This window comes from Prosopis cineraria, unplaced genomic scaffold, assembly GCF_029017545.1.
Source record: "Prosopis cineraria cultivar Desert tree isolate PC_DT_omini unplaced genomic scaffold, ASM2901754v1 PC2, whole genome shotgun sequence".
NCBI lineage: Eukaryota > Viridiplantae > Streptophyta > Magnoliopsida > Fabales > Fabaceae > Prosopis > Prosopis cineraria.
Genome location: NW_026555333.1, coordinates 10809667 through 10881755, shown reverse-complemented (window position 1 = coordinate 10881755; position 72089 = coordinate 10809667). Strand labels below are relative to the sequence as shown.

Below are 72089 nucleotides of genomic sequence, written 5' to 3'. Positions count from 1 at the left end.
AGCAATAGCTTTTAAGTTTGTTGACAAAAAATGATGCAAATGAGCAACAGAGCAAGCATGTTGTTTTCACAGGAATCATTTCATGAAACATGTTCTCCCACTCATCAAAGCCGAAACCTCTTCCTGTTTTCCAGACTCACTTTGCCTAACTCCACTATATCAGCTTACCTGGATTCAAGTCACCCTCCAACCACAACATAAGTGCTGTTTCTGTCCCTTTATCCTTGCAGCTTCATAAGTCAAATCATACATCCAATCCTGAGATACTACTATGGCTATCTCCCCCCCCCCTCCAAAAAAAAAGCTTGGTGCTCTGCAACTTTAGACTCGAAAGACCCCCCACCAAAAAAAAGGTTGGTGCTCTGCAACTTTAGACTCGAAAGATTTAATGTTTTTCCTTTGATATCCATAAAAGATTCAAGTAGGAGTGTTCATTGGAAGGGACGGAATTAGGACACCCCTGTTTCAAAAAAGATCGAGACTCAATCTTTGTCTTGTCTTATCCCGAAAGTTATCTCATCCCACTAGGAATTGGGACGGGACTGGGACAAGATCGAGATGTCCCACCATCCTGATAAAACGCATAATATTGAAAAAAGATCTGAATAATAACATTCATTAAAATTTTAAATCATATATTTTAGTAAGTTTAAAATCAAAACAATACAAGTACATAAATCATAGCAATTTAAAGTAAATTATTGAATTACATTAATTATAACTACACATTATAATAGTAATTATAAGTGATTTTCAGGCTATAGGAGTAGCAACAATAGGCAATCCAAGTACAACATTAAATCATTGTTCTTCTATTTTAGTTGAGATGTGCTAAACTAATTATTTTATCAAAAATAAAGTAAGAAATATAATATAAGTAAAAGTCATTAAATAAATTATATTAATATAATGAATACATTATAAAGAAAGATATTGTTATGTTTACTCTATGTTATTAAACTTATCAATTTAAAAAACTTTAGTTGTAAATAAAAATTGTATGTATTAAAATTATAATTGATATAATTAACATAATATAAATCATATTAATATAATTAATATTTTTAATGTATATATTTTTTTTAAAAATAATATATATAAAATATTCAGGACGGGACGTGATGTTCTGATAGTAATCTTGTGTCTCATCCCGTTTCAAAACCCCTTCATATCCTATCCTACAAAATCTTGTCCAGATTATTTTTGGGTCAGGACGAGACCCATTGGAATGATACTGGGCCAATTAAAATGGGTACAAATTAAACACCTCTAGATTCAAGTAATTCGGGCTTATGTCCAGGCAGATGCAAACGCTAAAATGTCCAATATTGGGCCCAAGAAACCATAAGTCCAGTAGGCTGCTCAATTTGGACCTAAGTTTTAATGAGCTTGGACACATCCGTAGCCTGAGCCGAAATTCTATTGGTTGTGTTGAACACAAATTAAGGCCCCCCCCCCCCCCCCCCCCCCCCCCCCCCCCCCCCCCCCGCGCGCCACACACACACACACAGAGACAGAGGGAATATGTATAGTGTGCGACACTGAAAAGGACCATCCAGTGATGTGACAGGTATATATGGTTATGTGTATATTTATGTGCAATCTCAAGTCCTTCACATATTACATTGGTATAAAGTTTAGATTTTTTCTTTTTTTTTTGGGTATGCTTAAATGACTGGTACAAATAATCAAGTATCAACCTGCCGCCAATGACAATGACCGCATAACGTGGGGCCGCCATGACAGGCAATTCTAGAAGGGAAGCTTATACATTATACATACTACACAGTCAGTTTATACAACGTAACGACGAAGATAGTCCAACCGAGCAGGATGTTTGAGCTTCATCAAAGCCTTGATTTCGTGCTTCCTTACCATTTCCCTAGAAATGTTCAAGTTCCCAGCGATTTCTCCTAATGTTCTGTCTCCCTGACCATCAAGTCCATATCTTTGCCGGATCACCAAGCTCTCCTTCGGCTTTAGGGAATCAAGCTAGCAGAAACGTTCAAAGATTAGTCCCAAGTATTACCACTGAGAAACAAGGCTTTTTTTAATCATACTTCTTAAAACGTCTAAAGCGCAGACCTTTTCACAAATCTCAAATTCAACAGACTTTTGGATGTTCAATACGCATAATCTAACTATGACTATAGTCATAATTCTATAAAATGACCCATTACAATGAGCTATACGGCATCAAGGAAGAATTCTTGGAGATTAGGCCATACCACATCATCAAGAGCGAGCCTAAGAACAGCAGGCTGCCTCCTGCCATCGCCATTAACACCTTCAAAATCAGTGACCGCATCTATAAACTCCTCTTGGGTGGTTGCATGCCTTGAATGAAGGGAAAGTATTGGTTTCGAGGCCTTCATTACTTCATGGTATCTTTCAGGAGAAATCCCAACTCTTTCTATTATCTCTTCCTCTGTTGGTAATCTCTGAAGCTCAAATGTTAACTCAAGTTTTGCTCTCTGAATATCCACCCTAACCTGCTCAAATCACAAGTATTGAAGTCATGAGCAGATGCTACTCAGGCACAGCCAAGTTATGTCACGTAGGTCTGCATAGCTGTGGATCTTTTCATAGCCATTTTGTGCAGGGGTATCGACAGCCATATAAGATGTTTTTCAGCTTTGATAGATTAGTCTTCATGTAAAATCAGGTCTAATCTAATGGCTAATGAACACAATCATGGATTTTGCTTTATTTGAACTGCAACCCTATGGATGATTTAAAAAAAAAAAAAATTGGCATTTCAAAACTGCTATGGGGCTTGAGTCTGTTTAAATGGGGAAAAATGCTACCCGCCTAAAAAAAAGGAGAATAATGGTAATTCAATGATACGCTACCTCACACAAAGTTTTAACGTCTAGTTTATGTAGGAAGGAAGCATACCGATTCAAGTCCAAAGGGTACACGAGTGAAGCTAGCGAGGGTCATGGATCGAACAATGGCATGTCTTATCCAAAACAAACCATATGTGGATAGCCGAAATCTTCTTTTTGGCTCAAAACGATCAATTGCTGTTATAAGTCCCCTCGCTCCTGCCTGACAAAGATCTTGGAACCTCGAGCCATTTGCAAAATCTTGAAAATATTTGTTGATCACAAACAAGACAAGTCGGAGATTGTGCTGCAACGGGTAACAATATGATTTATTAAGTCTTAATGCATTACTTCTACCATAGAAAATCAATAAATCACTCCAAAATAATGGAATCTAAAAGAAATTAAGGCAGACAAAATATTCCTGACCATCGCCAAAGCCAATCTCTTTAGACAGATAAAGATAAAGAGCTGAACATTTTAGTTACCTTTATAAGCTTGTTGCGTGCAGCTCGACCAACTTCGATTGTTTTTCTCACTTGAATGCTGCTCGTGTTTGTTGCAGCAGCTAGTTCATCCTCTGTTGGTTCTCTTTTAAGATCCTTTTGTAAATCTTCTTTTACAGGAAGGAGAGCCTAAATAATAATGTTAGAATGAATTTAAGTCAGGATTTGATCTATGTTGCTTCCATTCCCACGTAAAATTAATTTCCACCACAGGAATTTGTAAAGACAAGTCAAGAGGCTCTAACATGATGAACATGTTAAAATAAAATCTAGCAGCCAAAGCCCTTAGGTTAAATGACTCGACATGCAGAATTGAAAATAGCTACACTTTTTTAGCTTAAGGAAAAAAAAAAAGAAAGAAAGACAGAACAAAAATGAATGCAAGCTATTTCTTAAAAACAAAAAAAATTAAAAGCACAACTCACCTTCATAGGCTGCATCAATTTGAACAGCCAAGTATGCTCTGTAGAGGGAAGAACTGGGGGTATCTTCATTTTTTTCCAGTCCAAGCTGACTAAATCGGTTGCTGCAGAATAGTCCCTGACAAGCTCTTCAATTTTCTCAGCTCTACTCTTCACATTTCTTTTCTTTCTTTTCGGAACAACCACCTCCTCTTTTCTGTTCTTTTTTAATGCAATTCTTTTGTCAAGACTCAGTCGTTTGACCTTCTTATTCTGGCTTCTAACCACACTGTCATTATCTATCTGATTGTCGCTATCAGTCTTCTTCCTTCTCCGTGAGGCTGTTTTGATCCCGTTGTCTATATCTTCCTCGATACAAGTATCAGAGACAGGGCTGAGTTTGAATATATTTTCAAGTTTGGCAGCAGCTTCATTATAATCCACATCCAAGGTGGATGGAGATGCTTCATCAGTAAAGACAGCTTTCACTCTCTTTGGCAATTTATTAGTTTTCACTATCCTTTTACGGTGTGCCTTGGCGGTTTCTATCAGCAGAGGAACTTGCTCTTGAGGTGCAACCAAGGCTGTATTATTGGATTTATCTCCTTTAAATGCTAAAATTGCGGGTTTCTTCAGTGCAGGCCAATGACTTGAAAATTTTGTGCTCAGTCCTAAAGGAGTACGAGCAGCTGAGCTAGATACAGTCACAACTCCCATACCAAATTGTTTAAGCTAAATACTGAAATTAACAGGCAGATCTTTCGCGAACAGAGCCTACAAATGCAGATAAATTTTCTATGTAAGCTTTTCCGCCATGGAGTTGCCATTTTATCACACAAGATCATAAACTAATAAAAAGCTTGATACACTCATCCAAAAGAAATCAGATATTGAAAATTACCTACGTACTCCGCCACCATGAAATATGAATGACACTCTATGGCCCATAAGGCTACAAACGACTGCCAAATATAACTGTATTTAAAAATGAAATAAAATTCACCGTACCAAAGGAAGAAAGTGATTACATGTAACGAAATTCTCTCAGCTAACTTACTAATAGCATTATAAATCACTGGTTCTATCTAGCTAAATTAGCTGAAGACTGTAGCCTTGCCAATCAACAAAAACAATGCACATTAATACCTCAAACCAAATTTAACTTTTGTTTACCAGAATGTTTGCTAAAAGTGTACGGTGTACTTCACAGATTGAAACGCAATTTCTATAGACAATAGAACATAAAAGAACGCGAATCAGCAGCTGAAGAGTGTAGATCCTTCACTTACAAGTTTCACGCACAGAACATTACCGGAACTAAGATACCGTTATCTGTGTTTCTCTATCGATCAATCTCTACTAAGACAACAAAGAAACACTGACACAACAAAATTAACAAACAAAACATATGACAGAAGGTACCAAATAGTGCCGCTAAAAAGTTGAGAAGCCCCTCAAAGCCTCAAGATTTCGGTAGAAACTTAACCGATGCGACGATCAAACGATTGGCACATACTTCAAGATAGATAACTGCATAGGGCTTTGTGGGTGAAAAGAGAGCACCTATGTCAGATTGAGATGCGATGGTGTCGGGACGAAATCTTCGAATGAGGATGAGCACAGATTTCCCGAAGAATCTGCGGGTTAGAGCTTGGTAGTTCGTGAGGTCGGAGTCTTAAACATGAATTACGAGAATTACGGCGTCCACAAATAATATCTATGATAAGTCAACGGCCAGTAGTGACGATCAACTAGATCTACGGTGAAAGATGATACACATGGGATGTGACTTGGAAGACATGCAAATGATGTGGCGAATAGCTGGAAGAGAGAAGAACGTCGTGGCGCTTTTGGAGTGGGGGAGGAGATATTTTGTGAGAAATTGTGGATGAGATCTTGGACACGTGGTTGGCACCCACTAATTGTGTGGGACCCAATATAAGAGGTTGTCTCTGGGTTACGTTGCACTTTATCGGGCCATGAAATAATTTAATCTAACTATTTAAGGGTACCACGGAGCTTTCTTTTCTTGTATATACCAAACTATCCTTTTTAAATTGCGTAATTTACTGTTAACAAAAAGGTATATTTATCACTCAATTTCCTTTATTTGGTGCCAGATATGAAGAAATGGCTAAAGTAAAATAAATTCGTATAATCAAAAGTTACGGGAGGGAAAATAAATGATAATTCAAGCTGGTTCGATAATATTGATGTTTTTTTTTTTGGCGATGTTTTAATGCTTATAAAAATAATACTCCACTATATTTCAATCAATTTTATAATTTCTATATTTAATATTAGATAAAAAATAATTTTGTTAAATTTTAATAAATCTTACAAAAAAATTTCATCATTTTAAACCAACACAAATAGATGGTAAAAAAAAAAAACCTACACAAATATTTTAAAATTTCAATAAAGTAATACAGTTTTTTTTTTTTTTTTCAATTTGTGCAGGGATGTGGAGACTAGCGTGGTCTCAGTAAAGTTAACAAATTGCATCATTTGCCATAAATATAATCTTGTGTTTCTTTGAGAAATACTTACCCCCGCTTTTATTTCTCTTCATGTTCTCTTATCACCTAAGTAAAGAACTAAACTAAATTATAGGACATTATTACGTGAATTATAATACATTGTTGATATTTGTATACTAATTTTAAAAATGAAAATGTTATGTTTTAAGGATTGATGGTCATGCCGCATAATTAGATCATCATTCCAAAAAAAAAAAAAAAACTCGATCCTTTATATTAAAAAATACTGCATACTCAACAAATTTTTGTATCGGCACGTATGAACTTATTGGCCCTCGCTTATTTCTGATGGTTTAATTTTGAAATTTTAATCTTCTTTTTAGTTGGTCATTCTAAGAGGACAGAGTCGATGCAATGCTAGCATTGAAACTTTTTTCTTTATTGATCATTTTATTTAAAGTTAAATTATATATTACTCCTCTGAATTTTGAATTACGAACATATAATCTCCTTAACCTTTGAAACTTTACGATGAACCACATCAACTCTTATATTTGTGCAGATAACTTTACATGATTAATTTTATACATTAGTTATTCACATATAACTTAAAGTTTAGGGAGATTATTCATATATAAATCAAAGTTTGAGGGTTTAAATATACCTAAAAATAAAGTTTAAAGGGATATATAATTAATGGTTATGGGTTATTTGCATAAGCTTAAAAGCTCAAGAGGGTTTTTATTATTAAGTTTTAAAGGTGAAAGGGATTATTTGTATATGGTTTAAAGTTTAGGAGAGTTTTATATAATTTAACCTTCATTTATTTAATGAATCATATCTAATTAACATCCCACGTCCTGGTGAAGAAGCGAATTGCGTTGGAGATTTGAATTCAGGAGAGGCTTATTTTTGGAAGTGCCATTTGGTCTGAGATATGTACGCAACTTGTCTTCACTGTTGTTGATATGAATTAACATTTTGTTCCATTATATATATAACTCTGTGAATTCACATATTGCTTCCATTTTGAAAATATGCAAGTGAGGTTTGCACATTAAAGTAATTGTAAAATATTAAAATGATAATTTAAACTCTTTAAATGGGGAAGATGAAAATGAGCATGACGATGATAATTGGATACGCTATGTGATTTATAATGTGATATGTTTGCATGATCATATTGATAGAGGGAGTTCACCTTAATAGAATGATGATTTGTGTCTAACTAGCAAAGTTGGCAGTAGGATTTTGTGACACTCTTATGTTCGAGATGGGAGAATCCATAGTCTGAAAATAAGTATGGGGTCTTGGCCAAGTCCCTCTTATGATTGTAGAGCTTGGACTAGCCTAGTCATGTAAGTCTAGCACCTATTTATTGTGTAGACCATGGATTTAATCAGCAGTAATGGAGGATTGGTGGAGATAGATAATCATTCACTATATTGAAATGTGTGATTAATATTGCTAAACCATTTTATAATTTTTCACTTTGCATGCCTATGATTATTTGACTTATATAAGCATGTTTTAGACTATCTTGGTTATTGAGGGGTTGTACTCACCTCTTATTTAATATTTTACAAGCATTAACTCTGAATAAGATGATGGAAAGGCTCTTAAGGCTTAGAAAAATAATTTGGTATTATAATGCCTTGTTTTTCTTTTGAATTATGTGTAATTATTGTGATATTATCAATTGGGATGACTATTGTGTTACTTGCACCATTGCATGCATTTATGATTGATTATTAGTATTTTGTGCCCTTGGTAAATTTCTATTAGTTAATCATATTGCTTTAGGGCCAAAATATTAGTGCAAGTATATTTAAGGTTATTTTAAAGGTTGAGAGTTATTACTTAAATGATGATGACCTCCCTCATTACTTTTGATAAATTTGAGGTTGAGGAGTAAAAATGTAATTTTTGATATATATGTGTGTTGTAGTATGTTGTACAAGTGATGTTGAGTCCCTTAAATATAATTTAAGTGGTTGTGTAGGGTAATAATACTTTGGTTGAGTTTTGAACACTTTGAAAGTTGAAAAGTATGAGAAAGTAATAGTTTTGGTCCTAAGTATCCAATTTTTTGATATGATAAAACTTGAAAATGAGACTAGTGCCATTAGTTAGTTTACTAAATGAGCTTTCCATAAACACTTAAACCACTTTAATCGAACGTCGGATGAAAATTAAAGTATGCCAAAAGTTTGGTCAAAAAGTATGTTATGATAACATATTGCTGTCATAAATTTTGCATTCTACGCTGCAGTGTAAAATGTGTATGTCATGGCATAATGCCAAAAAAATGATCAAGTGTGCTTGCTATGTCATAATAATGTGTTATATGTGGTGTATTTCTGGTAATGTCAAGGTAGACACTATAAATGAGGATTGAATTCTAGCAATTAGGTCTATTCATTTTGAAGATATTACTGGATGTCTTGAGGTGTTAGGTATTAAGCGAAATATAATGGAAATTTTTTATTCCCCCAGAGCTAAACAATTAAAGCTTGATGAAGAAGATTCTCCTGGTAAGGTTGACAATACAAGAAGATTTAGTTATCGAGATGAACCAGTATTTTTAGAAGGTACTAAAGTTTCTCAGAAGAATAGTTCTTGTATATGGAAAGGTCATGTGGATTGAAGGCTACTCTCCAATAAACCTTATTCATTTAGTTCAAAATTATAACTTGAATATGGAGGTATGGAATTCCTACTCTTCTTATTTCAGGGTTGCGAATAGGGGATATGATTTGAGGTCTATGGGAGGGCATGGTGGCTGGCTATTCAATTCACCATGATTTGCTTAACATGGAACTGTCGGGGGTTGGGGGTTACCTTGATATTATACATTTTTGTTTCCATATCAAGAAATTAGAACATTCTTTAATTCTTCTATCTAAAACAAAAATGGAAGGTTAGAAAGTGGATAAAATTAGAAGGAAACTAGGTTTTGATTTTGATGTTCATGTGAATACAATTAGTAGATTTGGTAGATTGAGTTTATGGTGGATGAATTTTGTGTCTCTGAATATTATTTATATTCATAATAATATTACATATGTTTGAGATTTTTTTTAGTGATATCTCATTTGTGCATGGTCCTCGTTTGGGGAATGATAAGGTGCATTGGTGGAGGAATTTGGCTAGATTCTCTCCTGGTAGGGATGTGTTGTGGGAACTAATTGTAATGGGTGCCCTAAATTAGAACTTAAATCATCACACTAACTGTGGTTAATTAAGGACTAACCTAAAATGATTATCTTATAGGAGATTAACCTAAACAAATTTTTAACATGTATTTTCACAAACTATTAAAAATAAAAGGATCTTAAGTCTTTAAAATATTTCAAGAACTCATATCATTTAATTAAATATATGCAGAAGCATCATTAAGAAATACATCTCAAGATAAGAGAAAACTCCCCTCTTATTTTCTCTTTGTCCCCTGCTCTACATAATATATATATATATATATATATATTTACCAACATAACACTTGGCCACTCAAACCCTTCCATAACTGGTAGCGGGGGGCCAAGGTCTCAATCACATTTATTGCAATAATTATCAATTAGCCATCATACTCTATATATTATCTATCATCAAATAACTCATTATATGTATGAATTTTTCTTTTCATTTATATATAATTAATACCAACCACTCATCCTTAGACACCAAAGCACAAGGGGAGACCATAACAATATTTCAATTCTCAAATCATGCATATAATAACTATTTTTACTTACATAAATATTTTAGCCTATTAATATAAATATGAGCACCAAATCACATACCCAAGGACCTAATATATATTTTCATCTAATACAAAACTCATAATGTAAGTGGATCAAGAATATATTATCCTAATTAGTAATATCATAAACTAAATATGCATATCAAAATAAAAAGAGAAAGGCTTACAGAAGTGATTATTATCATTTGACCTACTACTCTTTTCCTCCGTTCTTCTCAAATAAGCTAGCTTCTATAATATGTTAAAAGAGAAGGGTGAGTACAACTACTCAGTAACTAAAGTACATCTAATTTATACAAATGCATGATAATTAATTATTAATGCAAGTGGCTAATAAATTCATTAGGATGATCATGTAAGCAATCATATCAAGATCATGCAAATCATATTAACATCCAACTCATGTGAATAATCTTAAGAAAGTCAAGTATAAAATTGGCATAATTGCCCACAAGTACTGAATATTCAACAAAATTGGCATAAATGGCCACATATACATTATTCACATATTTACTATATGTTCTTATTTCTACAACTACAATCATATTCTCAAATATAGCCATCAATCACTCAAATGACATGATAATAATAATATACATGATCAATCTCTTACTTATATCCCTCCTTATTTCCTTTAACATAAAATTTGTAGGCCAACAACTGAAAGGGATCGTCTATATGGTGAGACTACTCAAGGCCTTAGTCATATTGTGAGTAGTGTAAGGTCTCCCTTACTTAACCATATCTAACTCTAAAATCACGGTAATTAAGGCGTAGACCCTCAAAGGATTACCAAAAGTATAAAGTTTCATTAAAGAGAAAATCACTCAAATCCTTTAAAATAGAATCCCAAATTCACATTTTAAATCTCAAACAATAGCTGTTAGGCCCAAATTAGAGTTTTGAAAATAGTACGAAAGCTTAAAAATCAATTAAGACAAAAAACTATGAGTTTTAAAATTTAAAAATGGATTTTGTACAAAAAATGACACATGCGCCGCGGCTCATCTTCTCTATGCCATGCGCCGCGGCACATTGCACAAATTTGACAACATCAATGTTGTCATTTGACAGCACAGGAAACGGAATGTGTTCCAAATCTCTGCCCGATGTTCGATTAAGGTGCTTTCGGTGTTTACATAGAGCTTTCTCCTAACTCTAGCTAATGGCATTAGTTTTATACTCAAACTCTTTTTTTTTTTAATAAAAAGTTAGACACCAAAATCCATTTTGACCACTTTTTCATAAAATTTCACAAATAAGGTATCCCAACTCAACCACACATGTCAATAGCCTACACCGACCATCTGACCACATAATGGACTCTAATAGACCCATGCAACGCACCACACACAATCAACAACACATATATCATAAAATTACCACTTAACTCCAAATTTCACAAAACACAAGGGGGAGGAAAATCTTACACAAAATCACTAATTTCATTCCAAATCAAATTATACATATTTTTACTTACACAAGTATTTGACCCTATCCATGGGTTTATAACCAAAACTCACTAACTCAAGGTACAAAATACATAAGTTATACACAAAATAATACAAGTAGTGCAAAATAACGTAAATATTCCTAGTTAGCAAATACATTAATATATACACATGAAACAATAAAAAAGAGGCATATCGAGGATTACTCCATAATTTTAAGCCTCTATGTGTTTCCCCTGACTTAGATCCGATGAGCTAGGCCTTGAGAATATTGAGAATTAAAGGATGAGTATAACGACTCAGTAATCAAGTTTTACCTAACCTAAACAGTTGCACATCAATTGTAAAATAGATGCAATTAGGCAATTAAACACAACATTGGCACATTTAAGTAATTTGGCCATAGTTTACAAAACTAACAACTATGTGACCAGGCCTAAAAATACATATATCCATTTTAAAATCGCAGTGCATAATACAAGGTTGCAGTGTTAATAACCATGTGCCCCTAACCCATGCTGGATCACAAAACTAACAACCATGTGATTGAACTTATATACATGATCATATGCCAATCTTATACCCTCCTGTTACCTCCAACACGAAATCGGTGGCTATCCTTTACGGACTAACCCAACCTTTTACTCGTAAGGAGCCACCAGGCCAAGGTGAACTCACTCCTTTATATAATTTAATTTTCCCTAATATTAACAACCATAAGGTGTCGTACCCCTAATCTAGCTTCCTCATGAATCGGTGGAGACTAGTTAAGATCAAGTCCCTTGTAAAATAAGTGAGATAGTTCTGAATCAACTATGAGACAAGAGCTACCTCCCGATTCCAACGGTCGATGCCAAGGCAAGTTCTTGATTCCAATAGTCACTGCCAGTACCACATGGATTTAAGTCAATCTACTTCTTTTCCTAAGTAAAATCCCACTAATGATCATGCTATGCACATTTTACACACAATATGCATTTTAAACAATCAATTCATGGCACATAAACTCACATATACTTAAATACTTTACAAACTCAACACATTTCTCATCACAATTCTCCACCCACAATAATAAACTAAAATTAAGTTCACAAATCACAAAGGGTGGTATAATCGAGGGTTTCCTTTCCAAAATCATTTTGCAAGTCAAACACATTGCTAATATGCATCATTAATTTAAATCATAAAGCATATTTCACAACACAATTAATATTCAACTATAAAGATTAAGTTTTTTCCCGTTACCTCAAACCTTTAAGTGGTCAAAAGTTTACTTCTCACATAAAATACTTTCAAAGCTTTTCCCAAGCTTGAATGGTGTCAAATGAAACCACACTACAATCAAAATCAATAATATCATCATAATCCTAATTTTAAAGATTTACCGATACCAAACTCCACACATCCATTCTACCAATTCATAAATCACTCCTTATTCATACCTAATAGGTCCACTAAGTTCTATTGATATACATTATCGTTAACAACACTTCAAGCCACTATTACTGGACATAAACCTCTCCCAACTATCTCATTAATGTGGATTTTTAAATATTAAATGCTCTCATAACTACTTTCATAATCATTAATTTGGTGTTCTAATACCGTAAACAATTCCCATTATATTCATTTTTATCAATGAAATTGGACCCGTACTTCTATGGACAGAAAATCCATCTTTCAACTCAAACTCTATCATAAATTTCCATAAATGAGGGAGAGAAAGGAAGAAAAAGGCATAATAAACTTACCTTAAGTATTTGGAAGCCTTAATTTATCCACAAAAGTCTAAATGTGCATGCCCTAGTGGAGCTTCAACGTTCTCTTCATATTTCTCTCTTCCTCTTCTTTGTTTTCTTGCACAAAACGTGATTGATTTGTCAAAATTTTTGGCTATGTATCGCGATGCATGGTACAGAGAGGCCTATTACATTAAAATCTACCCTTATGCATCACGGCAGATTGACCACGCACCGCAGCATGTGGCACAAAGGGTAAAACTTTATTTTTTCTTCCTCTTTCCTTACCAAGGGTCCCACCATCAATCCAGATCCACCTCTAGGGTTGAAATTATAATGATTGTATCAAGTTAAGACTATCTGGCCACATACCTTATTAACTCAATAATCAAAATTATTAAGTTAACTAACCACAATTAATTTTCTTGGATATTATGGTTATTGGGCCAAGATTACCTTACTTACTTATGAACACGATTTTTTTCAAATCACACACTATGAGGTGTCATACCTAAGACTAGCTCTATCCAAAATTTCAAGTAGGCTAATAGGGTTAAGTCCCTTAATAAGAACAATGCTACAATACCCTACAAGGTAAGTAGCAGCTATAATTCCTAGAATTATCAATTAATAGCTAAGTACCATATGGATGTTGCACAACTACTAGCTCTTTCACTATGGCTAACTCTCGCCATATAATCATACTCATGAGAAAATATATTTTAAAAACTCATATATATAATTCACAATTATCCCACATGCTCATCAACTTTCTTACTTAACAAGCATCAAGAATCATCATATTTCAATCATGCCTCTTGTATCAATTTTCATGTTACCATATAAATCACATCAGCATCATATGAAAAACTCAACATGCTCATACACAATTCATCATCATGCATAATCCACAATTTATAATCAAGAGTATGCACATCAACATCAACCCTCAATCTCATTATTCAAGTCATGTCACAATTAACATAGTCACAAATTATAGGATTTCAACAAAGCCACAATATGCATTACAAACAACAATTCAAGATTTGAATATACATATATACATATACAGAGATATATATATATATATATATAATCATTGGATATAGATAAAATCATTTATTTTACAAACATAAATAATTAATTAACATATAAATGTATAAAATAAATTTTTCTCGGTTATCTCAATCTTTGAGAGGTTAAAGGTTACCCCTCAAGTAACAACACTTTTAAAGCTTTCCAAAACTTGATTTGTACTAAATAACAATTAATCTACATTTAATTATATCACAATATGTTAATAATATTATTAATACAATTTTCACTCATATTCCAATACTTAAGTATTTATTTTATTTTATTTCATTTTTTAAGACCTAAGTCTTAGCCTCTTGAGTCTTAAAATTCAATTTCATATATTTAAATCTATCTACTTGATTCAATAACCTCCTTCACAATAATTTTATTGAAGTTTGGCTAAAATCATCATTTAAATAATTTTTTAATATTAAAATTTCTCTTTTTATTTCAAAAATTCACACCTACAAATACTCAAAAATTACAAACTTAGTCTCAAACCTAAAATCATTATTCTATAGCGATAATAATTTACTTCTCATTCTAAATAATCATCAAAATATCAATAAATTAATTTATGTTTTCAAATTTAACTAAAAATCTACCCATAAAGATTTAGGGATAAACTCAAAAGCCTCATATTCTAATTTTATCAATAAAATAATACTTTAAAATATTTATTATACTACAACAACCTTAATAATCATATTTATTCATAAAAAATGTATCACTCTTTTAAACCTTAGGTTTTTTAAAATTTCAAAATCTGCAGTTCAAGGAAAAATATGACTAAAAAATTATTTAGAACACTTACCTAATTTTAGAATACTTAAAATCTCATCCAAAATATTATATTATGAAACTCTACCTCTTAAATCAGCTCCCATCACTGGTGACTCGCACACGCTTTGTTCTTTTTCTTTTTTACACTTTTCTGTTGCGAGCACGAAGAGGTGAAGAAGGGGTCAAGACAAATGAAAAGGGATATATTGAGTGTGTTTTAAATTTTCATGGTGATAGATTTACTAGGAAAAAAGGAAAAATAAAAGAACGGCTAGATTGGGCTTTCTGTAATACAAATTGAAGATCAATTTCCATCAAGCAGACTCCTTTCACCTTCTCAAATATGGTTTTGACCATCGCTTGATTAGAATCCAGCTTACAAGAAAGGAATATTAGAAGCACCAGAATATTCCTTTTAGATGCCATATTGAAGATTCTTTTCATCCTTTGGTTAAAGATTCTTGGGGCACTAATGATTGGAATGAAGGGGTTTCTAAATTTACCACATTCGCTCCCCTTTGGAACAAGGACAAAATTAGTAATATATCCACTAAAAAGAAAAGGCTTTTATGTTGGCTAGAAAGAATTGATAGGAACGAGAACCAAAGAGATAATGACTTTCTCAAGAACTTGAAAAAATTTCTTTAGGAAGATTACAATCAAGTCCTTTCACAAGAAGAGATGATTTGGTTTCAAAAATCTAAATGTAAATAGCTAAAATAGGGAGATCAAAACACTAAATTCTTCCACACTACATCTGTTATTAGAAGGAAAATGAACCAAATTCTTTCTCTTAAAGTTAAAGATGATACCTGGATTCAGGATCAGAATGAACTGAAAAATATGGCAGTTACCTACTTTGAAAATCTCTATAAAGATAACATTGATGTTAACCTAAGATTTTTACTGAAAAATTTTTTCCTGCCCTATCTTCCATTCAACTTCAATCTCTTCATAGAGAGCTGACAGATGAAGAAATAAAGAATGTTACCTTTAAGATTTGGGCTTTTAAAGCCCAAGGTCCTGATGGTATCAATGCTGGCTTCATTCATACTTACTAGGACGATCTAAAGTATAGTATTATCTAGCTTGTCAAAAAAGTCTTCAAGGAACCCGAATCCATTAAGATAGTTAATGACACTTTCCTTACTCTTATCCCTAAGATTGACCATCCCATCTCGATGAAAGACTTTCGTCCTATTTTCTTTTGTAATGTGAGCTATAAAATAATCACCAAAATCCTCTCCAATCATCTACATGCCTGTATGAACCATCTAATCAGTGATAACCAATGCAATTTCATACAAGGGCATCAAAGCAGTGACAATATCATTATCGTTCAAGTCATCCATACCATAAGAAACAAAATGGGTAAAAAAAAGGATTTATGGCTCTTAAGATTGATCTTGAAAAGGCCTTTGACAAATTGTCTTGAAAATTCATTGATGATACTCTCAAATCCATTGATATAAATAGACACTTTAGGAACTTGATTCAAGCTACCATTTCTACAACTCACATGCGGGTCCTCTGGAATAGATAACCTACTAAAGAGTTTATACCTGCTGGTGGCATCTGTCAAGGAGACCCTCTTTCTCCTTATCTCTCTATCCTTTGTATTGAATATTTAAGCCACTGCATTAACAATAGTATTGAAAAAAATGAATGAAGACCAATTAGATTAACTACTAATAGTCCCCCCATTTCTCATTTATTTTTTTTATTGATGATCTTTTGCTTTTTGTAGAACGTTCTCTTACTCAAGCTATTATCATCTAATAATGCCTTTTTGAATTCTGCAACGCCTCAAGACAGAACATAAACCTTGATAAATCTAAGCTCTTCTATTAAATAAATGTTAATATCAACAGAGCTAAACAAATTAATGGTGAACTAGGGATTCCTTTCTCTGAAAATCTTGGAAAATATCTTGAAATTCTTATTATTCATGAAAAAGTATCCAAAGTCACTTTTGCCCCTCTTCTTGATAAGATGAACTCTCGCTTGTCTAACTGGAGGAGTAGATATCTAAACATGATAGGAAAATCTATACTTATCAAATTTGTTCTTTCAACTCTTCCCAGCTACATTATGTAGACTATGCTCTTACCTAATAATGTTTTGTCAGAACTAGAAAAAATCTTCATAAACTTTCTTTAGGATTTAACTAATGGGAATAAAAAACCTCACCTCTTGTCTTGGGATAAAATTACTATGGATAAGAAAGAAGGAGGACTCAGCCTCAAGAAACTAAAGAATCAAAACATTGCTTTCAATATGAAGCTTTATTGGGGCTTAATCAATAAGCCTAATTGTCTTTGGGTTTAAATTTTATGTGATAAATATAAATGTGATAAACCTAAAATTCCCATGGTTGTTAAACTAGACAACTGTTCTTATACTTGGAGTAGCATTTGCAAAGTTTGGGATAAATTCATGCTCCATGCAGGCTGAAAAATTTAAAAAGGAAATTAAATATCCTTTTAGTATGATAAATGGTCTCTGCTTCCTGACCCTCTTGTTAAGCATGCCTTCCCTGATGCCGATCCTATTCTACATGCTAGGATCTTTAATTTTTGCAAAAGTACAGAAGGATAGAATTTTGATCTATTAAGTCACTATCTCCACTCTAATGTGATCAAATGTATATCTCTTATGCAACCTCCTAACCGATAGGGTGAATAAGATGTGCTTTTTTGGTGACCTTCTTTTGATGGCAATTTCTTCATCAAATTTGCTTATAAAGCTATGGAATCACACAAGGAGCAGCACCACTCTGACTTATAGACTAAGATTTAGAAATGGCCTACATATGAAAAAATAAAATACTTTCTTTGAAAGGCTGCCTTAAATCGTCTCTAACTCAACCTTGTGCATACAACTAGAAATACTGGCCAGCAATGTACCTATCCTTTTGGTTGTAACTCTCCTAACTCTTCAATTTATATTCTATGTGACTGTGAAAAAGCTAAAGAGGTTTGGAAAAAATTAGTTAACCATACTAAACTTAACACCTTCTTCTTACTTAAAGGATTGGATAGTCTGGAATACAAAGGTTGAAGCAGGTAGCTAAAAAATAAGAACACCATGGCAGAGACCTTTTTCTCAAGCTTGTTAGAATATCTAGAAGAATAGATGCAAGAAGTTATATTTTGAAGATGATACTGCGGACAGTGACATTGCCTTCTCTTGCACTCAACAAATTAATAATGACTTAAAGCTCTTGTCCAAAACCGTCCGCTTGAACAGAAGTGATATTACTAGTGAAGTCAAATAGAGCCTGCTAGAGCATGATTGGGTTAGACTCGATACTGACAGCTCAGTTAACATCAATGGAGTTGTAGCTTGTGGAGGCATTATCAGAGATGACAAAGGAAATTGGATCAAAGGATTTTTCAAATTCCTTGGATATCAACCTAGCACTTTAATTGAACTTACGAGAATCCTTGAAGGTCTCAACCTCTACTGGGATATGAAATTAAGCAAAGTCAATGTCTACACGAACTCGATGGAAGCTCTATCAATTATTAACAGCACATACTTTGGAAGTCACCCATTATCTAGCGTTATCAAAAAGATCAAGGAACTCACTATGAGAGACTGGATTGTTACCTTTGATCACGTCTACATAGAAGCTAATAGATGTGCAGATCTCTTAGTCCACCAATCGACACACGACACTTTTAAAGCTATGATTTTTTATGTTCCCCCGATTGACTGTACCAACCTCATAGTTTTAGATATGACTAGAATATAGTTCCTTTGCACAGCTTTTCCGTGGCCTTGTAATAAAAAAAAGGTATGGATCCCACATGTTTTTCTTATATCTTTATATACATTAATAATAATAATAATATAAACACCAAGGCCCTTTCCAGAAATGAATTCAGTGGCTTCCCCTCTTTTTTAATACATACACGCACACCAACATCCCTTCACCCTTTCTTTAATTTATATATATATATATATATATATATCAAACACACACAGAGTGACTATCCCCTTTTCTTCTTCTTCTTTTCTTTTATATAATAATAATATTATTATTATTTCTAAAAAAATTACAATTTAGGATTTGGATTTTATTTTAAATTAAATCAAATAATAATCCTCTAATTAAAATTATTTATCTCTAAATATTCCTTTAAAATTACTGATTTATTTTTTATTGGCTTAATTAATCTTGGGTTAATTTTTGGGATGCTACACTAATAGGGAATTTTAATGAACATTCTATGTAATTCGAATGAGGAGGGGTAGACAGAGATCTTCGTTTGACCTAGATCATTGTAGAAATTTTATTATTGACTATGATTTAGTTGATTTGGAGCTTAAAGGGGGTCATTTTACATGGGCTAATAACAAAGAGGGTCATGATTTCATTAGAGAAAAAATTGGATAGAGTTATTTTCAATACTCATAGTAGAGAAGTTTTCTCAAATGCTCAAGGTGGTGTGCTTGATGCTATTGGTTATGGTCATTTTCCAATTTTTGTTGATTTTAACTTTAAAGATTTGAAAGCTATTAAACCTTTTAGATTTGATGATAGATGTTTTTCCCCATCCTGATTTGGTGAAAATCATTGAGGAATAATGATAAAATCATTTCTAATTTTACGAACAATATTATCCAATTCTCAAATAAAAAATTGTTAGTTTGGAGTAAAAAGGAATTTGGGAATTGCTTGAGGTCGATTAATAAGTTGATAGGGAGGATTCACGATCTCCTGCATGGTGATGGAATGATAAAGTGGCCAAGAAAGTTTTTGATTTGAAAGTGGAAATCAATGATATATGGTAATAAGAGGAGTAGTATTGGGCGCAGAAATCCAAAACCCAATAGCTTAAATGTGGTGAAAAAAGCACTAATTTTTTTCATCTCTCTACCATTCAAAGAAGGAATTGTAATAAAATTACAAGGATTAAAAATGATGAAGGTATTTGGATTGACAAAGAGGAGGATGTTAATAATCAATTTGCATCTTTTTATCATCATCTCTTCTCTTATTCCGTTGCTTATAACTTTACTGATATGTTGGCTTTTGTGAATAAAGTTGTTAGTGATGAGATTAATGAATCTTTGATTAGATATCTCAAATGATGAGGTCAAGGCTACTATCTTTGGGCTTAGGGGTTCTGAATCCCCAAGACTAGATGATTTCACTGGAAACTTTTATTAAAAATATTGAGAGATCCTCAGTGAACAAATTACATTAGTAGATGCTCCAAGTAGTTATTTAGGTTTACCCATTCTCTGGGGTAGGTCTAAGGCAGAGGCTTTGAATTTTGTCATTGAAAAAGTTTGAAAGAAGACTCAATGATAGCAAGGGAACTTCATTTCTGAAGCAAGTCGTGAGGGTGGTAGAGCATCTTGGATTTGGAGAAGTATTCTTGAAGGTTGGTTAGAAGCACTACTACAAAATAAGTTTACAGGAGCGCTTCTTTTTTTACCTTAGGGAGCAATTCAAAAGCGCTCCTATATCGAGCGCTCCGAAATATACAGGAGCGCTTAAAAAAAAGCGCTCCTGTATGTACGCTATGCGGGAGTACTTTTCGAAAAGCGCTCCTGTAAGACTGTAACACACCAAAATTTTTTTTTAAATAATTTAACTCAACCATAGCTGGGTTACAGCCACCCAACACATTTTTATATCAATAATTTCAATATAAAATATTTTATAATTGGCTTCAACTTACACACTATAACATTTCAGATAAATTTTTTTTTTACCTCCCACATGCCATTAGGCTAAATCACATTTATCCATCCTTATACTCCCAACAAGTAAACTAAATCACATTTGTCCATCCTTATACTCCTAACAAGTAAAATAAGCAATTTAGTCAATTTTAAACACAAGCCAGTTATTTGGCCTTATAATCATGTCATTTTAACCAATCCAAAGTAAACCAAATATTAAAATTACAGTCATCCAAATTGTACCAAAAATAGAAATAGTTTGAAAGGCATGATTACATTTATATATTTATATAATTGACAATAAACAAAAAAGCCCTAATATTGGCAATATAACACATTATAAATCATAAATTAAATACCCAAAAGAGACAGTGGATTTATACCACTAAGCCTCTGGGACTCCTCCACGTGTCACTCGTGGCTCTTCTCTTGAAAATTGTTAACCACATAATGAGACTCAAAAGTCCCAGTAACCAAAGCCAATTTATGATAGTGTATACAAACAGTTAAGTGTGTGTTTACTAAGTGAGAATTAAAAATAATATAATTTCAATAAATATAAGAAATATTACAATACATACAAACAACCATCCTTATATCCCTCCATTAACCTCGAGCCGCAGCCCTCACTCGGTGCTAAATTACCAGGCCAAAGGTAGATTAGCCCGAGCCCTTACAAGCCACCTATTGAGCTCCAATAGGGGCGTACCACGTGGCACATAAATACAACAACAATAACAAGTCTCCCAACACTTCCCACAATAATTAAACAAATTCATAATAATATTGTACAATTATACAATATTACAAAATTCATAATTTTCTCAATAATCACCCAATTAACATGAAATAACACTAATCACAAATTAAAAGCATGGTTACCTTGTGGCTTTTTCAATAAATTATTCCTTACAATTTCTCTCCCACCACAATCTTCACCAATAATACAATCTACAAATAACATATTATTTATAAATATTAGTTTCAATTTTTGAAACTAATAAAATAATTCTAATAATAGAATTAAAAATATAACATAATTTCTAATCTCAATCTTAATACAAATCTAGAGTTAATACTATTAAGTAAAATTTTTAACTCCTCTTTTACTCATCAATAAACATTAATAATCTAAAAATCAAATTTTAAACTAATTTCTATTATCAAAATTTTTTTTTATTTCATAAATTCGTACCTAAAATACCTAAAAATTAAAAATTGAGTCTCTAGCTTAGAATCATAATCCTATAACCATAATAATTCATTTCTCATCCCAAATAATCATCTAAACCTCAATAAATCAATATATATTTTCAGATCTAGTTTAGAATTTGATCCATAAGCCACAAATTCAAATATCATCAACAAATTTATACTCTAGAACATTTATTATACTACTGACAACCTCAAAAACCATATTTATTCAACATAAATTCATCCCTCTTTCAGATTTTAAATTTTCTACCACTACAAACTCAGAAACTAAAGAAGAAGGATGACTAAGAAAAATTTTTAGAACACTTACTTAGTCTTGAAAAACTCAAAATCACACCCTAAATATCCTATTAAAAATTCTTACCTTAAAAACTCAGATCTCCTGCACCGGTGAAACTAGGCGTTCTCTCAGCCTCAGCTCGCGCACAGGGAAGAATGAAGAAACAAAGAAAACAGGTGAGTTTTTATAAAAATTCAGTGGGTCCCACATCTTTTTTTTATTATTTCTTCTCTCCTCTCTCCCTTTTTTTATTATTATAATATATATGTAATGATAGCACGCGGAAACGCCGAAAGTCTTCTTGTTCTTCTCGTTTTGTTGTTTTTTTTTTTTTGCCTTTTCTCTTTTTTTTTTAATAATAATAATAATTTAATAATATTATTTTTTTAATTATTTTTTAAATAATTTTTTTATTTTAATTTATAATTATATTCTAAGTTAGATTTAATAATTATCTCCTACTAATTTGCTTACCTCTAAATATTTTTTTTTTTAAATTTCTATTAACCCAAATTAACTATTAAAATTTAAATTGGGATGTTACAAAGACAGCTCCGATATATAAGGGCACACATCATACACGAGAGTGCTCTCTATAAGAGCTCTCCTGTATGCCGCCATACCAGAGCACTCTTTATAAAAGCGCTCCTGTATGCTGCCACCATATCGGAGCACTCTGTTAAAGAGTGCTATGATAAAGTTTGAAAGAAGACTCAATGATGGTAAGGGAACTTCCTTTCTGAAGCAGGTCATAAGGGTGGTAGAGCATTTTGGATTTGGAGTAGTATTCTTGAAGGTTAGTTAGTTGAGATAATATTTTTTCGAGCACTGGTAATGGCAAGAGTACCAAAATATGGCATGATTCATGGTTGCCTTCTCTTCCAAGGACAATAATGGATGCATTTTGGATAGACATGGAAAATGTGAAGCCTCTCCTACTTTGGAGGTAGAATTTTTGGTTATAGAGCAAGTTGTTGAGTTTGCTATTTAGAATGACCATGATGATGTTTGCTTTGAATCTAATTTAAAGGTTTTGATTAACTGCTAAAACTTATGGCCTACCCTTGTGGATTGGAGGTTCCTCTCCTCTTTTGAAAACTTCCTCTTTGTGAGGAACTTGTTATGGAACTACTTGTTCCTGTGGGTTCCTACGAAAGCTTCTCCAATAATGTTCAGTCTCATCATGGTAAGATTAACATTCAATCTACATATTGGCTTCAAAATTTTCTATTGAAAAAAAAAATATAATTTTGGCTCCCCACATTTTAGTCAAATTTTGCTATAGATCTTTACATTTTTTTTAGTGTTCTAGATCTCTACACTTTTATTTTTTGGTGTTCTAAAAGAACAAAGTATAAGGACCCAAAGTTATATTTTTTCCTTTCTATTTCTAGATTTATTTAATACGTTGGATTTTTTTCCCTAAAATGAACCACATTTAAATAATCTATTGTATTATAATATAATGGTGTTATAAAAACTCATTTCATAGATTCATTAAATCAATTAGTCCAACAGGGTGTCTATATGTACGCATGCATTCCATGGCAAGTCTTGCGTGATTTATTTAGTATATCTGATCAAATTAAATAATTTTCCCTCTCTTATTCCATCGCCTCCATCGTTCGCAAAGTATACATGCTAAATTGCTGTATCATTTATTGAAGAATAACACGTAACATGTTTATTATAAAAAGTAAAAAAGCTTAATATAACTCTAACAGGAAAAACTCATGGTTGTTTGTCTTTTATTTTTAACTTTATAAAAAAATCATTTGAATAAATTTTTTGCATTTAAATATTTTCATAATTTCATTTGGTTTTTAAAAATAAAAATAAAATATTTTAATTTTTCTTTATTTTTTTAAAAAAACGGATGACATTTGATTTTTGGTAACTACTGTTAACTAAAACTAACCATTATGATAAACCATCGTCATTAATTATATGTCAATAGATTTTTTAATTATAAATTTATTTTTAAATTAATATAATTAAATATATTTTATTTTTTTATTGTATTTTGAAAGATAATTTTAAAAATTGATCTAGAAAATAGTTTTTAAAAATAAAATTTGGACTTTTTGAAGTAAAAATTAGTTAATATTGAAGTTTCAGTGTGAAAGGACAGAGGAAGCCTTGGATCTAGTCCAAGCCGCAGAACCTTCATTGGCTGTGTCCCCACATGCACCAGCAATGTGAGGCCACCTGTTGAGTTGGTTCGGCCTGGGTCAATACGTAGTACCAATCACCGCTCTTGAAGCAGATCACGCGCCATGGACCATGGTCTTATGATAAAATGCCCAATCAGCTTCTAGATGGCTTGTGATGTCGCAGCTTCTCTTTCCCTCGTTGACTCTTTATGCCTGTTCACACCAAACCACCGATTTCCCTCTTTTTAACTTGCGAATAAAAGAAAATCCCTCTGGTTTAATTCTAAGCACCTGCTTGCAAAAAGGCCCGCACCTTGTTTCCTGGCAAAATAGTAGGTTTCTTGTGTTTGTTGAACTTTTCACAATCATTTGCGACCGAATTGGCATGGTCTAAAATTTCTTAGATTTGAATATTTCAAAAGGAGACTTTGCACTCACCATGATAGGGCCCAGCACTCATGTATCATATGTCAAGTGAAGTTAAACGAAACTCAAGTATTGGCTGTTGCTTTTCGCAACTCCGACGCTTTCCTACAGCAGAAACTGAGTTCATTATTATGTGGCAATATGGAATCTGCGAATAAAATATCACGCGGTTTGTGTTATTGAGATCTCTACTACACACTTTAGATTTTCCGCCATGACTTTATTCTTTTCAAGGGAGAATCACATTTAGAGATATGATAAGAACTTATTCACAAACAATAATCAATATATAATAAATTATTATTAAAATAATAATATAATTTTTTTTTTAAATAAGATTTATTATTAGTTTTTATCTGTAAATAAGTTTATTCCCAATATGTTTGATGTGATTATCCCTCTTTTTATTGTATGTTTATTAAATCGATAGTAATTTTATTTGAGATACAGGATCAGATATTAAATGTTAATATTTTTTTAACAAAAATTCAAACTTGAATTTATCACATTATAAGATATTAATCTTTTTTACTAGGCACAATTATCATTATTAGAATATCACTTTACTTGATTGAATATATATTTCCTTCTTTCAAATAAAAAAAAGTCAAGGCATTCCTCTCCTTATGGATGGATGGAATTTAATATATATATATATATATATATATATATACCGCCTTAGAAGTTCTAATAATCGTTGAAGTAAATGTATTCCATTGGCAAATTTGGCTCACATTTCTTTTTGTAAATTTACCCCTCATTTAAAATTGTTGAAGTAAATTGAGGCACAACAAGAAACACAATCATTGCTTTGGATTTCTAATTAACAAAATTTATAATATAAAATAGAATTATTTCCCAGAAAAATAAAATATATATTATGAAACTAATGATATAAGTCAAAATTAAGAAGCTCGAATTGAGCTGCTGTTAGTTATTAGATCGATGGGCTTTTGAAATGAGAGCAACATGCAAATTGAGAAATCCTTAATATATAATTAACAACAACAGCCACAGAGGAGAACATATTAGATTGGAATAAATAATGGGCATGGTGTTTGCTAGCTACTTAAACTTTCAAAAAGTATTAAAAAACAAGGGAGGGATCTAGGAAGCTGTCAATTCATTTCAATGCTGAAACTTGAAAGGGGCAGATGGTGCAACGTGTCGGATCATCGAATCATCAGTGTTTCACGTGGCGGGATTTTTTTTTTGTTAATTAACAAATGTTCAAATTGAACTACCAATCAACCATTAACCCCCATGTGTTAATTAAATAATACCAAACACATAAGTTAACGCGTACATGGGTTTTGATTACACTAGCTCCTACCTAAGATACAACTTACAAGTAAATAAGACAATACGTAGAAAAAATCCCTTTTAAGAAATTGATCATCGATCAATTTATATAACGTTAAATCATTCCAAAAAATACGTTTTGATGAAGTTATTTTTATAAAAAAAGGTAAATATAAACTATACGATCTAAGACAGATTAAAGTTTAAACTACAGTATCTAAAAATGATTAATGAGCCGTGTATTTTATTTTATTTTTTATTCAGTAAATAAGGAATAATTCAAGTCACTAAGCATGCTGTTTGTTCGATAGTGTTCCGTGTCCCTGGCAGGAGCAAATCCATGGTAAAGTTGGATGTGTAAGGTGGGAAGGCACAACAAAATAGCAGCTGAGGTCTGAGGATACCACTCAAAAACAAACCCCAAAAAAAAGGCCGATGATGACGATAGCAGACGTCGGCGGCAAACGTCACAGGTTTGTCTCATCAAGAGACAACCACTCGGGAACTTGGAAATGCAGAAACAATACCGACGCGTAAGGAGGTTTCTGATTTTGAAGATTCCTTGGTCTTCGTTTCCCCCCATGTTCCCTTCCCTCACTCCCACTCTCTCTCCCCATTTTTTTTCCCCCTGTAAATTGTGAAGGGTCAATCAGAAGGAAGCTTTGTGCATAGAAGTGGTCAGCAATTAGACTTCCAATCCTCATCCTTTGAACCCCATTCTTCCTATGACCAAAGACTAGTCTTCCCAACCCCTTTTGAAATTCAACTCTCCCATTTTCTCAGTCAAAATTTCCTCCTCCCTCTTCATTCACTCTCTCTCCCCCTTTCAAAACCAAACTCCCCCTTCCTTAAAATCTCACTTGCAGACTCTCACACTCACCTTCATTCTCCACCTTAATGTTGCTATAATCTTTTTGAGTCGTCTTGACACTCGCACAAAAACTCTGATATCAGGTTCATTTTCTCCCATGCTGTGCTTATACAGCATAAACCTCAACTTTATCTTTCGTTTGTCTTAACCATCTCCTATCGATGCCTCCTCCCAAATATCAAAACCCAATGTCACATATTTGGCAATAACGCATGTCGTAGGTATCATTCGGCTCTGTCTCTGTTCATCCCCTGTTTTGGCCTTCTCTCTGACATGTGCCTGCAAAAGCTCTGAGTCTGACGACGTTCAAATTGTTCCAACGAAGCTTCCACCAATCATTTGGGGTATTAAGTCAATCGCTGCATACAAGTCAGGTCTGGCTAGGGCTGGGGTGTTTCATGGACAAGGTCAACATGAGAGAGTGGGAGAGCAAACTTATCAATGAACTGGTACAAGGTAGGGAGCTGGCAAGGCGACTCCAGATGTGCCTTCATGCGCCGTCTTCGCCCCAAGAAACCCAAGAGTTCTTGATCCAGAGAATCATAGCTGCATTTGAAAAGGCACTTGCAACGCTAAACTGGAACGGTGGGTCGTCGGTGGGAGAGGCATCACACGCCGTACAGGTTGGAATCCGAACTTGTGAGTCACCACCTTTGAGTGGAAGTCCTCGCAGCGAAGACTCTGAAAGGGATTTCCAAGATCAAAATGCCTCCAAAAAGAGGTACATATATACATACATATACATATGGAATGTTAACACGCGTCTCTCTCCAAGTTACACATCATTAAAGACCTAAAGAAATGCCGTAGTGTTGTTAATGTTTTCTGATATATATATATATATATATATGAATTTTTTTCTTGTATCAATCGCAGAAGAAGCATGCCGAGGTGGACAAAACAGATCACAGTTAGCCCAGGGATGGGAGTGGAAGGGACTCTTGATGATGGATATAGTTGGAGAAAATATGGCCAGAAAGAGATTCTGGGAGCCAAGTTTCCTAGGTGTGTGAGCGTATATTTATATATAGCACCAAGTTTAGGAAGAAGCTTAGTTTTTTATCACCTATAAATGGGTCATTTGTGGCTAACAATACTACTACTTTTGGTGCAAATGCAGAGGCTATTACAGATGCACCCATAGAAATGTTCAAGGATGCTTGGCCACGAAGCAAGTGCAAAGATCGGACGAAAACCCCAACGTATTCGAAATCACTTACAGAGGAAAGCACACCTGTGCACAGTCGTCCAATGTGGTCCCTCCATCTGGCACTCAAGAAAGCCTTGAACTGAATCCCAGCGCCGCAGATCCTCAGCAACAATCACAAGAACAGCTACTTCTGAACCTTCGAGCTGGGCTGAGGGTCCAAACCGAGAATCTAGATGTCCCCGATCCGGAGCAATCATCATTCACTTCCCTTATTTTTCCTTCAGCCTCCTCCATCATGAATAACGAAAACCAGATGTTTACAAGCTCCATGCTCGAAAACAATTTTGCCGAGAACGTTACTCCTGATCCTTCCTATATGTCCCCAGCCACATCAGGAATAACATACTACTCAGTGTCCCCAAGTGGAGTCAATAACGTGTTGGCTGAGATGCCAAGCATGGCAACTTCTGGGTCTGAGATCAACGACATAATCTCGGCCGTTACTTCGGCCGCAAACTCTCCCATAGTTGGTTTAGACCTTCCATTTGACCAGTCCGGATATGACGGACTCAACTTCACCTTTGATAACCAGCGATTCTTCTAATTTCATTTTCCTATCCAGAATAACCAATTCGTAGCAGAAAAATGTAGAATAAGCACATGTTAGAAGGCAGCAGGCGTTGTATTTGGTTCTAGAAGGAAGAGAACAATAATATTTCTCTACATATACATATTCCTAACTTCTTGTGCCACGAAAATGGGCCAGTCAAAATCATGTTTAGCTTTCCTATAGCCGTTTGATTGAATCATTTAGTTCAATGGAGAGCTTTTTCTTGTTCGTCGCCTTGTCGATCAGTAGCTAACGCATAACGGTTATACAATTGGCTTTCATATATGTTTCTACGAGGAAGAGTGAGCCCGCGATGCATTAACTATGTTTCCAAGTTCCAACAATGGATCATATCTATGACAAAGAATATTCAATTTTAGTTTTGGACCAGACAGCTTTAACGATGTAGATCGTTCTTTCCGGAAGTTGCTGCATTCGGAGAGAATTGAACGTACTTATGGAACTGCATTTTAATCGGAGTTCGTCCTGGAAAGAATGAGAGGTGGCCCATATCGACCCATTAAGCAATAAGTGTTAGAAAAGCTAATAAAGCAGGAGGCCCACTTTTGACATGGTCCAAGATTTTACACGTCTCTGACCCAAAATACTCTTCAACAATGTGGGCTAACATCAAGTCTCAATAGTCCAGACTCTTCCTCATCGTGTAACTGGGTTCAGATCCTCCTACCAAATTCATATTTATTATCCAACCCCAAGAAAGTGACAAATTTTGTAGATTTTAATTTGATGAATAATGGTCAGATTAGTCTGGACAGGTGATGGTAATATCCCTAGATCTTCCAGAATATTAGACTCCGGACAATGAAATAAAAAAAAAATAATTTGGTGGATAGTTTTGTGTTGATGGAGGAAGCTACTTTATGAGCAACATTAAAGTTTCAAGAAATTCTCCCATTGTAAATTGAAGCGAAACTTTTTCTGGACATGACTATTATTATTCCCCGTTCACTTCAAACTGCTGAGGACTCGTGTCTCTTTTATTTCACAAACCCTGTGATGTGGTGGAAATAGCTTCGCTGAGGCGGTGAAATTATTTAATTTGCTGACTACATATCTTTTGCTCCTCAGAAATTAATCTTCTTTAATTCATAATGAAATGACCGAACATGGCATAACATAGTCAATGGTGAAAATTAGGCTTGTGGGTCTTCCAAAATGAGGACCATTTCCCTGACGTAGCTTTCTCAAACATTTTGATGGAGAAATATGGCGGGCCATTTTAAAAGGGACTCCATATATATTTAGATGTTTGTCTTGGGGAGAGATAGTGACGGAGATCCAGCATTTATTCTATTGATGAAAAGAATAGAAGGTGGGTCTTGTTGAACAAATATTGTTTGTAAAATGGTAGTTGTGTACGCGTACAATTGAAGGAGTATTTATTAATATAGTTGGACCATTCTGAGAATGGTTGTTTTTTTGCCCCCTCCTTTCCATATTCTTTAAATTGACGAAATTGATGAGTGTATATACAAATATAAATATACCAACGTACACTACGATTGTTAGGTTAGGGAGTAGGTATCAAAATACAAAGATCCATATTTTGATCCTTAAAAGTACTTGAAAAGACAAACCCGTAACTTTTGTCCAATATTCTTGTATTAAAACAAATTTTATGAATACAAATATTTAGCTCATCCTCAAGAGTGATGTGGCAGTAGTGGCAAATACAAGCTCAACAAAGTTCAAGGCTTTCATTTTGGAAGACACGACCAATTTTTTTATTTGACGGAGCGATCCTCATGAATTTTTGCTAAAATGAATAGAATATGCTTCCATCTCTTGTGGAAATGAAATCAAAATCAAATTCACAAACTAAATTTCAAACTTGACAGCAGTCAACTACAGGAACTATATCTAACACACCTCTTGACCAATTTCAAGAGACAATTAAGAGAAATGCTAGAGGTTGTGCGCAGCTCTCTTGTATATATGCACTACATTTGATCCAACGAGAGGATGTGACTATAATGTATAATATTAAACACAAACTCCTTAAACAATATTAAATAAATTTTAAATACCTGAAAAAAGATATTTTCACATTATTTTTAAAATTTATTTAGTAATATTTAACGAGTTTGTATCTAGTTGTGTGTTACCTTACTTCCCTTAAGAAGTCACGAGAAAAAGCCCAGTTATGGTAATATATGTGGCGAGAAAGTGTGCTGGACTTGTTGAGCCAGATCCTCGGCGCTGAGTTGACATTCGACTCCAATCTGTATAATAATCAATATTCATAATTAGTAGACCGAGATAATGGACACATCAATATACACAAATAGCATACTCAATCATGCATTACACATGGTGAGTTGATTATTATGCAGAAAAGTTTGGTGAGTTGAATTCTGCATCAGTGTTTAAATCACGACTTGTATAGCTGTCAAAATGATCGTTTCTGGCTAAAATCTATATGGTTTACTCAAAATAAAGACAACGCCTGCAAGATGTCATCACAATTCCTGAAACCCCAGACACACGCGGTGAATAATACATAATATACTGTTCAGTGTTCAGTAATCAGTGTGCCTTGATAATGTACTGCGCAGTTTCGGTACTGGCACTGTCAAAATAATTCACCGTTACTATTATTACCATGTGTCAACCAATATCTTGTGTCGCTTTAATTCAAAGGCCAATTAACAAGTACGTATTTTTCATTACATGTTATATTTTGAACACAGAACATTATAGATATGTGTGTATGTACTTATGCATATATTTGCAAGGAAAAAAGATATATTAGATAGAGCAAGAGTATGGAGTTAGATTAATTATACACGTACCTTGATGGTGAAAGAGTTAAGCACGCTTTCATCAGCAGAAGTGATGCTGATCTGAAGGATTTCGAGGGCCAGATCTTCAAGAGCGGAGATGATTTTTAAAGCTTGACCTGGGATCGGAGGGGACAAGGTTTTTAAGAGGACGTGGGGCCCCGAGAACTTAACCTCGACGTCGGCGATGGGGGAGTTGGCGACGAGCTTAGAGTTGGCGACGAGCTCGTTGAGATTGTCTTTGAAGGAGGAAGAAGCAGAAGATGTGGGAGACGGTTCGAGAGAGTTGGAGAGTCTGGGTTGGGGCTTGTAGGGGCTACCTGACTGTGGCGTGCCCGGGCTAATGGGTAGGTTTAGCCTAGGGCTCACCGGTGCAATCACTCTCGGAGAAAGCCTTGGGCTTGACACGAGCCTAGGGCTCAGAACTTCGTTGTACGCTTTTCTCTGTTTCTTGGCCTCCAGGGATTGCAGAAGCTGCTGCAACTCGTTGATGTACTCTACCACTCCTCCTATTATTGATGCTTGATCACCCTGATTAACAACCCATGCATATATGTATGGAAGGATCGTAAGTTATTTACTTCACAATTGAACGTTATTTTTGGAAGAAAGCGAAGCATGCATTGTATTAATCCTGGTGCAAAAGCTAAGTTAGCAAGTTGTTGGTGAGAGTTGAAACAAGACTCACTCGTTTGACATAGAAACAGGGCATGAGGGACCTCAGGACGGACAAGTGCTCGTTCATTTGCTTTCTTCGGTTTCGCTCCACAGTGATATGAGATATCTTAGGTTCTTCAGATGATGACTCCGAAAGCTTCTGTCTCTTGGTTTTGGTTGAAGCTTGAAGCTGAGTTAGTGAGTCGTCATCGGGTTCAAGAGTGCTTGTGGTTTCTTTGTTCTGTTTCGAGGTAACGGCGGCAAGGGATTTGTCGGCGGGAGGAAAATTGGTGAAGTCCTCTAAGGAGTCCAAAATAGCAAGCAGATCGTCTCCAGACAAGTCCAAGTCTTTATCTTCAAAAATATCAGAGAAGCCGTCGTCCATGATCTCAGGCTCTTTGGAGTCTCAGTTTTCTCTTCTGGGAAAGCTGTGGAAGGAAAGGACTGAGGAATGGGGATTGTCAAGATTAAGAGAAAGGGCTGATAACAAGGGAGTAAATGAGATGTCACTTTCACGCTAATCGGCAAGGGTGTGCCGCACTGAATCCCATGGAATTTCGGTGCAGAGAGCAAACAGAAGCAGTATCGGACTACGGGCAGAGTAAAAAACAAAGGAAGTAATTAAAGAAATGACTCATCTCAGCGAGAGCCGTTAGAGATGGAGGGAGAGGGAGATGAGGCAACATTAGAAGAGAGAGGAGTTCTACATGAGAGACTGAGAAGGGAATACGTTTGATGATATCGTAAATTAAATGAGAAGTGGAGGAAGTTAGTGTTGATGTTGAGTGTGTGCATATATATATATATATATATAAATGGATGACTGTGTATCACGGCGTGTTTAATTTGTTGCTTTGCATTCAAGATATCAACATCATCACCAATGGCAATGACCATTCTTTTGTCAGGACAGAGAGATGGTTGTGAAGCAACACACACCATTTCATTAATATCCCTTCTTTGATCCTTTAGTCTCTGTTAACATTAGTTGTGAATGAAGTCATGAAGATGGTATTAATCAGAAAGATAAATAATTAAGTCAAAAGCAGTTGTATATAAGACCTATATATATCTCGCAATCAGGTATAAAGTTCACTACTGTATATGAAGTTTCATCATTGAGTATTAAATTTAGATAATCATTAATGAATAGAATATTCAAAATTGAATACACGCACACATTTACACACATACGTACGTTATATAGTTAATACTGCCGGGGGATGTCATGAATATCTCAAGGGGATGAAATGGGGTAATTTGTGTGTGCCCACTCAAATTAAATATTTACACTGAACCTATTATCATTCTTATCTTTACTCCTCATCCCCTTAGCCTAGCTCTTCTTCGTACCTCCACTCTTTAATTACCTCATGTACTCAAAGTCTCAAACTATTCCTTCTTGCCTGATTTATACAAGATATATAACAAGTTAAGTTTTGGCCACCACCCAGAGCTAGCTTAAATAATGATAAGAATAGGGTGAAATTTTAATAGAGGTCCAAAATTCCAAACCGTTTTTATGCATTAAAAAACCAAGAACAAAAATAAGGGGGCTTCTCTATTTATGAAAATTAGAGATAGTTATTTGCCTCTGGTTTTATTGGAAACTCGTGAATTTGTTAATTCACACATAAGTACTCGAATTTTAAATAATCTGAAGTGGTGGCGGCAGCTATAGCAGTACTAGGCCCGCATATGTGGGGAACATTATGAAATAATTTACCCAATTATTCTATTCAGACTGCAATATAAATCTTATTCCCTCTGTTTCAAGATATGAGCAGCTTTTAAAAAAAAATTAGTATACAAATAAATTCTTTATTCTCATAAGAATATACTCCTTTCGTTCAAAAATATAAAATATTTTTTTAGAAATTGAATGTGAAAAAATATAAAATATTTTTAATTTTTTAAGATATAATCATTGCCTTTTTTAAAAAGTATTCCTATTAATAGTGACTTTATATTTATTACAAGTTGTTTAATAAAAATAAATATAAAAAAATAGAATTAGTTTAAAAGTAAATAACTACTTTATTGAAAGGTAAGATTCGATTAAAAATGCTTTATATTTTTTAACGAAAGGAGTATATTATTTTTTTTTTACTTTTAGTTTAAATTATCAAAGTACTTCATAATGAGTGAGAGATTCACTTACACAAATATCTAAGTTAATAAATACAAGAGGTAAAATAGTAAAAAAAAATTTCATATATAATAGGTTATTTATATTTTGAACCAAAGTTAACTAAAGAAAAATACTTCTATATATTTTGAATTGAATGAAAAAGTTAATTAAGTCACGATTTATAAATAAGGTTAGTTGCAATTTTCAGTTTTTAAAACTGTCTGCATTTTTTCATTCATACTATCATTAAATATCTTATATAAAAGTTTTGATAATAATTAATAAAATTTTAATACATGATTTTTAAAAAAATAATAAATAAAGTAGAGTATAATTGGAAAAGAAAAATATAAAAATTATGTAATAATTTATATTTTGAATTAAAATTATTTTTAAAAAATATCTTACATTACCATTCAAACAAAATACAGCATCGAATGTGGGCACGCAAAAAAGAGCAATAATAATCAATGTATAGGAGGAACTACATGTGTCTGCCATGAAGATTTCAGAAATCTGTGTAGTCCCATCAGACCCAGATGTATATAGAAGCTGCCAGCGACGACAGTTGGAAGAATTTTCATGAGAAGTTAAGTTACCCTCTTTGCAGGGAATGAAACCAGAAACAAAGGCAGAGCATCAGTATCACTGCTAAAGTGAAAAACCGTTATAGAAACAAGGCCAAAATGGGAAGATCGGTGTTGTGCCCGTGAAATGATGCAATATAATTACCCCCAGGCTGCTCCTTTTCCCATCCTATGTCCTTTCTTCTTGTTATGTCTATACATATCAAAGTTTTAATTAATGATAACAAAGTCACTTCCTTTTCGGCTTTATCACTTGTATCGCCCATCCATTTCAAATTTACGACTTACCAGGTGCATCGGACGAGTTCTGGCTGATTTAATGGTTAAAAAAATGGAGGACGGTGGAGGAAGCAATGAAGAGGACAAAATGAACAAATATGATCGTTGATGAGATACAGGAAAGAAATAAATGTGGGGATGACAGGACAAAGCAGAGGGTAGCTAGCTATAACGATTAGGACAGAGCTAAAGTTCTGCAACTTGTCTCCTTCCTCTGCAGCTCCCATATAATATTAATCGACGACGTCTGCTTTCATTATTGTTTACTCCCTCCTGTCTACATTATAGACATGTTTTTTCAGCTCACCTTAAATCAAAATATAAAATACTTGTTAGGTTTTGATTTCTTTTATTTTTACTTTTATATTTATTAACTTAATTTATTATATAATATTTATTATATTTTTTCACTTTTTAAGCTGGTTAAAACTTTAGTAGTTTATAAAAAAATCACACTTTTTTATACTATAATACTTCATTTAAAATATTATCTTTCTCATTTAATTTATTACTGACAAGTGAGTAAAAGGGTAAAAAGAAAAACTGGTAATATTTGTAACTGAAAATGAAAATATAATTAAAAATTATAATTAAAAATATTTTATATTTTAAATCACATAAAATATTCTAAAAAGATTAAAGGCAGGCTTTCAATACAGAGGCACGACATCTCCGTGTCCTCAATGATCCCTCGTTTCAGTTTCTGTCAAAGTCAATCACCAGATATGTGCGTACACACACCTATAAATCACGCACGCACGCAAGTATGACTGTATACAATTTATAAATGTACAAAACACATACAGACAGACCCTCCCCCTCCCTCCCTCCCTCTCTCTCTCTCTCTCTGGGTGAATGAGGGGTCACTGGCGTGGCAGGTGGGTGGTACGAGTGTGTGACAAATAGGTCAGCAGTAATTGCTAGTTTGAGCTGGAGAATGCGTTTCATTAAAGCGATTTTCTTCTCTGGTTTCGTTCTCGGGACTTTCCTCTCCAAATGCATCCAATTTTCCCCTCTCATGCGTCAATTTCCACATCTACCTCTCCCTCAACAAACGTCTCTCTCTTCTCCCCCCTCCCCCAAAAAAAAAAAAAATGCTTAACAGCTAACAACATGCCGCATTTCCCAAACCAGCTTAAGAGAACAGTAAGGGGGCTTGATTCACCGGTCCTCATTCCTCAACTGGGTGATGTGTATGAGGTATAAACGACACACATCTTGCTCCGAAGTGCGTGCACTGAACATATGATATTTAGAGGATTCTTACCAAGTTTCAAAGATTTAACTTGCTGAAACTGGGCGTTAGGCTACAAGCATCGTTGTCTTCTAGCTAGGTTATAGCTAACAACATTCGACTCTTAAATCATCGACGTCATGGTGCATGGCTTCCCTCTCGTTTCTCTCTCTCTCTCTCTCTCTCTCTCTCTCTCTCTATGTGCCATCATAAACTTTACTAGGCTAATTTACGCATACGACAGGGGATTCAGGGACCAAATGACACGAGGGGTCCCTAGCAATAGCAATGGCCTAATCAGACAAATATGACAGATAAGGGACGAATTGAATGTGCATAGTTTGAAACCTAAAACCCGTCATAGCTATTGATGTGTCGGCCAGGTAACGAGCTAAGCAAGGGTGGCATTAACTTTTATTTATGTTATACGGTGTATCTAGGGCTATCTAGGGGGAGCAGACACTTCAATACGCTACCCTACATCTCCAAGGTTGAAGGCCAACAACGACTAAACTTCTTTAAACGCCAAGGGAGTAATTTATTTTTTTTGAAACATTGATCAATGTTTTGAGTTGCAATTCCAACCATGACAGCTAGCTAAGTACCGAATATTTATACAAGCCTCATGGAATAGCAAACCCATCCGTGCTTTAGAGCCCAGTTAATTGGGATCATGTATAAGCGTGGCGATGAATATAATAATGGTTAATGGGCGATGGCGTCCCCTGCAAAACATAAACGGTGGGGGGAAATGGGACAAAATTTAAAAACAAGGGAAGAGAAATGAATGTGTGGGTGGGGACAGGGCACGGAGAAGAGAAAAGTTTATTGATTGATAAGGCAAATATGGAAAAGACATTGAAGAGCACCCACGAAATGTATGAGAAAACCATAAATACAGCTCCCTCTCACCTGATCTCCGCAACCATCTCTCTCTATCTGTCACCCCCTTTATGTCCGTCGGCCTTCGCGCCGGCGAGGAAAGTGACGCCAAGAGTATTGGAAATTGTGTGATCAGCGTGTTGGCGATGGGATTGGATGATGCAGGCTGGACTGTGAGTCTCACAACTTGATTCTCTCCCATTCCCTGCTCGCTGATTGGTGACGTGGAATTCAGACAGACGTGATGATCCCGCTCATTCTCCGATTGTTCTAGGTCTTGCATTCAATTTAAGACATTTTAAACTTGAATTGTAGTAATATTTAATTTTTGAAATTCCATGGTGTTTGAGGAGCCATGATTCAAATCCAGTACAGCTCGAGGGACCTTGTTGCGAGCGGGTGAGGGTATATGCAAATGATGATGAAAGGAAGCTGGCTGAAGATTTGGTCATGATAGGGTTGCAATGGCAGTTCAGGAAAATGGGTCCTTCCATATTAATGTGTACGGCCCAGCCTTGTGCATTTTGTGATTCTCTTGCTGTACGGACTGTTGTTACAACACACTGCATAGTCTCTCAATTAATACAATGAGTCAGATTGTTTTAAATTAAAGGGAAAAAATGAATTGTTAGGAAAACATTAAACTAATCATGAAGGTTTGTTAAGAAAGCTAAGACTATGTTTTTAACTCTCTGTTTTTTTTAGCAAGTCCTTCTAAATAGCTTATCAAAATAAGTATTTTCAATATGTTCCTTGCATGCATGTTTAGCTTAAATTCTTTCAATAACCACTTCATACTCTCAACAATTTTCTCACATTTGACTAACTAAAATCATTTTTTAATCTCAAACAAACTATAGCCCTTAATTAGTTGGCTAGCTCTGGCGGTTTGAAATGTTTTATGAAATGATGACAACGCTGCTGGAAGGTCATGATTTCTGGATTAATGAAAACCAGGAAGCAGCCTTGCAGGCATGATTGTTTTCCATGGTCTTAACTTACCCTCCTCCACAAAACAACCACAGCTTCATTTCAATTGTCTCTTCAGCTTTCTTTTCCTGCCTTTGCTTTTAACATATTAACGTTCTCGCGAATAATGCATAAGTACAAGGCTGAATTTGAGGCCTAAGACAAAATGAGTAAAGGAAATTAACATATAATGATTTACCGATCCTCATACTTTCTATTTAACATTTTTTACCACTAAAAATAAAAAAAAATTAAACACTCAGTATTTTATACTAAAATAAATAAAGTTTGGATTAAAAAGTAACAAACACACCTGATAGTGAGTAGTATAGAGATGAAAACACAAAACCCTCATTCAATGGTTATGCTCCAGTGCTTTGGTTGGATCTAAAAATACGTATAAAAAAAATATTGCCACAAAAAAGACGTGTGATAATATACTTTCTTTAAGCTTTAGAATAAAAACAAAAAAGGGGAAGTGGGAGAGTGAAGACAAAAGGTGAGCGAGAGTTAGAAATTATGATGTCATAATGGAAATTGTAGAAAGATAATAAATAATAAATAATGATCAAACTGTGGCAATTCAATAATTAATTAACTATTATTTTTAAAATGTGTAAAGGTTTTCAAAAAAGGAAAGAATTGGGGTTTTATTTTTTTCATTTGGTGTTTATTACATATAGGTACAAATCCACCTATTTAATCCACAAATACTATATGCATTCCAGACTCTTTTGGGGCGCTAGACAATTGTCTTGATTGCCTGTAGCTCTCACGGCCATGCGTAACGTAAGTATACGTCATATAACAGTTGGAATTTAATATGAACGTTATATAGGAGACTAGGGCTGCATATGAATTTGATATTTAAGAAAGTTATATTATATATAATGACAATGAAAATGATTTATTGCCAACAAAAAATGAAGATGAAGTGAATACTATACAATCGTAAGGCCTTGATTCAAATGCATCTTCATGATTTTAGGCCCAAAAAAGAATGCATCTTGGAAATGGGTGGCTCTGTTGATGCAACGCCTTAACTGAATCACGTAGGCCCAGAAGCTAAAAGATGGGCGGTCTTATTCTCGTAGAGAAAAAGTGCCTTGCTATTTAATAGTCTATCTTTTTTTTTCTTTATCAACAAAAAAAAGATAGAGTATAGGAAATTTTTATAATTTTTTAACTATAGTCTTACTTTATATTTATTTCTTTTGAAAAATAATTAATTGAAATATCAACTATCCTGATTAACATACTCATATAAAATATTTAATTAAAATATAATTGAAAAGATATACGTGTTTTTTATACTAATGCCCCGCATTGCGAAATGGAGGGGGTGAATGTCAAATCTGGACCTCAAGCATCTTTGTGATGCCAAATGATGGTAAAAGTAATATTTATATTTTCAAAAGAATCATTCTCTTTTCTCCTATAAAGGATGGTGGACTTGATTTGAGGGATACAGAGAGCATGAACTTGACTTTACTGGCTATGTAGATTTAGGGAATTCTTAATGCTGAAGAACATTCACTTTGGATAACACTATCAATATTAAGTATTTTTCTAGTAGTGATGGGCTTCTTCATAAAATACCTTACAATACCTCTTAGTTTTGAAAAAGTATATTTAAAGTCTCAAATCTGATTAAAAAATATCTAACTTTGAAGGTAGGGAATAGAGATTCTTTATCACTAACCCATGAGGCTTGGTGGAAGCTTTTCGATAGAGGTCTTACTCATAATTTAAACATATCTAAAGTTTCTAATTTATGATTTCTAATACAATTATTTGGGTGATTGCTAAATGGAATGCCCTTCTCATCACCAAGCCCTATGGCAGGGAGGAGGCTAACTCCATTTTGAAGATACTTTCTTCTTTTATCGATATTGGCTAGTAAATTAATTTGAGATTTTGATTCTTACTCAATTAAGGATGGATACTCAAAACTTATTTCTACAAACCAAAATGGGTCCAAAGCCGGAAATGAATTTGGAATTTGCTTTGGAAACTTCATTTGCCTTAGAAAACTCTCCAATTTATTTGAAAAATTATTCATGGAGCAATTCCTACTAGGAATGTTTTGAATAAGCATCATCTTAGCATTATACTTCAATGTGTCCTTGGTTATAACGCCCTAACAACCTCGCATCACACCTTTTTGTGATTTTCCTTACACAAGAGCCACATGGTTTGGCTCTCTGCCTATATGCTCCTTGGACATTTCCATCTAAGGTCGGTCATTCAAACTTTAAAAATTTTATACCAAAATCAGGAGATAGACTTTAGAACACATTTGTCTACAATTGCATATGATTTGGTATGCGAGAAATCATGTTTTACTTATCGGTAAGGTAACCCTTGTTGAATAGGTCATTAGAGACTTTAATGGGCAGTGCATATTTTTTAAAGGTGCTTGCAGATGGAATGATATTCAATATAAAGGAAGAAATGTGAATCCTAAAACTTCTAAAGGAATTTCCAACTCTCACTCTCATAATCAAGCTCTCACAGCAATTTATTTCATTATTTATCATATTATTATTATTATTATTATTATTATTATTATTATTATTATTATTAAGGGAGCAAAAGTCATACACCAACCAAAAGTGATTTTGATTTTTGCTCCTTTAATATATATATATATATATATAATTATATCATAGATTAAACTAAGAAACATCTTTTATATAATTGTAAGCCTAAATTTAATCTATAATTAAATGCTTAAATATGTAATTAATTTTAAAAAATTTTAAATATAAATTTATTTATTCTAAATCTCAAAACACTATGAATTCTTAATTTTGAATTATTAACAAAAATTAAATTTTATAATTTATTTATTATCTAAACATTATGATGTTATAAGATATCCTTCTCCCCACTCAACGCGATGCTCTAGCCTATATAAAGAATCATACACATCATGCTCGTATAAAGAAGATGAATCTTAATCTAAAGTGGAATGTTAACTTAAACAAAATACATTTTTAATCTTCTAACTTTATGCATTATTTTAATTTAGCATATTAATTTTATAAAATACAAGTTCATTTATTTAATGGTAACTGATTTCTAGATAGTTTAAAATTTTTTAGACATTATTTTATATTTAGTTATAATAATAAAAGTGATCATCATTTAGTTATTTTTAAATTTTATAATATCTTCTTTGATTTTTATTTATACAAATAATTTATTATTTAATTGTTTTTAAATTTTATGATATCTTGCATATTCAACCTTTTTAAAACGTTTGCGCTCATCCATAAAATTAAATTATCTTCAAAAGCTATTAAAAGTAACTTTTCAAAATAATCATAAATATTTTTTAATTTTATTATTTTTAAAAGTTTAAATAAACATTACAACAATTTACAAAATAATTTTTTTAAACAAATAAATATTTTTTATAAAATAAGTTGAAACAAACGTATTTTAAATCTAATCCCACTAATTTCATTAAGAGAAAATGCTGATATTGTAATTTTTAAATGCTAACAAATATTAAGTTTCATTTTGAAAAATAGAATTGATTGGATTAAAAGATCATCCTTTGATAATTTGTCTTCATACATATATATATTTATATATATATATATGGAAGGTAATGGTCGACACTTGGCACTTTTCTCTAACTTTCCTCCCTGAGCGATCCCTTCCCGCTCTCCAGATGCTCTGGCAGTGGCGCTTCCACTAACACGTCAACGTCCGAGGAGAAAACATCGATGGAGTAAGTCCTCAAGGACCGTCCTTTGTGGTACTGACTTTCATTCCGAGGCAGTTATCCGTGTTATCGTGTAAGTTCATCTCATTTTTTAACATTGGAAGATGACTCTTCGTTTTCTGTTTGATAACTGAGAAAAATTGACAAAACATACAGAACAAAATCTTCGTAGTAACTCTTAAATGATGAAACTAGCCGCATTAGTTTGGAAGAAGTAATGAATTGAACATCAGATAGGGGAATTCTGGCCGAGTTATTCGGTGATGCTAGTATGTAACCTAAGCAAGGGCACACGTTTGTTTAAATATAAGCTGCCTTTCCAGAGCAGCGACTTTGTTTTATTATTAGGTGCAGTTCCAGAGATAGATAAATTTTGACCCAGAAAGAAAAAGGACGACAATAGAGGCGGGAAGGGTCTAGGAAGGAGTTAGAACTGACAACAATTTGGTTTAATTAGAACAAACAATAATTGCCAATATAATGTGGTCTTTGTCCACAATATTGCTTTCTGTTGACTACTATTTTGTTAAGGTTTCCATCGGGTGTTGTCTTGCCTGTTCCCTGATGGGAAAACGGTATTTGCTTCCTCTTATACTGTGTTTGGTTAGATGTTTTGGAGGCCTGGGTTGGAGGGAGGGGAGTTCCTACTGCCTTTCCTCATTATGGTTCAGGAAAAAAAAAAAAAAAAAAGAGGCAATGGAGGACAAATTTTAATGAAGCTCCCTCCTCTCTAAAATTTGGGATTTTCGGAGGCCAGGGTTAGGGTGTAGATTTTGTATATTATAACTGAAACAACTTTGTAAGGTTTTAATATTTTTGAATTTCCCTTTACATCTAATAACTAAACCAACTATGCTAAAAAAAATCATATATATATATATATATATATTACCTTTTCTTTCTTTCATTTTTCTCTTTTCCTCTTTCTTCCAAAATATTAATCAAATAAATCTTTAAAAAATATATTAATTAAAATTTACAAGAAGTATACATGAGATTTTTGTAACGAATAGGCTGAAAGTTGACATTTGTAAAGCAGGGGAAATGATTAATTGTATTAAAACCATTTTTTCTAAAAATCAAAAATAGAAAAAAATAACTTTATTTAGATAGGAGTATAATAGCTATTTTTTATCAGCTCCCTTCAGCTTCTTCCATACTAAACAAGGTATCATTTAAATCACTCCCCTCAACCCCTCATCACTTATTTGCTGAACCAAACTTTGGGCCTCTTTTGTGAAGTATCCTTCTTTTTGATTGCTTGAAAATTCTGAATGCAGGTTTCTCAAATGAGCTTTACAAGAGAAAAAAGAAAGGAAAATATGATGACTTTTCCGGACTGAAAGAACTTCTAGGGCTGATGGAGATGCATATGGAAAAAGTAGGAGATATAGAAATAATAAAGTGCAATGTTAACAATTCAGAAAGTTGTCGGTCTAATGAATTGGAAGAGAGAAGTGAGAAAGCTGAAGCAAAGTGTGCTGAATTAGAATTAGAGCTTCAGAAGAAAAATAAGTATTGTGAAGAACTTGAGGCTAAATTTAATTTACTGAAAAATGGAAAATTTGCAATGGACGATAAGCTGAAGTTTTTGAGCTCATCAAGTGAAGCGCTCAAAACAAACCAATTCAGTAGTGAAAGAGAGAAGAAGAAGAAGAAGAAGGATGTTGATTTAGAAGAGGAGGATGAAGGGGAAGATAAGGTTTCTCAACTAACAGTTGAAATGAGGGTCTTGGAAATTGAGAAGATAAAGGCTGAGAGTGAGGCTCAGGTCTGGAAAGAAAGATTCAAGAGATTGGAATCAAAGGCATTGGAGTCAGGGCTGAAACTTGCCAATTTTCATGAAGGAAATGGAGTGCAAGATAGCGTCTTGGTTAAACCTGAAGAATTCTCACATCCAGGAACTAGCTTGAACTTCTTGCAGAAGCAGGGGAAAGTGATGAATATGGATGATGTTGCTTCTTGCAACTCGCTATCAGCAGGTAATAACCTTCCTATATATGGGTTAGTTAGAACTTTGGTACCTCCGCCATAAATTGTTTTACATATATGCAAACTTCCGTTAATTAAAAGAATGGGATTCTCATGTCGTTCTTTTATTTTTATTTATTATTTTTGCTTATATATGTGATTATGAGTTTCATTTTATAAATGGAGTTAATTTTCTTTTGATCAGTATTTTCGATCTGATCTTTTAGTGAGGTTTAGCTAACTGTGTTTCCTGAGTTTTGATAATTAGAGAGTATCTTGTGATGTGTTTCCTCCTAAACAGCTTCTACATTCTCAAGAATTATCAGCAAGTGTCATTTGGGCCCACTTCTGTGCTAGCTACTTCTATAATGAGTCTTGTAGGATTCTTGAAGCTAAATTATATTGAAAATACTCACCAAAAATATATGAACACGCACGCACACACATAAAATGAAATTACAATGAGATATTCTCCCCCCCTTTTTTTTACCCTTAAAGTTTTGTACTCAGGCATGCGCATGCATGTCTCTGTGTTTTTCTACAGGGGTTAAAATGATTTTATATCATGCATCAATTTGTTACTTACAAAATTTAGACATATGAGCAATTCCTGACAGTGTCTGTTTGTATCTCCATATCTGTGGGACTTTATAGGGACTACTTCTACTGAAATCTGTTGGGGATATCTTTTACATGACAAAGCACCGCTTTACAGGAGAGCTAGAAAACATTTGGCTTTAGAATCTGAGCAGAGTCCCTGCAACAAGATGGTTCCATGTACACCTAGGGGTCAAAAACCTTCTACCAATGCAGTTTACATTATTGACAGTGATGATGAACCTAATATTACCCAACAACCTATGCTGGATAATCAGGATAGCGGAAACATTTCTTTTTCAACATGTGTTGCAACAGAAGAAGAAAAGTTGTCAGATAAGAGTTTGAAAGCGAGTTCTTATGGTGGAAACAATGAAGATTTGAATTTTGGCACGGATTTACAATTTACTGCAAGGCCTAAGAGGAAACGAACACAGAATGTTGTTACTAGTGAGTCTGAAAGTGATGATGATAAGCTGCCAATTTCTAAACTCAGGAGGATGATAAGTGCTGACCAAGTCAGATGCAACTTGAATGAATTAGTGATTGCCACATCTCCTGTAGATGACCAGGTCACTGATACTGTAACCCCTAGGCGGCGTCTAGTGCCCCTCAGAAAATGTGTGATTAAGAGTCAGCAAGATAAAAAGTCTTTATGTGGACCTAGTGAGGACAAGCATGAGCAAATTATCCCTACGAATGGGGAGACTGATGATGATGAATTGGAAGAGGTTTCATCAGACAGTGAGGAGGGAAGCTTAAGTAATTTTATTGTCCATGATTCTGATGTATCTGATCAAGAAGATGCATCTTGCGATGGTAAGGCAGAATCTCATTCGCAGGATGTATCTGATGGTCAGGTAGATAGAAAGTCTTCATGTAGACCTAGTGAGGACAAGCATGAGCAAGGTATCCTTGCAAATAAGGAGATTGATGACAACAAGTCAGATGAGGTTTCGCCAGCCAGTGGGGAGGGAAGCTTAGGTAGTTTTATTGTCCATGATTTGGATGCATCTGAAGACGCATCCGATGGTGATGTAGACTCTGATTCCCGGGACGTATCTGATGGGGATCTAAACTTAAATGAGATTCTTTCACAAATACAAAGGAATAAAGACCAGAAAAGGAAGTGGGAATTTGAGGCTGACATGCTTGCAGCATTCGGAAAGGATCCTCAAATATGCATGAAGGCTGTATGTACTCTTTATCGTCAGCAAACTTCTGAGGAACGGACAATCAAGGGATCATTGCACTACAATGGGAGGGGATTTAGCAATGTTGATGCTTTCAGGTGGGCTCAAAAGACAATTGTGATAAATTATGCTATTGGGCATAGGTTTTATCATATGAGAACTGATTGCTAATGATTCATGCCTGCCTGTACTTTCTATGTGCATGTTGGAGATCGACTTTTACATATTCTATTGGATTTTTATCTTGCTATAGATATTGCACATCCTCTTTCCCCACCCCACTTTCTTTTTTCAATGTGACAAGGAAGTTTCTTTCTATTGTTGTAGTCCTCTTTTAATCCATTACTTGGTCGTGTCATACAATCAGCTTATTTACTTCCTTTATTTTCAGTTCAATTATGGACCCTGGGACCTGGGTGTTCTGTCATTGTGATTATTCTATTTCTATAAATTCCATACGGAATGGGTTTAATATCAGAGAAGGATTATGACGCAACTTTTTCACTAAATGAGGATTGTATTCAATTAAAACGCATGTGATAATGTGATAAATACAACCGTCATTGTTCTATTATATTCCCTGATTACATTCTTTATTATTACTTTCTTAGTTGTTAGAGAATCGCATGGAGGTTTTCAATCTAGTACTCTAGTGGCGCCTCCTTGTTAGTTTCTAAACATGTTACTCAAAAATGGGTTCGGAGTTTGGGAATGTAGCTTGTTTTCTTTCCCTTTGGGGATAAACTTGAGAGCAGATAGCCAATCACGTGCTCCATGTATGTAGACAAATTCCTAGAAAGGATGGCCTCTGGTTTATCAAGAATGTATGTCGGATTCGACGTGTCACTCATGTTTGATGGACTATGGGGCCATTTTGTTACTCTGGAATAAGTTCATAGCATTTTCTTGCCGGAGTATATTTAAATTCCTAGCAGTTTCTTATGTTTTCTCGCTGTACTTTTACTTCTGCAGAGGCAGTACTTTGGCTGAGTTCCTCACCGATGGAGATCCCCTCGGTGATGTGAAAAAGTCTGTCAAGGAGTTGAAGGAATATGATCCGAAAGGAGTTGAAATATGCAGAACAATGGCGCTTCGCTACTCAAAGCAGCTTTTTGAAATCTACAAGAACAAAGAAGATCCTTTCTTTCCGTGAGAACGTAGGCCAGCAACATTTGAATCGTATAGCCTCTGCCTCTTGGATGGTGTAATTATATTTATGATCAATAATTATTATGTTAATATTTTTGTTGGGGTTTGTTTCTAAATATGCATGTTCTGACGTGGCTAAGCTATTTAAACGCGTTGATTGCCTGATTGTTTACCACATGCATTGATCACAAGGAATTTGAAACAGATTGTGATGATCGTGCAAGATGACAGCAGAGGGAATGACCCTGTAAATGAAGATAACCCATTCAGCAAACACAATCGTTATGTAAATAATAATGTTGCGGAGGTAAACCACGAGTTAAAAAAAGGAATGTGTGAAGGACAAGTTAACGAGGAAAGAGGAAAGCGCGGAGGAGCCCGTGTGAGAAGGAGGAGGGCATTATAAAAAGGAAGTTTGGTGATTGTTCATCTTGGCCGGCCGAACATCTCTCCCACAATTTTTGCATACGGGGCTTTCTCTCACTTCTCTCTATCTTAAAAGTTTGAAGACAGAGAGGGAGGGAGAGGGAGAGACAAAGGAAAACAGAAGAGAACAGGATTGATGGCTGTTTCAAGTGCTTCACTGGGGCTGGTCGTTTTGGTGGGCCTCATTTGCGCTGCCCTTTTGCCCGTCGCTTCCGCTCAATCCCCAGCTCCTGCTCCTTCTCCCAAAAGCGATGGTTCGCATCTTCTTCTGCATCCATCACTCTCTTGTTTTGCCCATTGATGATTAAATTGGTAGGTTCATTGAAAATTGCAGGAACCTCGGTGGACCAAGCGGTGGCGTATCTGCTGATGGTGGTGGCGCTGGTGCTCACTTATCTCATTCACTAAGCCAATTAGGGAAGGTTTCCAAGGCTGAGATGCGCGCATTTATATATGTGACCGGAAACCAAGAAATAGAAATGTTAACGGAGTAGTGCCTTCTTGTGTACATTTTTTATTCTCCCATGTTAATCTAATTTTGATTCGCACATTACTCTACCTCCCCACCCCACTCCTTTCCAAATTTTAAAAATTGTCATCGGGTCAGGAAACGCATTAATTGATGAGCACGCTGCTCATCAACCTCCGGAGTGATCTGAACTTTTCATTTCTCACCTGTTGATTTAAAATTATTTTTTTAATATTTTTATATTATATGTATTAAAATAAAAATACAGAAAAATTATAATATTAAATATACCCTGTTTTTGGTGCTTGTCAAAGGATAAATATTATGGTATTTGTTATCCTGATAAAATATGGATAGTCTAAATTTAAGGTTTTTACTTTTATTATTTTATATTTATTAAAATAAAAATGTATAAAAAATATAAATTTTTTTAATAAATATATCTATCACAGATTTAATTTGAATAATTTTATTTAATATTATTTTTAATAATTTTTATAAATTAATCATTCAAATATACTCTAAATAGTATAGATATAGTAATCTAAAAACTTCAATTTAATATTAAAAATTTTATAATTTTTATTAATTGAACATTTAAATATGCTCTAGACAATTTATATTTACTATTATATCTTTTTATAATTTTTATTTTAATAAATATAATGTAAAAATATTTAAAAAATAATTTTAAATCAACGCAAGAGAATATTTGAGAGAAAATGAAAGGTACAGATCATTTCGTAAAGGAAATGAGCACGACGGTTCCGTCTGGTCAGTGCTACTCAGACAGATATGCTATTTTAGAGGTGGGACGGGGACTCGGCCCAGCTCGGTGGCATCGGAACATCTCCCGGTGGGTGTCTTGGTGCATATCAACACCATCCATTTTTTCTTGTGTGATCTAACAGCTGAAATTTTACTTAACGAAATGGCGTAGTTTTGAAGGAAGCCGTCTAAGCCATTTGTTTCTTCAAGAAATCTTGATCGTGGTTCCGCATTACATCATCACAGAAGCGCTGGCATCATCTCAGCAGACAAGTGAGGTGCAAGGACAGATTTTTTTCCCCTCTGGACGTGATTTTTTCTTTCCAAGTGAATTTTTAATATCTATACAAGCCCACATTACTTTTTCTCACTCTATTATTGCAGTTGAAGCCACCAGAAGCTGGACTCGGCTTGCCTGCTGCCTTTTTGTACCTCCATTGCATTTGGGAAAAGAGATGGGTCCAGATTTATTCTTTTAATTCTTTTATATTTATTAAAATAAAAATTTTAATAAATCTAATCCCCAATCTAAATAGTTTAGGTTTAATATAGGTGATCTAAATTTATAAAAATTTAAAAAATATAAGTATTAATCTAAATAATTTAAATTTAACATCAATGATTTAAATTTATAAAAAAATTTAATAAATTTGCCCGTGAGTCTAAATAGTTTAGATTCAATGCAGATAATTCAAACTTAACATTAAAAATTTATAAAAATTATAAAAAAAAATTAATATTAAATTTGAGTGGTCCATAATATATCTAGACAGTAAATTTATAAAATTAAAAAAATTTAACATTAAATTTATAAAAAATACGTCTTTTCATTAAGTAAAAATTTCAACAGTTGGATCACATGACATGAAATGGATGTTGGAGATCTGCATCAGCACCCGCCAGGTTTGATCGACCTGGTTGCGTAAAAATAGGTGAGAGAAAAATCATCCAAGTCTTTTTTTTTTTTTTGGACCAGCCATCCAAGCCATTAAAACTATACCCCCAAGCAATAGAAAAAATTTTACCTGATGGATTTGGCTGGTTCAGATCAAACTTATTTGCAACGAGTTATATGCCATCCATGATGAATCCTCAAAAACCACGAATAAGATCTTGTGCAGTGGCCAAAAGAAAAAAAAATATTTAAATAAAATAAAAGTCCTCCTCTGTTATTACTGTACATCACCCTTCTCACTAGACAGACCCGTGTCGTGCACTTATTATCTTGGCACCAAAGCATTTTGCAGAGTTTACCATTCTATTGCATTTTCAATGGAATAAAAATGTTTCTCATTATTTCACATGAAACAAATCGCATTTCGGATATTTATGTAATTTTTATAAAACATCTAGATATTTATTATACGAAAAAAGTTTACTATATAATCAAAATTCTCCCAAATAAGTTGATGATTGATTCAATTGATATAAATCAATGTTAGGAAGACCAAATACTGGTTCATAGTTCAATGGCTAGACTTGTTAGGTTTTTTATTAAATATGCTTAAAGATAATTTGCTTATCAAAATAGCTTAAGTAATTTAATTAGACATTTCCTAAATTTTATATATACATTATCTATATTCTAGTTTTTAAATTGGGACTTCTTCTTGTCTCTCTAATAGAACCGTGGTATGACACTTATCTAACCAATTATGAATAAATTAATATATTTTAAATATTATATTATTAAAATAGAAAGAAATCACCACTACAAAAAAAATATAAAATAATTATTTTAACTTATATTTAATGGTTTTGAACTGTTGAGTAATTTGGTACTAAACATTCTTGAAATCTTTATTCAACAATTTTAATTGTTGAATATTCTTATTTTATTCAATGCTTTTTTTTACAAAAAAATATTGAATATTTGTTTTAGAGAATTGGCAATATTCAACGATTCTGGCCTCAAAACCGCTGAATAGTTTACAATATAAAATGATTCTATGACACAACTGTTTTACACTTGTTCAATATAGAAAATATTCAATGATTTTTTTTTTATAACCGTTGAATATTATAATCAAATTTTTTTAAAATAGGGTGCTTCATTTCTAGTAACCTTACTATATTCTAGAACCTAAACACACATTTCAGCTAACAATTATCATGCATATACATGAATATATAATAAATTCAAAATTTAATTTTAGCGTAGTAGATGAGGGAAGAGCATTTATTTTTTTTGGTTTACTTCTTTACTTTTTTTTTTTTCCCATTCAACTTGAGCTTTTTTCTCCTTTTCCAATTCCAAAGCTATTCTTTCTCTTTTCAATTCAATCTAGCCAAAAAAGGTAATATAAATTAAGTAATTTTTATATAAATTGAGAATATCATTAAATCCACGAACTGCAATGGCAATTATGTCCCTAGTACAACCTTGATATACCTGAAATATGTTGCAATCTTCGCAGAAAATTTGATCTGCAACACATAATGTGTAAAAAAAGAAAAGAAAAACACAAATGAAAATAATTGGTCAAAGTACTTTGAAAGTACAAATAAACATCTCAAATTCTTTTATATATGAATTTGAAAAAAAAAAAACTAACTTCTTTATTTTGTGTTAAGAGCAACCCATAGCGAAGATGGCTAGGTAAAGAGAAATTTATCAATGGAATGGAAGAGGAAGACGAAGCTAGGAAAAGGAAGAGAAAGAGGAAGATGAACAGGCGAAGTGCCACAAGACCCATGAACGAACAAATCCATAGTAGTACAAGGAGAAATTGATAACGACAACCCAAAAACGACGTTTCAATGATGGAGGAATGGTGGGTTTGGATGAAAATGCAATATTGAAGCTTGGGGAAGGAGTTCAATAAGAGTATTTGAGTTTTTAAAGAGAAAATAAAAAATTTTACACAATTTCAAGTAAATGATTTGAGAAAATGTGAAAAAAATTATTCAATAGTTTTTATAAAAAAATTATTAAACAATATTCAACGGTTGTTATAAAAAAATTATTGAGTATCTAAACTCTTTACTCAATAGTTTTTATAAGCAACCATTGAATATTGATGAAATGTTAAAAAATAATAAAAATAAAATAATACTCAATAGTTATATAGCATAACAGTTGAGTATTGTGATGTAATACTCAACAATTTTACTAAAAACTGTTGAATATTTGAATTTTAAATTTTCATCTATGTACAAATAATGAGTTTCTTTTAAACTGTTGAATAAATGATATTATATATTACCATTTTTTTTTAGTAAAAATGATTACATATAATAATAAAAATGAATGTTTCAATATTAAATAAAATAAAAAATACCAAAAAAAAAGATAAACAAGGGGGGGGAATGGCAGGGGAATAGCTCCCTCGAGTTAATTTTTTTCTTTGATATTTGCATAGTATGATGTATATCCAGCCTCAAGAATTGTATAGTGCGCATACATTGATCGATCAACTTTGCAAAAGTTTGAGACATGTGGCGTGTGACATCCGCGAAACTATTTCTCAAACAAATTTGTCAACTTTTTAGAAGTTTTTAAAATAGAATTACAAGTGTCAACGTTCATCTACCTACATTATAAATTTTATTCCCCTTTTCATCCCACTTCAATCTATGCATGCGTCAAAAGGCCCTTCTTAATTACGAATTGTTGATACTTGATGATTCAGGTCATCAGGAACAGTTTTTTGTAGCTATTTTGTCATTTCTGCCTGAATCTAGACTCTAGATTCTAGAGTTTAGGTGCAAGAAAAAGTACGTATGACTCACAAGGCCGACGCGGTACGGTGAAGCCTTGAATTAAACATTAAAAATAATTTAATTTTAACTTATTTTCATGTGCTACTTATTTTCATGTGCTTTGGCCTTCGGGAGCTAAAACATGGTGAAATTAATTTGCCTCGAGTAATTAAAGTACTCACAAATCGAAATAACTATAATTATCTTGTCACGAAGAGTATTGTACCTAACCAAACAAAATATCTCTACTTTCCCTCTTAATTACTCCCTCTATTTTTATGTATAATATAGTTTTTTATATAAATCAATAAAAGTTCATTATCTAACTAAAAAACAGTAATATTTTAATTTTTTTCCTTAATTATTATTGAACAACAAATATTAAGTGTGTCAGAGATGTTAAGTCTCAATTAATAATAAAAAGGTCACGAACTCCCCTATCACAGTTTCTCGAACGTAAAAAGATACAAAATTTTAATAAAACAAGTGTTCGATTGTTATTAAAATGTGAAAAAATTACAAACTTAAAATTAAAAATTAAAAAAGGCTAACGAATGTAAAATTACGAGTCTCTATGACCTATTTGAACAACTTTTTATATTTAGCCCAAACAATTGTTAATAAAAAATAAATTTATTTTTTAAAGTAAATTAATGATAATACTTATCTTTTTCTTTTTTTTAATTTAATAAGGGTATAATGGTTAATTATTAAAAAAATATACTAACAACCTCTTACATTTAAAAATAAAAAAGTTTAAAAAAAAACCTCTTATCTACAAGAATAGGGGGAGTATCTATATATGGAGTGATTCATCTTCACTGCTCATCAAGGTGGTACTAGTCACAATGATGAGATTAAGACCATCTAAATTTTCAATTAGGACTGTCCTAATTTATTTTTTTCAATTTATATTTATTAAAATTAAAATTAAATTTTTTAATAAATATGTTTATTCCAATCTAGATGGTACATATTTGATTTAAATTATCTAATTTAATATTATAATTTTTATAAATTGACTATCCAGATGTATTTTAAATAGTTTAAGTTTAATAATTTTTTTATATTTTTTATAATTTGTTATTAAATAAAATATTACAAATAACAATAATATCCTAAGTGGAAATTTTAATTTTTTTTAAAATGTAAGTTAAAGATTTTAAATATAGACTTTTTAAAGTAAATCTGAATACATATAGTTAATTTATAAAAATTTTTAATACTAAATTTTAACTATCCAAATTAAATATAGACTCTTCTAGTTTGGTGATAAGTACATATATAAAATTATTTTAATAATTTTTTATTTTAACCAATATAAATTTAAAGTATTAAATTAGAATCATACAAATTTAATTTAAATGATTTAGGTCTTATCAGTATGTAACACAGAAGATGGATGCATATATATGGAGGCTAATAAAGTTAAAAAGATTGGAAAAAATATAATTTTAAATCTTATATTTTGCTCACATTTTATTATAAATTCCTGTATTTTTTTAATATTATAAATTCTTACACTTTTATTTTTTAATGTTTTAAATTTTTAAATGAATAAAATGTAAAGACCACATAAAATATTAAAAAAATAAAAATATAAAGATTTAAAATATTAAAAAGATATAAAAATTTATAACAAAATAAAAGTATTAGAAACAAAGTTATGTTTCCCCTAGAGATTATCATTCTCGGATCACCGTACGCACGCTGCCGAGAACTTTGATTTGATTGCTTGAATTTGGTCTGCTTGAAAATGCCACGAGAGCAGCGAGTTTACCTAGGTAGTGTACATAGTTTTGTGCTTGTTTGGACTTTTTTGTTTTTCCTTGAACGTTTGGACTTTAACTCTACCCTCCTCGCACGCGTAGCGTGGTATAACAAATCATAATCGTAGACACAAGGATATCCATTTATTCCATCAATGCGAGGAGAATATCAATGTCAGTACCAATGACAATTTTCTCGTCCTTGTTCATATCTCTCAAGCATAGGACTGGTCGTCCTCTCATTGTGTATAGCTATATATGTAGGCTGTAGCACCAAAGGTCCCGGCAGAAACCATAGTAAGTAGCAATTTCGAGAGGCGCGCAGAATGGGCTTGGCGGTGCTCGAAGCTCTCGACTCAGCTCGTACACAATGGTACCACATTACGGCCATCGTCATCGCCGGCATGGGCTTCTTCACGGACGCCTATGATCTCTTTTGCATCTCCACTGTCACTAAACTCTTAGGTCGCTTGTATTACGCCAACTTAACAGCCGACAAACCAGGAGAACTTCCCCCCAAAGTCAACAACGCAGTCACAGGAGTCGCCCTCATTGGAACCCTCGCTGGCCAACTATTCTTCGGCTATCTTGGAGACAAGCTCGGCCGCAAGAAAGTGTACGGCATCACCCTCATTCTCATGATCGTTTGCGCCATATGCTCCGGCCTCTCGATGGGTAGAACCGCCCCAGCTGTGTTGAACACTCTCTGCTTCTTCAGGTTCTGGCTCGGCTTCGGTATCGGCGGTGACTACCCTCTCTCCGCCACCATCATGTCGGAATACGCCAACAAAAGAACACGTGGTGCTTTCATCGCCGCCGTCTTTGCCATGCAAGGTGTGGGACTCGTATTTGCCGGATTGGTGTCCACGGTGGTTTCGCGTCTTTTTTTGTCCGCCTATCCTGCGCCCGCATATAAGGTAGACCATAAGGGTTCGACGCCAGATGAAGCTGACTTTATGTGGCGAATAATTCTCATGGTTGGGGCCATCCCTGCAGCTCTGACATTCTACTGGCGAATGAAGATGCCGGAGACAGGTCGTTACACGGCTCTCATAGAGGGAAATGCAAAGCAAGCTGCCGCGGACATGGCCAGAGTTTTGGACATTGAAATCCAAGCCGAGCAAGAAAGGTTAGGTCAGATGAAAGCCGCGAATCAATATACCTTATTCTCCGATGAGTTCTTTCAGCGACATGGGCGGCATTTGATAGGCACGATGAGCACGTGGTTCTTGTTGGACATCGCGTTCTACAGCCAGAACTTAACCCAGAAGGATATTTTCTCATCTACGGGGCTGGTTGACAAGCCGGAGACGATGAGTGCTTTAGAGGAAGTGCGCCAGACGTCACTCGCCATGTTCGTGATTGCCTTGTTGGGCACATTCCCGGGGTACTGGTTCACCGTGTTCTTCATTGAAAAAATCGGACGCCACAAGATCCAACTCATGGGCTTCTTCATGATGTCGTTCTTCATGTTCGTGATCGGTATTCGATACGAACACCTCCAAACCGATAAGAACCTCTTCGCTTTGCTGTATGGGCTGACCTTCTTCTTTGCCAATTTTGGCCCAAACAGCACGACCTTCGTGCTTCCGGCAGAATTATTTCCGACAAGAGTGAGGTCTACTTGCCATGCGCTGAGTGCGGCGTCGGGGAAGGCGGGTGCAATTGTGGCGGCGTTTGGGGTGCAGACCTACACGTTGGATAGGAAAGTCAGTAAGATCAAGAAGGCGATGATACTGTTGGCGGTGACCAACCTGATTGGATTTTTCTGTTCATTCTTGGTGACGGAAACCAAAGGGAGGTCGCTGGAAGAAATCTCCGGTGAGGATGACAGGGAGAATGAAGTCACCCCGAATTCCCAAATTGCTAGGGCTGCAGAGAAGATTCCACAGGGAAGTCGCACTCACACTGAATCAATGTGAAGACAGTTTGTATAAACATACGCGCGCCTATATTGCGCATGGATGGGAAGGTTTTACATGTGGCAGAATGCGCGCCAATAAAAGGATACATTGAGTTGGTAGAGATAGTTTCAAATGCAAAAGAATAAGGTTTTAGAAGGGAGCATCTAATGTACGTAATAACAGCTTTCAAGTGAAGTTTGTTGGCGGACACAACAAGCCCTTGAGTGGTGAATATAACAGCTTTCAGTCCCTTGTTCACTCCTAAATTATTTTGCTTTCAAGAGTTATCCCTATCTATCTTTCATACGCAATCTCACACATTTTGCTTCACCTATATCTCTATTGTCTTGTGCTCATCTAAATTAGTTAAATTGGCTATTATACATATATATACTGTCACACTTTATTTGAATGCTGAAATGAAAACTTTGAACGGTTCAGATTTTTTTATTTTTAATTCAAAATTGAATATTTGTTATCTTAAACGCAAAGCAATATTAATTTCGCAACAATGAAAATATGAAATAAATAAATAATATTTCAACCTTTAAAAAAAATACAAGAATATATAATATAAGGTCTAAAAGACTAAAATACGTAGATAGTTTTATTTTAGATGGATTGAAAGGTACGGGCATGCACCAAATTGCTTGTATATTTGTATGCAAACACATTAGGAGAAGATGTAATATAATATAATGATTGGTAAGTAGAAAAATGTTTTCTATAAAAAAATGAAAAATTACATTTTTCATTTTCTTTCTTGATACATATTAATCATTTTTTTATAAAAATATTTTTTTTTATAAAATGCCATTTAGATTCTAAACTATAGATCTTCAAACCTTAAACTTTAAAAAAGTATATTTTAAACTCTAAACAAGTAAAGTTGGGATAATTTTGCCTCTAATGTTAACTTTCAACAAATGTTCGTCAACTTCATTTGAAGAAAATTATATTTTAAGCCCTAATGTAACAGAAGTTTATTGAAAGTTAATAATAGAGGCAAAATTACTCTAACTTTAATTATTTAGAATTTAAAATATACTTTTTTAAAATTTTAGAGTTCAAATTGCCCCTGAACTTATAGTTCAAGGTTCAAATTGTATATTAATCTTTTTGTATTTTAAAAAATGCACTCTAATCAATAATAATTTAACAATAACAAAAAAAAGCATATTTTACATATTATATCAATTTTTTAAAAGATTTTGAAGGAGTGTGTAAGTTTCATAGTTCAAATTGATCAATAAAGGTGAAAATTCATAAAACAGAACCAAATGCTTTTATAATAAATAAAGAGACAGAGAAAAAAGTGTATAAAAAGAAATCTATTCTAGATTTTTTCCTAACAAAGAATGATAATTTTTTTATCGATATTATTATGACATTTCATTATGCTAAAGAACAAACAAGAAAAAATATAAAAGTACACTTATAGCAAAAGATTATGTTATGTTCTTATTGTTGCCACTGATAACCTATCAAAACTTAACCCAGTAAGAAGAAAAATAGTCAACTTGATATTGTCTCATTCATACCCACTATAATCTCTACCAAAAACTACTTCACTCATTATTACAATTTACAGCCTTCTTTTATAAAGTTTCATCATCATCATCATCATCATCATTTGCCTTTTTTTTTTATTCCTTCTTCTCATATCCTAGGAAATTTGTAATATTACCACAAGTTAATATATAATTTGAAACCTGAACTATAATTTTAAGGGCAATTTAAACATTAAACTTTTAAAAAGGTACATCCTGAACTTTAAACAATTAAAATTAAGGTAATTTCACCTCTATTATTAACTTTCAATAAACATCCATCAAATTGAGGTCTAAAATGCAATTTTTTTCTAAATGAATTCAATGGATGTTTGTTGAAGGTTAACAGTAGGGGCAAAATTGCTCTAACTTTAATTGCTTAGAATTTAAAATGTACCTTTTTAAAGTTTAAGGTTCAAATCGACCCTGAACTTATAGTTTAGGTCTAAATTGCATATTAACTCTTTTTCATATACTAAACATTGTCTAAAATGGGATATACATTCATTTACAAACATAAATTAACCTAAAATCATAAATCCCTTCCAATTCTGAAATAAATTCCCATAAAGAAAACTATGATCTCTTGTGTGACCATAGGTTAAGGGCTCTTGTCAGGAATTTAAGAGTGGGAATTTTGCAATTTCTGGTAATACAAAAAAAAATGAAAGCTAATTTTGCTTGAGTTCAAGCCATTAATCTTGCTATATCTAAGGCTTCTTTCTCCATTAAAGTGGGCAGATGGAGTTGAGTCAAAGGTTTGGCATTAGGAGTATCAATTAGGAGTTTGGCCCTTTTAAATCCAAAAATAGTTAGAGCTGGGCCACTACTTTGGAGCAGAAACCCTTTTAAGCACTTTTATTATTTTTCTTAAAAAAATTTCAATCTAAAAAAAACTAGATATCTAACTACAAATGAACACCTTAGACTCATTCATCCTTCCGTCATTCATTCATTAAGATTTAGCTAATAATGTTAGCCAAGTGTAATTTTTATTGGTGTTAATTTTGATATTGCTATTTGATATTATACTTAGATGTTTAAGGTGAAAGCTATCAGAGACAAGAGAGAGAAACTAGAGAAGGATTGAAAAATGTCATACCTATTATTGAGATGAAGTTTACATTATATACACAAAGAAAATAGATAATACAATAATGACTAATAACTATATAATAATATCTCCTAATAATAAATGAGATATATACACAATAATAATAGAAGATATTTGGAGAATATTCTAGATAACATCCCACATAAAACTCAATATGGCTTAACAGAAAGCAACTTGAGTTTGTTTACCAGAAACTGAAAGTAGCCTAAATAAAAGATTTTGCAAATGAGTTCGTCGGTTGATACTTGGTTTGAATTGGAACAAGTTGGATGGTGCACCGAATAACATGCTGCCAAGTTAAGTGACAGTCAATCTTAATGTGTTTGATCTGCTCACGAAATACATTATTATGAGTAATCTTAATTGCAACTTGACTATCACAATAAATTTCCGTGGAGGAGCTCAGAGATGCTCCTAACTCATCAAGTAACCAACAAAGTCAAAGTACCTCAACAGTAGTGTCTGCTAGTACATGATATTCTGACTCAGCACTAGAGCGAGAGGCTAATGTTTGCTTCTTACTTCTCCAATAGATAAGAAAATGATCGAGGAAGATACAAAAACCTGTCGTAAATCATTGATCATCACAATCACCACCCTAATTGGCATTAGAGTAAGCTCGTAGTGCAAGATAGGAGCTAGCAGAGAAGTGAAACCTATGATACAAAGTGCCTCTGATATCCTAAATGATCCAAAGAACTATTGTATGAATAGTTGTGTGAGGCTAAGACATAAACTAGCTAATAACATGAACTGCATAAGGAATATCAAGACGAGTGACAACAAGATAGATAAGGCCCCTAACCAGCTAGCGGTAACGGGTGGGATTATCCAACAAGATGCTATCAATGGAAACATAGTGAACATTTAATTCAATAGGAGTAGTTTCAACCTCCTAATTAGAAAGATGAGCTTAAGATATCAAATAGGTAATATACTTGACTTGAGAGAGAGATATACCATCACTCCCATGGTGGACCTCAAGCCTAAAAAAATAATTCAATCTGTTAAGATCCTTTATTTTAAATTACTGGCCCAAGTATATCTTGAGCTCCTAAACTCTTGTATCATCACTGCTTGTGATTATCATGTCATCGACATATAGTAGCAACAGAATAATGCCATGAGCAGTAGAGCTCATGAGGACTATAAGAAAAATCTAATTGATTCATAATGTTATTAAACTTAACAAACCATGCATGTGAAGCCTGCTTAAGCCTATATAGAGCTCGAGAAAGAAAACATACCTTGTCTTTTAGATATTGATACCTAGGTAGAGGCTTCATATATATTTCTTCTTCTAATTCATTATTTAGAAAGGCATTTTTAACATCCATATGATGAAAAGACTAGTGCTTAATAACAATGATGGCTAGAAGGCTCCGAATAGAAGTCATACAGGTAACAAGTGCAAAAGTTTTCTCATAATCGACATCATACTCCTAAGTGAATCCTTGGGCCACTAAACGGGCCTTATGTTGCTTTAAAAAGCTATCAAAATGAGTCTTGTTCTTGTAGACCCATCGGCACCTGATAACTCAGATGTATTACACACTTTTCCTTGTTATTATTGACTAAAAATTATGTTATATTTATCCAAATTGTATACTTATTACATTAATTGTGACAAATTTCTTATGTGTAGGATTCTGTGCACTAGAGAAATTTTGGTTATAAAATTAGACTTTTGAGAAAATTAGTCAAGATACATTTTTAGTCTCGAAGAATAGTAACCTAATTATATTTCTCAAACTCTTTTTAGATTGAGAGTAATTAATTTTACAAGTTAACAATTTTAAAAAGTCAAAGTTTCAAGTTGACTTGCTTTCTTGTACTTGAGCTAGGTCATTTTTGTACATGTGTAGACTTATAATTTTTAGGCTATATAGCATGCCCTTAACCTCTTTTATGATGTCAAAATTAGTTTTTATTATTTAATTTGCATTGTGCCACATATTCAGGAATTGATTTTAGTTGAAAATGCAAATTATTATCCATATGCTTTGAACTTTGATATTGTGTGTCACATTTATTTGTGTAAGGTTACACACCTTGGATTTGGCACATAAGGACTATTGGATTGGAATGATAGATGAGTTAAGAGGCAAAATACTTGAGTTTCGGGTGACAATATAAGTCTTACATGGTCTTGCACACATTATACCACACTTTGAATCTACCCACTCTCTCTCTCTTAATTTTCTATTACCTTCAACTTTATTTAATTCATTTTTTAGACCATCTTTATTTGAATTTTCATCTATTTTACCATGATAAATAATAAAGTTACCCTATTTTATTTTTCACCAATTTTCTTAACACTAGAGTTAGGCCCATTCACCTTAGACTTAAATCAAATTACCCTAATTTTATTTTTAGCATTCATTCTTCCATTCACTCTCATTTTTTAGCCTCTATCCTTCTCCATTCTCTCTCTATTGTTCTTCATGTTCTTCATCTCCATCTCATCTTTTCTCCTCCATATCTCATGATCCAACCATTAAAATCCTAATCCAACTCTAGTATTCTTCTTCTTCCACCTCACTCTTCAAACCCCAAGCTTTATTTTTTTGGTTTGGCTTCAAAATCCTTAAGGTGCTCATGAGTATGGTTCAACCATGGTAGAAGAATCATACTCAAATGAGTTCCAAGATGACTAGAGGCTAAATTTATAAGGAGTGTTAGGAGGGAAGGATGCTGGAGGAGTCTTAAAGTATCTCAAGGAAGGATAAGGGTTATGACCACTCTCCATTAAATCTAAGTTAATGTAATCTTATTCTTAAAATTAGGAGCATTGTTATATCTTATTTTTGTTGACCAAAATTAGCATTTAACTTATTGGTTTAATGTTTTTTCACTCAATTCTCCTTTGTGTAGTTTCTAAAAATTTTCTCCAATACATTATAATTCATATAAATATATATTTTATGTGTGTTGAATGTGTTTTATATTGGCTATGCATAAATATGTTTGGTTGGTATTTAATAAAATGACTTGTATGTAAAATTATGCATTAGAATTACCATAGGTCAAGCTACACGTAAAGGGAACCTAAGGAGAATTTTGATCACTTTACACTTAACTAAAGAATTGATTAGGAACTTGTACAAAATTGTGCAAGAACTAAGTTAATTGAATTAGTTACGAAGGCACACTTATATAAAATTGTGTAAAGAGTTTAATTTGATTAAGAAAGGAAAAATTAACTTAAGCCTAATTAAAAAGAGTAGATAAGGAATCTAACATCCTACAACTCTTAGGACTCCACTTTAGAAAGGGTTAAAACACTCTCATTTTTATTTCACTAGTTAATTAGGTTTTTAATTAAATCTGTCCATTTAGTTCAATTAGCTAAAATCAATCAACTCTTAGTTAGTTTAACTCACTAGTTTTGCCTTAATTAATCTTAGTTAGCCTCCTTAATGAAGAATGATTTAGGTTGCCACTAGTATTATATTAGTGTTAACTTAGCTATTTTGGAGTGTAAGTGACATATGCTCTCCTAACCAAAGTTTTACAAGGAGGAAGATCAACAAAATTCCAAGTATGCATTTTCTCTAAGGTGTGCAATTCATCATTCATAGCTTGCTACCAAAAGGAATCATGAGAAGCTTCCTTAAAGGATCTGGGTTCTTGAAACTGGAGAATGGTGGAAAAATTTTGGTAATCATTGAGGTAAGAGGGAGGATTTCTTACACGATTGGACTGAGAGTCTATAGATGATACAAGCTTAGTAAGCATGACTTATGCTGGAGGAGCAATAAGTGTGACAGTAGTCATGTCTGGAGGGGGCATAGTGTCAGTTGTGGAAATGAGCTCAATAGAAGAATTTGTACTTAAGTTACTGGAAAAAAAATCAATAGAAATATCTGTAAAAATAGGAGATAAAGAAGATAAGAACAATGAGAGGTCAATTAGAGATGAAAACTTGATATTTTTCTAAAAGACAATATGCTGAGAAATACGAATGCAGTGAGAGAGAGAATCCCAATAATAATAACCAGTATAACTAACAAAACAACAAACACGAGAACGAGCTTGAAGTTTGTTTGTCTCATGAGACAAAAGAAAAAAAAAATGGATACAAGCAAAGACTTTCAAAAGACTATAATTAAGTAGATAACCATGAAATCGCTTAAAAGGAGAAATGTTATTGGTAACAGGAGACAAGAGTCAATTAATGCAAAAGATAAAGGTTAAGATTGCTTCACCCTAAAACCATTCAAGACAAGAACAAGAAACAAGCAATGCCTTATCAGAATTAAGAACATGACAGTGTTTACGCTTTTGTTAAGAAGTATAAGGACAAGAATATTGATAAATAATACCTTGAGAATCAAGAAAGGTGAGTAATTTAGAGTTATGATATTCCAAAGCATTATCACAATGAAAATTTTTAATGACTTTAGAATATTAAATGTGAACTATAATAGCAAATCTGATATAAAGTTTAGGTAACTCATATCGATGTTTTATCATATAAATCCAAGTAAAACAAGAAAAATCATTAACAAAAATCACAAAATATCGAGATCCTTCCGTAGAGGAAGTAGGTGCAAGGCCCCAAATATCAGAATGAAATAAATCAAATGGAGAAGTAGTAATAGAATCATTTTTATGAAAAGACAAAGCAGGTTGTTTGGTAGTTTGACAAGAAATGCATTGCAAAAAATGGTTATGAACATGACCTAAAAGACCATTAGAAATTAAAGGACGCAATTTACTTAAAGAAGGGTGAGCAAGATGATGATGCCAAAGGTCGACAGAAGAATAAGGAGAAGATGATGTGGAGGCAGCACACAATGTGGGAACAGTGATCTCATGTAGGTGCATTGAAGTGAGTTTGAACATGCAACCAACTTTACACTCGATCCTAACAACCTGTCCTATCTAAGTAATCATTCACAACACAACTATGTTGATTAAATAACACATCATAACTACATCAACAAGTTGTCTAACAGAAAGAAGGTCAAAGTTAATGGCAGGAACAAAATATATATCATGAATGGATAGGGAAGCCAAGGAGATATTATCAATATGACTAACAGGTATTTGAGAATTATTAGCAGTGTATATAAGATAAGAAGTAGAGTTAGGTGTCATAGAGGAGAAGAAATTTTCTTGACCTGTCATATGATTGCAACAGGCAGAATCAAAATATCAAGTGGATTTATTAGTTAGAGTAGATAAGGCAGCAAATGGGCTAGAGGAACTGGAGACGAATGTGCGCAACAAAGTTTCAAGTTCAATCGGATAGGATCCTAAAGTAGGTTGAGCAAGATCACATTTTTTGAATTAAAGATGATAATTGCAACCATTCAAAGGAACTAATACAGATTGAGAAACATCTAAATTTTTTATTTTTTTAAGAGAAAAAAAGGCTTACAAAAGAAAATGAAGGATTAAAACCATCCAAACTAAAGACTATAGTGGACATGGCATAGCACTAATATCAGGAAACTAATCAACGATCTGACCATTCAAGATGACATGTCAATGTTCTTTACCTGTTGACCAAATTTTAGCATGATCCAATGATTAGTGGATCTACAAATGTTGATTTACTGAAGCTGCCTTGTGGATATGTGAAAATAAATTTAAGGAAGATTTGAACTCATGACAAAAGATGGCAACGCTGCTACAAAGGCAAGCTAACGCTCTTTAAAACCTGACTTATCGTGGAAAAAAATTATATGACTCTAGTACCATGAAAGCTATCAGATAAGAGAGATAAACTAGAGAATGATTGAAAAATATCGTATCTATTATAGAAATGAATGTTACATTATATACACAAAAAAAATATATAATACAACAAAAAGATAATACAATAATAACTAACAACTATATAATAATATCAAATAATATCTCCTTATAATAACAGAGATATATACACAATAATAATAGAACATATTTGAAAAATATTCTAGACAATAGTTTATATATTTGTTGTTGTGTGAATTAACTTAAATTTATTTTTTTAAAACTTAATCTTATGTGTAATAGCTTTTTTGTAATTATAAATATATTTTTAAAATTTTTAAATTGAAAAAAGTTAAAAAAATTAGAGCCTATCCTTGTAAAAGAGAATCTTAAAATATAATCAGGCTTATCAAGGTAGGCCCTAGTTGAGAACTCTTTTATTGCAAACGTTGAAAAATACTTAAGGGGGTCTCTCATCCATTCTAGGGTTATTAAGGTAACCTTCTACCTAAATATTCAAAGAGTCAAGAAACGGTTGTCCCCTTAAAAAGGTAAGTATATCTTAAGAAGGCTGGTAAAACTATTCTTATCAAATATGTTTTATCTCATCTTCTCACCTACCAAATGCAATATATGCACTTCTTCCTAAAGGTGTTATCAAGGAGCTAGAACAGATAAGTAGACGATTCTTTTTGAGTCAAGATGATGCGGTTTACAAAATGTATTTGATAGCCTAAGACACTATCACATATAGTAAATCTTTTGGCGGGCTTGGTATTAAAAATCTCATGTCTCAAAACAAGGCATTCATTATGAAACTTTGTTGGAACCTTGTAACCAAAGAGGAAAAGCTTTGGGTAAAGGTTCTTAAAGCTAAGTACAGGTGTGGGGATCAAATACCCATGGTTAAGAAACGACAAAGCTCTTCCCTTGTCTGGAGAGCTATATCTTGAGCTTGGGACCTTTTTGAGAAAGGATTGAGTAAGAAAGTTAGTAGTGGGAGAAATACCAATTTTTGGATGGGATCGATGGAGACATTTAGACAAATCACTACACTCCCTTGCTATAAGTAATGTTCATCTTATCGAGCAAAATACGTATGGTCATGATTTTGTTCTACCATATGGAGGGTGGGATGTTCTCACATGGTATCTTTATTTTCCTCTTTGGGTGATTGAACAATTGAAGAAGAGCAAACCTCCTAATAATAATAGAGAAGATGAGTGGTATTGAGACCCTCCCCAAATGGATGTTTTTCTGTTAAGTCAGCATATAATTTCATTGCGCAGTTAGTAGAGACAAGAGATAATTATTGTTGGAAGCATATCGAGAAGTGGCAAATATCAACAAAGGTTAAAATGTTCCCTTGGCAGGCTTCTCATGAGAGGATAGTTGCTAACTCAGTCAGAACTAAGCAAGGGTACTAATTCATGTCTTTTTGAGTGTAATTGTGAGGAGTGTAATTCACACACTTCGGGACTGCAAGAAGCAAAAGAAGTGTGACAATCCTTGATTAATCCTAATGCTTTTAGTTGTTTTTCATCTCTTACCTTGCAGGAATGGCTTCATTGAAACGCACGGCACAACCCAGGGAGACAATATATGTGTGAACAACTGGCCATGGACAAGGGTGTTTAGTTATGCTTGCTAGATGATCTGGATGCAAAGATGTTAACACCTCTTATCAGAAGATGCAGCAAATGCTATGTGGAAGCACAAAATCTTTGTCACTATTGGCGACCAAGAGCCTATCTGGACACCACCACCATCTGATACAATGAGAGTGGATGTGGACGCGTCGGTTTGGAACCAGAATCACGTTGCTTGTGGCAAAGTAACTAGGAACGCTGAAGGTGACTGGATAATGGGCTTTAAGAAGAAATTGGGATATCTAGGCTCTACTGCGGCTGAGATCTTGGCCATTAAAAATGGACTGGAACTGAGCAAAACTCTAGGATTCTTTGAGATTCAGCTTCCTAAAGACTCTCTTGATGCTATCAACCTTCTTAGGAGCTGCTCTCCTCATCACCCTTTGAGAGGGGAGATTTCAGAGGTTAGAGGGATTATCTACGACCATTGGGAAGCCAGAATTATTTATTTGCCCAGAACTTCTATTCGATGAGCTCATGCTAGTGATTTTGCCATGGACCTCGAAGAAGGCGTGCCCGCGGGATGCATGCAGATTTTTTGGGAAGATAGACAGTCATTGCCTCATGTTTCGCGCGCTGTAGCTTACGCGTTATCTAATTTGTTTCTTTTCTTCTTAGTTTTGGTTTCTCAAGCTGAAGCTTGCGTTTGTATTGCGAAAAAAGAAAAATGAAAGCTTGTTACAGTAATTTTGAGATAGTTCTTTATTATTATTATTATTTTTGGGTTAAAACTTGAAGACATATTTTTCTCGCAGTCTGAACTATGATAGTTGAGGAATTTATTTTTCCATTTTAAAAGTTTCAGAACCTATCATCTATGAATGGCTTAAAATTTGACCCATCATAATCTTTGCAATTTTACTTTAATTAGAGCCAAAACAAATGTCGTTGTGATCCAAATCAACCGTCACTCGTCCGTGGCTCAAAGCTCAAAAGTCAAATTAAAACAGTGAGTGGTGACTAGTGAGCAAGGACCATTTGTTTGGTCAGACCAAAAAAAAAAAAAAACAGAGGACCATCTATTTGGCGTTTTAAGCGCCAACGACAACCTTCCATCAAACTCCAGAAGGATACAGACGACGTGACGTTGAGACCCAAAGAAAGAAAGCTTCTTGTGGCCTCCGTAACAAGTAACGCATGGGAAGCGGCTAGCTAGGTCCATAGCAAGTTATGAAATGAGGTGGGAAATGGAGATGGAGGAAATCGAAGCGATTCTGGAGAAAATCTGGGACCTCCACGACAAGCTCAGCGACACAATCCACTCGATTTCCAGAACTCACTTCCTCAACTCCATCAAAACCCTCCGCAAATCCCCCAACCACAAATCCTCCTCCGACGATGGCCTTGGCTTTGTTTTTGTGAAGGACATTCGGCTTGAGGCCGATGACTCCCTGATTCAGGAGGCCAAGAGTCTAAACGCCATTAGGACCGCACTCGAGAACCTTGAAGACCAGCTTGAGGTCTACCATGTGAGTTTCATTCCTCCCCCCCTTAGGTTTTCTGTTTTATCGTTTCTCGCGGGAAATTTCAAAAACAAAAAATCTAAGAAAATGATATTCCCCTACTATTTTTCTATTGTGGCTTTAAATTCGAAATCATGATGATTCATTTAGGTTGCCTGCCCGATGCATTCACAGGGTTCCTTCCCAATTTTGATGCATGAAAAGTGAAAACCAAGGAAATGTTAGAATTTTGGAACTATTTTTGTCGAGTCCTTAACATCACTGTTAAGAAACTGATTAAACCAGCATGTTGATTTATCTTTTAATTTGTCCTGAAAATTATGGGCTACTATGTCTTACAGTTATTTGAGATTAAATTAGAAATCGTTAACTGTTAGCAACCTTATATGGACGGGAATTTGAGTTACTTGAGGTTCAGCTCAAATTCCTTTGGGGTTAAAAACATTGATAAGCGACAGACAAAGCCACGGGAGATGATTGCGAGAATAATGATGGAGGTTTCGGCGTGCATCGACTGTAGAGCTACCTCAACTTGGAAATTTGATTAAACAAGTCACTCGCCAATGCCTGGAATATAACGAACTTCATATGAGGACTTAATTGTCTTATAATATTTGATATTTGAAAATTTAAATCCCTTGCTTTAAATTGTTAACCTGCTTCACTATATTTTGCTTGTATTGCATTTGTACATGTGTTATGCCTCATATTGGTTGTCTTTGACAAGAATTACATGACAGCACTAATGTCCTAAGTTCATCAAGTTAGCTAACGAGAGAAAAGGAAGAATGAGGAATTGTGCTTCCTAAAATTCAGGAGGAACATTGTGCGAACTTCTGTTTTTGCACTGGATGTAAATGGACTGTTAGTTTGATGTGTTTAGATCTTATTCCCACTGCTGAACAGATTGTTAAACTACCGGCCAGTTTTTTATTGGTCCAGTGCACTGGCAAAATTTTGCATAATGTGTATGCAAGAATCTTCTATTCCACGAAAAGGCTAGTTTGTATAGTTACTGGAGGTGCTGCAGAATATAAAAATGATCCAAAGGGATTATCCTAGTTTATAGATATAAGCAATAGACTTGTCCAACCTCTAGTTTCTTCTGAAACCTGAGGAATTTGATTTGATTCTTCTATCACCCAGTCCTTTGCTAAGAAATGATAGGAACCCCTTTCGGTGAATCTATTGAGGAAACTTGGGCCTTTGGACTCGTTTTCCCTATAAGCTCAGATAAGTGAGGAGATAGGAAGAGGGAATTATCATGATAAGTCAAGGTGTCCATGGCAACCAATGATGGCCTCTGCAAAGCGAAAAATTATGGAGAAAAACAAATGCCTGGAGGGAAGAGGCTGTTCAAGGAGGAAATTGAAGTGGTTTGTGGGGAAGAGTCTATCTGCCTTGAAAGTGCTAGAGCATGTTCTGTTGTATTGTCAAATACTGAATTGTTTGGCTGGAGGCTGTGAATTCTTCAACCACGTTGAATTTTTATGATGAATTGTTATCATAGTGTTGGATTCCTATATCTTTGGCACTGATATTTTCATGGAAAAATGGACCTGATTTATTGAAAATTTGTCTATTATTTAGCTTCTCCTGGAACATTAGAAGTTTTAGCACCCTACTAATCAATCTTGAAGGACTCCACTGGCATTTTATTGCCATTTACTACGAACTCTTAGAAATGGTAAAATGTTCATTTTATTGATAATTTGTTAATGTTTTGCAGACCATTCAAACACAGCAGCGTGCTGAGAGAGATGCTGCAATTGCCCGACTAGAACAAAGCCGAATTGTTCTTGCAATGAGATTGGCAGAACATCATGGTAAGAAGTACAAAGTCATTGAAGAAGCTCTGGCTTTTGTTGGAGACGTGCAGGGCACAGGGCGCTCTCTTTTGCGGGAAAACCTTTGTGGTCCTGGTGAGAATTTTGTGACTGACAAAGGAAAGAAATCTAATATCTTTATCAATGTCTTCCTTTCAAGCGTCAATTTTGTGAGAAAAACACTCAGATTGGATAGTATGGGTGGAATAGTGGGCAATGCTGCTTTGGTCGCTGTTAGCATGGTTGCCTTCCTACATTTGCATCACGTAGCATATCAGGAGCTTCCACATAGGCAAGAAAATAGTCTTTACAGCAACAGAACTGGGAGAAGAAAATTTCAACCAGAGGGGTCTTCATCTAATTCCCATTCCAGTAATTTGGATTTATTGTTGGCCAGGGGTTAGGATTAAAAATAGTGCTCTCTTGCTCTCTGATCTTAGTGAATGGGTGGTTGAGTTTTCAGATATTGAAGCTTTCCCTTCTTAGCCTCCATGATTTTTCTGCCATTTGAGGTTACAGCGGAGTGCTTGAGGCGAGTACAAGCATCGTTATGCTGCATGGTTCTAAAGTTGAGCTGCTGACCCCCGAAGATTTTTGTTTTTGTTTTTTTTTTTTAAATTTCCTTAATGCTTTTATCTGTTTTCCGTTCGATGGCCAACGTGTATATTCCTTCGTCCAGCTGAATAGAGTGTAATCTGTTGAGTGTTGAGTGCCTTCCTTTTTCTTGGTTTTTTATTTTTGTTTTGTTTTTCTTTTTTGGGACAAGAGGAAATGCCGGTGCGAATCTTTATTTGTTCGGCCGCATTCCCCCGCTTATCTTGTTTGCTTGGAATACTTTCGTGTGAAGTAGAAGCTGTCGTAGTGTCATGTTTGCTTTGAAAGAAGTTGTCTTTGCAATATTATAACTGAAGTTCTTAGAATGTGCTGTAATGGTATTATTATGACTTGTACTGCCGCTTGAGATTTTTTACTATCCATCCATCGATTCTGAGAGATTTGCATTTAATTTTGAACAATGTACATTTAATATATTATGTAGATGTTTATTATGTCAAATTTTTTCATGTTTTGTTTTAATTGGTAAATTTGAGTTGAAAATTTGGATTAAAAATTTTATATTTAAAATTTACTTGAAATTTATAAATTTTAGATTTTTTGTTTAGATAATATAAAAAATTATAAGTTATAATATTAAAATTTTTTGTTTGAATATTAAGTAAAATTTTATATTTTATGTTTGAATTTCAAAGCAACTTGGACAACGTTGGTAGTTTTGTCCTAATCAAAGTAGGTGGTTTGGAAGACTAATTTTCACCGAAATAAAACCGTTGACACCTATCGGAATTGAAAATTGAACATTAGACTTTTATCGGATTATACTATCGGTGACAATTAGGGCTAGATGGCTAGCACATGCCATGATCAAGATAGGATGGTTGACTTTCACCAGGACTGAACCACCGACACTGATAAGGATTGGATTGTTGGCTTCGACTAGGATCAAACAACCAACTTTCATTGGGACTGAATTGCCAACGTTGATTATGTTCATTTTGCTATAGACAAACGTTGCCAAACAACCAACTTTGATCGGGATTGGGTCACTGGTGCTGACCGAGATCAATGCACAGGCAATGATCATTACCAGATAGTCGACTATCATCGATCGACCAAGATCGAAGCACAATCAACGATCAAGACTATTCAACCAACTTCCACTTATGTAAGTTGATCATCCAATCCCAATAATAGCCAGCACTTTGATCTCAATCAACGTTGGCAATCCTGTCCCAATTGGTGTTATTCGTTCTTCCTTATGGAAGTTGGCCATCTAATTTTAATTGGTGTCGATCGTCCGATCCTAGTTGGCAATTGTAGCCCGGTCTTGGTCTTCGTTGGCAATTTGGTTTGTTTAGTGTCGCTAATGGGCCAGTCAAATTACAAAGAGATTTATGAAAGATGTGAAATAATAGAGGTTTAGAAATGATTTTAAATTACAAAGAGATGGAAGAAAAACTTGAATTTAAATTTGGGTCAAATTCAAAGTCATACTTTTTTAATTACCCAAATAATAAATTTGAGACAAATTTAAATTCAAATCTCTATATATCCAAACATAATATAATGTCTTTCGATTACCATAACATTTTTCAATTATTATTATATTCCATATTTTATTTAATTTAATTGATACGCTTGTGTTTATAAATGAAATATATCTCAATTTTATTTGTTACATTAAAATAAAAAGCTCTCAATTATCTTATTTTTTTAGTTCTCCCATTATAATTCTTTCTCTTCTCTCCTCCTTTCAAACTGTATTTTCATAACAATTTGCTTGATTTCCTAGAAACCAACCTGCTTCCTCTCCCACAAATGGTCCTTTGTCGTTGTCTATGTTTTTTGTATACCAAAAAAAAAATGCTTTTCATATAGTTCCCACGTTTAAAAAAAAAAACAAAAGAAAAAAGAAGATGAAAGGAAACAAGAAACAGAAAAGAAAAGTGGAAGCCTTGGAGTCTTCATTGCAAAATGCAAATAGAACTCCATCCTCAACTGTTTGAGCCATCAAGACCCATAAGAACTTTTGACGTTTGGGCTACGAGACACTTGATTCATATGCCGTTTCCTTTTTTCTTTTTTTATTTCTTTTTGTGTGTGTGCGTGCGCGCGCGCGCGTGAAGGAGAACGTAACAACTTTATACATACTGGTGTTTGGGCTCACGGGAGACTGTTGTATCCAATCCGTTCAAAATTATTGTTGATCTCTTTTTGGGCCTGGCACTGTTCTATGTCATCGTTTGGTCCATTAGCCGAAGGGA

At 33.8% G+C, this 72089-nt stretch overlaps 7 protein-coding genes across 10 annotated transcripts; 5 read left to right on the top strand and 2 right to left on the bottom strand.

Moving 5' to 3' along the window:
• Nucleotides 1–1564: 1564 nt before the first annotated feature.
• LOC129299177 (RNA polymerase sigma factor sigE, chloroplastic/mitochondrial) lies at nt 1565–5405 on the bottom strand. 3 transcript variants are annotated; one of them, XM_054937638.1, is made up of 7 exons: nt 5158–5405; nt 4637–4710; nt 3760–4509; nt 3317–3463; nt 2899–3135; nt 2229–2492; nt 1565–1992 (listed from the first exon to the last, which is right to left on the bottom strand). In XM_054937638.1, exons 3-7 carry the CDS (start codon nt 4450–4452, stop codon nt 1795–1797), a joined length of 1539 nt encoding a protein of 512 aa, XP_054793613.1. In that variant the 5' UTR covers nt 4453–4509; nt 4637–4710; nt 5158–5405; the 3' UTR covers nt 1565–1794. The 3 variants fall into 3 exon arrangements, with proteins under 3 accessions (XP_054793613.1, XP_054793605.1, XP_054793621.1); XM_054937630.1 differs by lacking the exon at nt 4637–4710; XM_054937646.1 differs by lacking the exon at nt 4637–4710 and having other exon boundaries at nt 5222–5405.
• Nucleotides 5406–26954: 21549 nt separating this feature from the next.
• LOC129303797 (probable WRKY transcription factor 53) lies at nt 26955–29802 on the top strand. Its single transcript, XM_054943318.1, has 3 exons — nt 26955–27696; nt 27852–27980; nt 28096–29802. Exons 1-3 carry the CDS (start codon nt 27374–27376, stop codon nt 28727–28729), a joined length of 1086 nt encoding a protein of 361 aa, XP_054799293.1. The 5' UTR covers nt 26955–27373; the 3' UTR covers nt 28730–29802.
• A 711-nt stretch (nt 29803–30513) lies between these two features.
• LOC129301618 (transcription factor SPEECHLESS-like) lies at nt 30514–32911 on the bottom strand. Its single transcript, XM_054940173.1, has 3 exons — nt 32225–32911; nt 31549–32067; nt 30514–30978 (listed from the first exon to the last, which is right to left on the bottom strand). The coding sequence occupies exons 1-3, from the start codon at nt 32576–32578 to the stop codon at nt 30898–30900; spliced, it is 954 nt and encodes a 317-aa protein (XP_054796148.1). The 5' UTR covers nt 32579–32911; the 3' UTR covers nt 30514–30897.
• A 9006-nt stretch (nt 32912–41917) lies between these two features.
• Nucleotides 41918–47484, top strand: LOC129303969 (uncharacterized). Of its 2 annotated transcripts, XM_054943571.1 has the most exons (5): nt 41918–42084; nt 43292–43993; nt 44637–45870; nt 46745–46951; nt 47127–47484. In XM_054943571.1, the coding sequence occupies exons 2-4, from the start codon at nt 43372–43374 to the stop codon at nt 46923–46925; spliced, it is 2037 nt and encodes a 678-aa protein (XP_054799546.1). In that variant the 5' UTR covers nt 41918–42084; nt 43292–43371; the 3' UTR covers nt 46926–46951; nt 47127–47484. The 2 variants fall into 2 exon arrangements, with proteins under 2 accessions (XP_054799546.1, XP_054799547.1); XM_054943572.1 differs by lacking the exon at nt 47127–47484 and having other exon boundaries at nt 46745–47037.
• Nucleotides 47485–54381: 6897 nt separating this feature from the next.
• On the top strand, nt 54382–55977 carry LOC129302526 (low affinity inorganic phosphate transporter 4-like). Its single transcript, XM_054941468.1, has one exon. The coding sequence runs from the start codon at nt 54382–54384 to the stop codon at nt 55975–55977; it is 1596 nt and encodes a 531-aa protein (XP_054797443.1).
• A 10057-nt stretch (nt 55978–66034) lies between these two features.
• LOC129302525 (uncharacterized) lies at nt 66035–66451 on the top strand. Its single transcript, XM_054941466.1, has one exon. The coding sequence runs from the start codon at nt 66035–66037 to the stop codon at nt 66449–66451; it is 417 nt and encodes a 138-aa protein (XP_054797441.1).
• Nucleotides 66452–67058: 607 nt separating this feature from the next.
• Nucleotides 67059–70187, top strand: LOC129303493 (plastid division protein PDV1). The gene is made up of 2 exons (XM_054942850.1): nt 67059–67447; nt 69171–70187. The coding sequence occupies exons 1-2, from the start codon at nt 67154–67156 to the stop codon at nt 69669–69671; spliced, it is 795 nt and encodes a 264-aa protein (XP_054798825.1). The 5' UTR covers nt 67059–67153; the 3' UTR covers nt 69672–70187.
• Nucleotides 70188–72089: the final 1902 nt, after the last annotated feature.

Excerpts from the sequence above, each read along its gene's own strand:
- LOC129302526 (XM_054941468.1), top strand. The coding sequence starts at position 54,382 with ATGGGCTTGGCGGTGCTCGAAGCTCTCGACTCAGCTCGTACACAATGG.
- LOC129303797 (XM_054943318.1), top strand. The coding sequence starts at position 27,374 with ATGGACAAGGTCAACATGAGAGAGTGGGAGAGCAAACTTATCAATGAA. Across the intron at positions 27,697-27,851 it reads CAAAATGCCTCCAAAAAGAG|AAGAAGCATGCCGAGGTGGA; the intron begins GTACATATATAC and ends TATCAATCGCAG. Across the intron at positions 27,981-28,095 it reads CTGGGAGCCAAGTTTCCTAG|AGGCTATTACAGATGCACCC; the intron begins GTGTGTGAGCGT and ends GTGCAAATGCAG.
- LOC129303969 (XM_054943571.1), top strand. The coding sequence starts at position 43,372 with ATGGAGATGCATATGGAAAAAGTAGGAGATATAGAAATAATAAAGTGC. Across the intron at positions 43,994-44,636 it reads TTGCAACTCGCTATCAGCAG|GGACTACTTCTACTGAAATC; the intron begins GTAATAACCTTC and ends GGGACTTTATAG. Across the intron at positions 45,871-46,744 it reads AGCAATGTTGATGCTTTCAG|AGGCAGTACTTTGGCTGAGT; the intron begins GTGGGCTCAAAA and ends TTACTTCTGCAG.
- LOC129303493 (XM_054942850.1), top strand. The coding sequence starts at position 67,154 with ATGAGGTGGGAAATGGAGATGGAGGAAATCGAAGCGATTCTGGAGAAA. Across the intron at positions 67,448-69,170 it reads ACCAGCTTGAGGTCTACCAT|ACCATTCAAACACAGCAGCG; the intron begins GTGAGTTTCATT and ends AATGTTTTGCAG.
- LOC129302525 (XM_054941466.1), top strand. The coding sequence starts at position 66,035 with ATGTGGAAGCACAAAATCTTTGTCACTATTGGCGACCAAGAGCCTATC.
- LOC129301618 (XM_054940173.1), bottom strand. The coding sequence starts at position 32,578 with ATGGACGACGGCTTCTCTGATATTTTTGAAGATAAAGACTTGGACTTG. Across the intron at positions 32,068-32,224 it reads CCTGTTTCTATGTCAAACGA|GGTGATCAAGCATCAATAAT; the intron begins GTGAGTCTTGTT and ends GTTGTTAATCAG. Across the intron at positions 30,979-31,548 it reads TTAACTCTTTCACCATCAAG|ATTGGAGTCGAATGTCAACT; the intron begins GTACGTGTATAA and ends ATTATTATACAG.
- LOC129299177 (XM_054937638.1), bottom strand. The coding sequence starts at position 4,452 with ATGGGAGTTGTGACTGTATCTAGCTCAGCTGCTCGTACTCCTTTAGGA. Across the intron at positions 2,493-2,898 it reads TACCCTTTGGACTTGAATCG|GTTAGGGTGGATATTCAGAG; the intron begins GTATGCTTCCTT and ends TGATTTGAGCAG. Across the intron at positions 1,993-2,228 it reads GGCTCGCTCTTGATGATGTG|CTTGATTCCCTAAAGCCGAA; the intron begins GTATGGCCTAAT and ends CGTTTCTGCTAG.